The sequence below is a fragment of the Bidens hawaiensis genome, unplaced genomic scaffold (assembly GCF_021521415.1).
Source record: "Bidens hawaiensis isolate Kalapana, Puna unplaced genomic scaffold, B.hawaiensis_p1.1 tig00020327_1, whole genome shotgun sequence".
Lineage (NCBI taxonomy): Eukaryota > Viridiplantae > Streptophyta > Magnoliopsida > Asterales > Asteraceae > Bidens > Bidens hawaiensis.
The window spans coordinates 120,440-192,248 of record NW_027493090.1 but is presented as its reverse complement, the minus strand read 5'-3'; the positions used below and the strand labels follow the sequence as shown (position 1 = coordinate 192,248).

The following is a 71,809-nucleotide window of genomic DNA, read 5'->3' as shown; positions in this document are numbered from 1 at the left end:
AGCTTCAGCCATCTTAATCTAGTATCCCCAAGAAACATTACAAAAACATATCTTTTTAACGTTCGAGAATTAAAAAATGTAGAAATTAAAGAATGTACCTCGCCCAGAAAGCAAGCGACAGAGGCGAGAAGAATAGAAGCAAGAACACCAGCAACGGTCCCCTCTACACTAACCGCCCCTTCTGTTCCCCTCGGGACAACCTTAAATGTTGTTACTAGGTATCTACATTAGTAAAAAATGACTAAACGTTGTTACTTAAATAACAATCTATTCTCTGCATAAAATGATTTAAAAGGTTTTATGCCTTGAAATGATAATTTCATAAAATAGAATTGCTTACGTTGTTTTACCATATGCTTTCCCTATCTCACTAGAGACAGTGTCACTCAACTTGGTACAAAAACTAGCAACAAAACCAAGTTCACAAAGGCGAGCAAACGTTTTGTCACCGCCTCCATAAACTGACAGCAAAGCACAAACGCAGCCCGCAGCACTAGAACCAATCACACTCCCGGGCCCACGTCTACCTTTTCTCTTCTCTGCAACACCTTGTGCTTCCTTTTGAGCCATTTTCACTTTCGTTACCCCTGTTCCCTACATTATTATTATTTTTTTATTATACTTAAATATTATACTTAAAATCAATTCTGAGCATGCCTTAAGTTTATTCAAAACCAAAATAATAAAGAAAATAGCACATAATAAATTAGTAATACAGTATACAGCCCTAACCAGAAGGACAGATTATAGTGCACTTGCATATGCTTACAGCTATACAATTTCAATTTTCAAGAAGTCATTAGACATTTGTAAATTTTAATATAATGTATTCATCTAACAAACAAAAAGAACAAATAATTCAGCTTAACCACACATTCAAACACCCTTATAACTAGACCAATTTTACCTCATCATCATCATCATCATCATCATCATCATCATCATCATCATCATCATCGTACTCAGTATATCCCACCAATAGCAATGCTATGGTAGGGTCTGAGGAGGGTAAGATGTAGACAGCCTTACCTCTATCCCATAGGGATAGAGAGGCTGCTTCCGGTGAGACCCCCGGCTCGATAGTAGTTTTGAATCAAGCCTTGGACATAAGACACATAACACTCAATCATCGGGACACTGGCTGATTGGTGCATGTGCCCTTGTCTTTCGGCTATCAACGCCACCACATGATGCCTGATTAACCTTCCGCCACTTTTAACGTTATTTTCACGTGATTAGTAAAATAACGTCAAAATTAGTGCAATTTTACTTTTGCCCACCCAAGGGTTCACACATATATACATTATATGTGCGCACCGCAAGAAGGGCGTGCAATTTTACCTCAAATCACATTAAATCAGAAAGTACAATGAAAGAAACAAAAAGTACAATACGAATTTTACCTAACTTTACTAAGTACAAGATAATGACTATTCCAAATTATACTACAAGAAACTGTTATCACAAAAAAAAACATAGCTCTTATTTGTACCAAAACCCATTACAACTCAAAAATTAGAGAAATTACATCGAATCTCCAACGTAAAATAAAACAAACTAAAATTTTATACCAAAAATTACAAGAATTTCTTCAAACTTAATATACCTGTAACATAAATTTACCTTATTTTCCTAAGCACAGACTCGTGACTATTTCAAATTATCACAAAAAAACTTGGCTTTTATTTTACAAAGTAGGTGCAACTTTGATGAATGATGGATTAAATTAACCTTAGGTCTAACTTAAACCGGTTAAGCGCGTTAAAACCTGTTTAAACACAAATTTTGTATCTTATACGTGTTGATATATTTATGAGACGCAGCCCGTTAAACTCAAATCCAAACTTACTTAACTCCGTGTTGTGTCCAGTAATAATAATTTTACCAAGTACAGGATTATTATTGTTAAAAATTATCCTAGCAAATCTATTACTACTATAAAAGAAATCCTAGCTTCAAGATCTACACTAAACATGTACAATTTTGAATTAATATTAATACTCACAATGACGAAGTAAACAGCGACAAGAAGAAACCCGGACGGTCCAAAAGCGCGCCAAATGAGAGTGCCGAGCAAGAAGGCTGCGCCGATGCCGGGGAGAGAGAGTCCGGCGACGAGAAGCGGTGATCCGAGTAAGCAGATGAAGATGTTGCTGAGAATAGCGGATTGCCACGTAGGCGGTGATGACTGAGCCAATTGGATTGCACTTTGAAGAAGCCCTACATCGGGTCGTATATTAGTCGATGGATTTGAGTCCATTGAGTGAAGGTTTGATTTGGTTTGATGAGATTCGAGGAGTTAGACGAGGGAATTGATTTTATGATGAGGTGGTTTACCTTCGATGGCAAGCAACGGGATTGACTATTGAGAGAAAACCAGTGTCAATCGTATCGGGTTGACGAGTTGAGAGCCTGTAACCCAACACTTATATTTCTTCGTTTTGTGTTGATTTATTTAAATTCAGCTTCAGTTGTTTTAATGTATTTATTTCTCATTTTCAATTAAAAAATACTTGGATTTGCATATTTAGGTCAAGATAAGAACAAATGAAAGAGTGCTGAAATGTTGGAAGTGAAAAGTAAATAAAAACAGTTTTAAAAGTTAATAGATACATGAAAAATTAAATATCCAGGTGTTTAACTTTAAAATTTAACACTTCTTATATTTAAAATCAAAATATTAACTTCTCTAAAATTCTTAAACGGGTCAACAAGTCAACCCACTTATTAACGAGTCGTGTTCAGATTGACTTATGTAAGAACTGGTCATGTCAGCCGACCAAAAACCTAAACTTTTTCGTTTCGGGTTTCAGACCGTGCCAAGAATCGTCGTCCATATTTCAACTTCAATCTCGCTAAACAGTTTACCTTTTCAAATAAAACAAGTAATTCTACCCATGCATTGCGGAGGAGCGGGTTTTAATGCATTACATATTCGAAAGCTACCACGTGCTACAATTGGTATGTGGGTTCGATTCGCTACGAAAATTTTTTTGTTACAAACGTTTCAATCAAAAGTTGAGGTGCTGAAAAACATACTTGTTAAACTCTTATGGCAAAAGTCTAATGAATAAAAAATTGTAAGGGATCAAAACAAAACTCATATATATCAAAATGTTGTGGCAAAAGTCTAATAAATGGAAATTTATGCTGCTTTTTAATAATATATTCACGGAAAGGCTAGAGAAACACACACGTGTAATTCATCGTGGCAAATAACTAACACATCGTTATAAATGTTAAAAGCTATGAACAATAGAGGTCTCTGAGATCACTGAAAATTAATATTTAATAGACATATAATATATAATGAAATTTTAGTTTACATAATCATCACACTATTTGGAAAAGTACTTTATTCACGAGTTTTTCATAAATTTGTCGAAAGTTAAGCTGATGTGGGTCGGGTGATTTAGGTTTTTAATGCTTAAAGGTTAACTGATAGGCTTTCGAGTAATGGGTTTGTTTGTGTCGAGCTAATCGGGTACAAGTGAAATCAGGATGTGTTAACCATATACGAAGTAAAAATCAACATGCCTAGTTCATTTAGCCTGACCGGTTTTCAAACCGTAAACCAAACTGAACAACGAACATCATTATCCAAAACCACCTAAGGGTGTGGGTAGTGGGGCGCAAACGGCTGGGTGCGAACGACGTGGCCGCCGCGCACACCACTACCCCCTAGCGGTGGACCGCGTGGGCGGCCGCCGTGGACAAGTCCGCGGGGTCAAAAGAGCCGTTGGGCTGGTGGGTTTTAAATATTTTTTTAACCTATATATACAAATCCACGCACTTCATTTTAATTAAAACTCAACTCATTCTCTCTTGATCTCTTAAAATACCACACTTTCCCTCTATCAAAACTATATTTTTCTCCAAATTTATAAATGGCATCGTCTTCGTCTTCCAATTCTTCCGAAGAAGACGAACTCATTTGTCAAGCGGTTCTAACGACGATAAACTTTTTGATAGATCGAAACGCTCCCGAGCCCCATTATTCCGGCAACCACGTAATCGTGATCGAAAGACTGCTAATGAAACTTTGATACGTCGCTATTTTAGCCCCAATCCCACATATGGTGAGGATAGTTTTAGAACCCGTTTTCGAATGACTAGACGATTATTCATGCGTCTAGCAAATGACTTGCTGGAGCACTTTGAGTATTTTTAACAAAGGGATAACGCTAGAGGTAATCCCGGGTTCACGGCTACTCAAAAAATTACCGCCGTTCTTCGGCAACTAGCGTATGGTGTTGGCTCATACATGTTGGACTAGTATCTACAAATGGCTAAAAAGACCGGACGCGATTCGCTTAACCACTTTTGTAGAGGTATATAGTTTGAATATAATTTTATTATTTACATTTGTTTATATAATTTTAAATATTTAGATAACTTATATAATTTTAATAATTATATTTAGGGGTCATATCGCTATACAAGCGGAGATACTTACGTAGACCAACAATGTATGATATCCAATGCATATACGAGATGCACGGTGAAAGACATGGTTTCCCTGGGATGCTCGGTAGCCTCGATTGTATGCATGTTGGTTGGGCTATGCGTCCTACTGCTTGGCGAGGTCAATTCCATCGAGGTGATCACCCTGGCCCTACTATTGTACTTGAGGCGGTGGCGTCACAGGATCTTTGGTTTTGGCATGCGTTCTTTGGGGTTGCCGGGTCTAAAAATGACCTCAATGTTATCGATCAATCACCGATAATCGATGACCTTATCGACAGGGTTGAACCCTCTTTAGGCTGTTTTTGCAAATGGAGAACATTTCAAGTACGGGTACTACCTCGTTGATGGTATTTACAACGAACGGATGATACTTGTTCAAGCTTATGCGTCTCCACTTTCTGACAAACGAAAGTACTTCACGAAGAAACAAGAATCGGCAAGAAAAGATATTGAAAGGGCATTTGAAGTCCTAAAGAAAAGTTGGGCAATGTTGGTGAATCCAATAAGATTTGGACAAGGGAGAAGATAGCGGAAGTCGCCATCACGTGTATAATCCTACATAACATGATACTAGAAGACGATGGTCATGTTATTTGTCAAAATTACCAAGGTGATATTCCAAGACAAGAATCGACGATCACCAATGAACAACGACTCGACAACATAAATATCAACAAGAGCCGTGAGACACACGGCAACCTTCGGCATGAGTTGGTCGAGCATTTGTGGGATAGAGGACCCGATAAACTTGTATTAGACTAGTAATATTTTAAATTATTATTAATGTAATGTTTTATATTAGTATCAATGTAATGTTTTATATTATTATTAATGTAATGTTTTAAATTATTATTAAATGTAATATTTAAAATAAATAAATAAATAACTGGATTAAGCCCCGAATCACCTGGACCACTACACCCTCTAGAGCTTGATCCTATGCCATGTCAACATCTACCTAACGTAAATATATTGGATCACTTGGGGTTGGATTAAACCCCACTACCCTTTGGCCTTGGCCTAACATAGAGTGAACTCAAAATTATAGGGTTTATGTGTATATAATAAAAAAAAAAAAAGCAGGGCTGGAATTGAAAACTGAAACTTTTAATCAATAAACATTTAATTTTTAACAAACTTTAAAAACTTATCTACTTGCCTGAAGATCGAAGACGATAGTAACCGATTGATAAAATGGCGATGGCGTATGCAGCGTCATCTTCTTCTACCTTGTTCACAGCCTCACACAACAGGTCTCCAGTTCTCTTCGGCTTCACAACAATAGCTACGAACAGTAGCATTGTAAAGACCAGTAGGAGTTTTCAGATTCATTGTCAAGTACAACAACTTCAGCAACGAAACCTTGCTCCAGTTGAGCAGCGGTGGATGTTTACCGATTCCGATTTCACGGGACCGGTAAGCCGGTTTAATAATAACCCCCCTTTCTGTTGTTGTGTTGATGAACGAAATTGAAACTGGTATGGGAGTTTTTTGTTGGTTAGTTGATGTTAATTGAGTAAACGTTTGCATTAGGTTAATGAAAACAAACACCTAGTGTTGACATGGATTGCGTCTTGAGTTTATTAACTTTCATTGTATAATATAGTAATAAACGATGTTGTTTCTCTGTCTGGCAGGATGTGTGGAACAAGACATGGTATCCCAAAGCTGAAGACCATGTCAATACAGAGAAGACATGGTATGTTGTAGATGCTTCTGATAAAATTCTCGGAAGACTTGCATCAACTATTGCCATCCATATACGTGGCAAGAATCTTGCCACCTATACACCTAGTGTTGACATGGGTGCTCTCGTCATTGTGGTATCCCCTCGGCCCACCTCGAGAGTATTTTTAACGTTGTTATAATGGTATTAGCATAAAGGCGTTTTGATGTCCATAATATAGGTAAATGCCGAGAAAGTTGCGGTTTCAGGCAAAAAGAGGACCCAAAAACTATACAGGCGGCATTCAGGACGACCAGGCGGGATGAAAGTTGAAGCATTTGATCAACTTCAACAAAGAATCCCGGAAAGAATTATCGAGCATGCAGTTCGTGGGATGCTTCCTAAGGGAAGGGTAGGTTCATCTTTCAGTATGATTTCTTTCCATTTTTTTGTTATGTTTTTATTATATATTTTCTGTAACTTGTTGATACAATGGTACAGCTTGGAAGAGATCTGTTTACACACCTTAAGGTATACATGGGGCCAGACCATCCACACCAAGCTCAAAAGCCGATCGATTTGCCTATAAGAGACAAGAGGATACAGAAACAGACATAGGTTCCCTTTTCATGTTAGTTCGATTAAATTCTTGAAACCAAATGAAGCTCTCCCTAAGGATGTATCTGTATGTACTCAGCAATAGTTAATATGGCCTCCAGTGCGAATGCGCTTTTATTGGGTTGACAATACATTATACAAATAGTTTTTCCAGTAGTTGTGTGTGAGAACCCATCACAGCCATCGAAATGCTTCTGGTTATGAAAAAGACTCAAACTGCTGCTTTTGATTATTGGAAATAATTACATGCACACACGGAAAATATAGGAAACTTAAATGCGTTAAAATATATGAACGATAAACTAACAAACGTTAGCCAACGGCCTTATTCAAATTAAGCAGCTGCAAACCCAAACTTGTAATTTCATGGACTCGTCATATTTGAAACACTCGATAACAGTCACCCATCGGTAGTCAAGATCAACTACATGCCGCAAGCAGACCCTAGGAGTTCCTTCATGCTTTGAACCTCATGCACAGGTGCACCGCGATTGTCCTCGAGCCACTTGGTGGTGAGAGCAATGGCGTTCTCCATTTTCTTTAAACTCTGACGGTTAACCATTTTATTTATACTAAATTCTTTGAACTTATCATTCATGTCATTTATGAAATCCTCTAATGCATTGTGTGCATCTGTCCTCTTCTTGAATTCTCGGTCCTCACGTTTGTACTTCTCAGCATCTCTTACCATCGCTTCAATGTCTTTCTTGGAGAGTCTTACATTTTCGTTTGTAATTACGAGTTTCTTTTTCCTCCCGGTGGATAGTATCTCTGCGGTGACTGTGAGGATACCGTTGTCATCTATTTCTAGACATATCAAGATTTCTGGAACTCCTTTGGGAGCAGGCGGTATTCCAGATATTTCAAACGTCCCCAACACTACTACACAAAGGGGCAAAAGTGACCGAAATTTGCGACCAACAAAAATGGTCGCAAAATTAGCGACCGTATTAGCGACCAAATAAACAGTGGTTGCAAATTTACCGACCAAAACAAAATCGGTCGCAAAATCAGCGACCAAAACAAAATCGGTCGTAAAATTAACGACCGAACATTTTCGGTCGTTAATCAGTCGCAGTTGTAGCGACCGAAGTTGTTTCGTTCCAAATATGGTTGCTAATTTTAAAAAAAAATATATAAATATAAATATAAATATGTTCGGTCACAAAAATGGTTGCAAATTTTTTCGACCAAATTGTTTCGGTCGCAAAATCAGTTATTTGAACAAGATTGGCCGCAAATTTAGCGACCGAACATTTTCGGTCATTAAACGGGTGTTGCGACCGAAATGTTTCAGTTGTAAATACGGTCGCGGTTGTAAAGAATAACAAAATCGAAGTTTATTTAGTCGCAAAAATGGTTGCAAATGTTTACACAGAATTAATTGATCGCAAAATTAGCGACAAAAGCAAGATCGGCCGCTTACCCAACTCTCTATTGTAATTGGATCATTTTATTTAATATTAAGTTCATTTGATATATATATAAAAATATATATAATACACCCAATTGAGTTAAGGTAATCAGTCAAAAATCCCTGAGACCCACCAGGTCTTTTTTATTTCTTCGGGATTAAAGCAACCCCAATTAAACGAAGAACCCCGGTGTTGCGACGGCCTACTGGTGTAGTCAGCAAAAAAAATTAAATTTTCAACGTCCAAATATAACAAACTTATATTAAAGAAAAAAAAACATAACCCGCTAGTTGCGGCCGTGAACGATGTGAATTCGGTCAATATTGACATTAATGAAAAAACCGTGCACTGCGGCCGAGAACGGGCCGATACAGACGTTGTAGACACTAAATCATCAAACATAAAATGTCTTAAATAAAAAAAGTAAACATAAAAAGAAAAAAATATTAAATAGCTAATTTGATGTTGCCAAGTGGACCAATTCGATACCAGAACTAAAATAATAAAAAACTTGTATAGTTTTTAATAAAAAAAAAGTGACATGTTTAAAACGACATTTATATGGTCGGTAAAACTCGGGCGTTACAGTGGCAACATATTTAAAACAACGTTTATTTAATCGGTAAAACATGAATTTTTTTAAAAAAATTACATATTAAAAAGAGGGAGAAACGAGAAAATTAATTGCAATATGCAAAAAATGTTTATTGTGAACGACCTAGTATATACAACTGGACTCATTTAAAAGAAACAAACAAAAAAAACATATCATAAAATCGTAAATGACCAAGACTCGAACATGCACAGCAGAAGGCAGTCGAAAAAACCTTGCGATTTACAACCACCACCATCGCACCAGCCACCACATGCATCACTTGCATACAAATTCAGTTGAGTTGGTTAAATACTAAAATAAGATATTCTGAAGAAGACTTGTTGTACCGACTTTTTGCTAATAATCTAATAATAATAATAATAATAGTAATAAACAAAACGATAGAATATAGCAATCCCTTTTCTTCCCGTTATCTGAATCAACGAACACACCTAAAATTTGAAAATTTCAAGCCTCATCTGACCCTAAACCTCAAATCGATCTTACTATAGCCCTCCTAACACCGGTGAGTCATCTGATCCTGCTTAAATCACGCCGACTCGCCGCCCGTATTCTGAATCAGCTGAGTGACTTGTTCGTCTGATTGTTCCTAACTTACAAATCAACAACTTCTAGTCGTTCAAGATTTTGGACACAACCCCACTGAATACTAAACAAAATATGGTTAGTGTTTTTCAGTCAGTATCGATCAATCATGTTATTTGGAAAGATAATGAATTATGTGTTAGCAATTTTACATTTAGTCAATAACCTACATCTGTAATGGATTCGGTATTCCCGTGGATTACCGGTACCTATACCGCCCATGGCAGAAACGGATTGCATTCTAAAACACGAACCAGTATTGGTACCGGTACCACCTAGTGCCGAAACGGATTGCATCCTAAAACACGAATCGGTACCGATTTAAATCGGTCGGGATGGTAATGTATGGTGTTGGGAACTATTTGCTCATCCTTATAATTATCTATATATACTAAAAGAGATTGCTGGCGCCACAGAATGGAGTTATGCATATTTTTTATATATGTTTAATTTAATGTAGGATTATTGGTCGGTTGCATGTTTTCTTGTGTAATTTGTTATTCAGATCCTCTGCTTCGCTTTCTAATCATCAATTTTAGATTCAGGTACGTATGTTATAACATTTTAATTAATTTTGCCCTTTGTGTTCGATGTGTTATCTGTAGTTAGGGCTTGTTTGCATGATTTTTCTTTTGTAGTTAGGGCTATTTCTCTTAAGAATGTAGTGGTTTGATTTCATTTTTATGGTTAGGGATTTATTTAGTGGTAGGATTTAGTTAAACTGAAGGATGGTTTTTTGTTTATTTTTTGTTGCAGTTGCTTTTTGGTTGTAGGATTTGGAACTACAAGCCTTTTTGGTAGGGCTGTAAACAAGCGAGCTACTCGAGATCGGCTCGTGAAAAATCTCGATTGAACCTAGCTTAATCGAGCTTGAGCTCGAGCCTAAAAGTAAGCTCGTTTAATAAACGAGCCCAAGCCGAGCTCGAGCTCCATATAAGTTAAACGAGCCAAGATCGAGGGCCCGGTTCGGCTAGTTTGCACCCCGAATTTTTGGTGCCTTGTAGACAAAATTAGTTTGTTGTTTCGTGTGAGTTACCTAGTATTGCAGATAGGTTTAATACACCGACCCTTTATATGTGTCATGCCAGTAGCTTAGTTCTTGTAAGTGACATTAAATTTTGTGGCTGTTATAATGCAATCCTTCATGCCTGCACTTTTGTAGGTAATTAGATACATGTTGATACATACTCTTGTCATATTTGGTCAATTTTGTTACATTTTGGTCTAACCTGTTGCTCATTCATATTGTTGAGTGTAGTTGATTGTTAGGTGGTTGATGTTTGGTTATAGGACTTTCAAGTGTAACGGTTAATTTTGACACGTTTAAGACGATTGTTACTGCATACTGCAAACAGGGTAAAACTGAATCAGCTTTGATTCATGAATTTTGTCCATGGTTTTTTGTAGGCTTTCGCTTCAGTTCATATTTGCTGACAGTTTCAGCAACTGCAGTTAAAGGTAAGCCGGTAGTTGTCTTATGGTATATGTAGAATATATTTGGTTTTGTTTTTTCAAATATTTGCTAGGCTATAAGTATGGCTGATTAAATTTGGCGATCATAAATGCAGTAATTTATTAATAATAATGTCTCGCTCATCAAATGATGTTAATCGACCTGAGTCGTCTCGAAAAAGAGGACATATGTCTTCAATTTCTGATGTGTATGCAGCTTACGCCTCTGGTTCGGAAGCTATTGATGTTCGCATGACTATGCATGTATCAGACACAAAAAAAGTTTTGGCCCGATGCAACGCGTCGGGTAAAAGTCTAGTTAAATACCAACCTGAATTGATAAAACTAAATTTAAACAATATCATGGAGGATGTTTTATAGATGATCACAGCTTGAAACTCATAAAAATTGTGAGTTGTTTCAGGTTATATTACATCTAATGGGTTAACAGTTATAAAAAATAATAGTTTCATTTATAAGTCATTTTATTAAAACAAAATAACTGAAATATATGGAAACTCATCAAATGGGTTAACGGTTTCATTTATAAGTCACTTTATTAAAACAAACTTAGATTTTATTTATAACGAAACCGGTAGAGGTGGGCATATAAACCGGTTAACCGAACCGATCTGAAAATCGAACCGAAACCGAACCAGTTTGAAACCGTTTATGCAGAAACCGGTTTGAAACGAACCGGTTGAAATCGTAGGTTCGGAACCAGTTTGTAATTTTCTTCACCAAGACCGGTTCCAACCCGATTAACCGAACCGAAACCGGCCAAAACCGATCAAAAACTGGTCAAAATCCGAATCGAAACCGATCAAACCCGAACCGAAACCGATCATACATAGTCAATAAACCTGTTTCAACTCGAACCAAAACCATAATAAACCGGTTTTGACTTTTGTTGACCAAACCGAACCAGTTTTAACCCAAACCGATTTTGAGTTTTAAACCGATTTGTGCACCTCTAGAAACCCATCAAATGGGTATTTATGCTTATTAAATAATGTATTCTTAGAACGCGTTTTAATTGATTGGGATGACTTTGAACTTCAGGGCTTACATTGACTTTATTATATATGGCGTGGTATACTGATCGAGAATGGATGTATAAAAGAACAACCAGTGACGGATTTATCAATAAGGAATATTGTGACCATGTGAAGTTGTTTCTCGACTTTGCCTATTCTAATGAAGAAGCACTTGATAAAAGGGTAACTAAGCATGGAAAGACAGTATATGACATTAGATGTCCATGTTTTAAATGCCAAAATGTCTTCTACTTATGTAGATCAACTATTCATGAACACTTGCTTAAGAATGGATTCTTGAGTAACTATACAAAATGGCATGCACATGGCGAATCTTCTATCTATAAAAGGTATTGTAATATGATTATTCTTGATGTCAATTACAAAGGGTTACATGCCTTTATAAAGGCTAATTTACAATATGGAAGGAGTAATTCCTGGAGTAATACAAACCTCTAAGTTAGGTAAGACATTGAATATATTGAATTAAAATACACATTCTAATTATACAGATGATTGAGTTCCTTGATTGTTGTTATTCCTTATACGCCCCCGCAAGATGGAGGATCCATCGGATACACCAATCTTGGAGCGGTTACGGAGAAACGGTGCTCTTAACAACGGTTTAGTGAGCATGTCGGCTAGTTGATCTTGAGGACTGATGTGAAGAACACGTAGATGACCAGCAGATAGTTGTTCCCGTACGAAGTAATAGTCAAAAACAACATGCTTCATGCGTGAATGGTACACTGGATTAGCACATAAATACGTGGCACCCGTATTGTCACAAAATAGTGTTGGCACCTGTTGTATATGAATGCCTAGTTCTTTGAGTAAGTTCTTGAGCCACTTGATTTCTGCCGAAGCATTTGCCAATGCCTTGTACTCGGCCTCTGTAGAAGACTGAGAGACTGACTTCTGGCATGCGGATTTCCATGAGACAATGTTGGTGCCAAGATAAAGTATGTAAGCAGTAGTGGACCGACCGGCATCATTAACGCCACCCCAGTCAGAGTCAGAAAAGGCCGACATGGTGAGAGGAGAGTTACAGTTTAGAAAAAGGCCATGATGAATGGTTCCTTTGAGGTAGCTAAGGACCCGTTTAAGAGCTTGCCAATGGGCTTGTCTCGGAGCATGCATGAATTGGGAGAGTTTGTTAATAGCGAACGAAATATCTGGACGGGTGAGGCCAGATATTGTAGTGAGCCGACTAGTTTGCGGTAAGGAGTGGCATCTACCGATGGAGACGGGTCAGTAGGAGATAGAGGATCAGTGGCACTAAGTGGAGTAACCACATCTTTTGCACCGTCCATGTGAAATTGATTTAGTATGTCTTGTATGTGACGGTGTTGAGATAAGAAGAGACCAGTTGTGGTTGGTATTACTTCAACACCTAGGAAGTGATGAAGCATGCCAAGATCCTTGACAGAGAATTTGTTGCTTAAGGCTTTGATGAAGTTTTCAAGGAATTGGGTATTGTTGCCTGTGAGAACAATATCATCAACATAGACCATAAAGTAACAAGTCACATTTTTTTTGTTGGTAAATGAATAGGGAAGCATCAGCTAAGGACTTGGTGAATCCAAAACTGAGGAGGAAGTTGGTGAGCTCATTGTACCAAGCTCGAGGAGCTTGTTTGAGACCGTATAATGACTTTTTGAGTTTGCAAACATGATTAGGGAATTGAGAATTGACATAACCTGGTGGTTGAGTCATAAACACATCCTCGTGAAGGGTGCCGTGAAGGAATGCGTTGTTAACATCGAGTTTCCGTAGCGGCCAATTTTTGGAAAGAGCTACCGAAATAATTGTGCGGATGGTGATGGGTTTTGTGACGGGGCTGAATGTATCAAAGTAATCTTTCCCATATTGTTGGAGATACCCTTTTGCCACAAGACGGGCCTTGTACTTGTCAATGGAGCCATTAGGATTACGTTTGATCCGAAAGACCCATTTGCAACCAATTGGCGTGTGAGAGGTGGAGGGCACAAGGTCCCACGTTTGATTTTTGAGTAGGGCGTTAAACTCGAGATCCATAGCATGCCGCCATTTAGGATCTTTGGAAGCTTGAGAATGAGTTGTGGGTTCAAGAGTGGGAGGTAGGGGGTGGTGGGTGGTTGTGTTGACGAGGTTTTGGTTAAAGTATTTTTTTATTTGGTTTTCGTGTTCGTTGTGGTCGAGCGGTTGGGCTAGCGGTGGAGGGTGTTGTAGGCGATATTATTTCGGGTGTTGTTATGGTAGTATGTTGGGTTAGAGAGGAAGTAGGGGAATGTGGTGAAGAGTTATTAGAAGTAGTGGAAGTGTTCGGTGAAGGCGGGACAAAAGAGTTTGTAGAAATGGATTGTGATGTGATTAGAGAAGTGAGGTTTGGATGTTGATGTTTGTTGGTATTAATTAGGGATGTGGGTGGAGGAATAGGTATTGGGTGGGGTTGCATGAGAGTTGTGAGAGACGTAGGTTTTACGGATGCATGGGTGGAAAGTTGTGAGTATGAGTAATGGAAGGTGGGGTAGGTTGCATAGTAGATGTGAAGATAAAGTCATGGGCAGTGGGTAGGGGAGAAATGGACATATTATCCATTTTGAGGGGAAAAATGTGTTCCACAAATTCAACGTGTCTAGAGTGATAGAGTCGGTTAGACACGGGATCGTAACATTTATATGCGGTTTTGAGGAGGAGTAGCCGAGGAAGATGCATTTGACGGATCGAGGGTAAAGTTTTGATGAGGCATACGGACGTTGCCATGGGAAACACAAGAAACCAAAAGGTTTTAGTTTTGTGTAACTTGGCGTTGTATTGTATAACCGGTAAAAAGGTGATTTGAAGTCAAGAATTTGTGTTGGAAGACGATTTATGAGATGGACCGCAGTTTGAAACGCATGAGTCCAAAAGGTGAGTGGTAAGTTAGCATGATGTAGGAGGGATAAACCAGTTTTAACAATATGTCTATGGCGTCTTTCGGCGACACCATTTTGCTCCGGGGTGTGAGGGGGAGTGGTAAAATGAGATATTCCATTTTGTTGAAGGTATGGAATAAGACCGACATATTCACCCCCATTGTCGGAAAAAAGTGAGACGAGTGGAGTGTTAAAGAATTTTTCAACCAACTTTTTAAACTGTGGAAATAGAATGGAGACATCCGACTTTTTTTTCATTGGATAGAGCCATGTGTATTTTGAGTAAAAGTCAACAAAAATGACATAGTAAGTATATACATCGTTTGAGGTTTGAACGGGCCACCAAACATCCGAATAAACGAGTTCCAATGGTTTAGACACTTTAAAAGAGTTTTCACCGAAAGGTTGTTTATGACTTTTATTTATTGAGCACGCATCACAATGAAATAAAGTATTGGACATTTTATTTTAATCACGTCCTAAATCCTTAAGTAAAAATTTCAAGACTTGATGGGTGTCCAAGCTTGTGATGCCATGCGAGAAGCGACTCTTTAGATCTGGTGGTAAAGTTGATTTGGGAAAGACGACGAAGCGAGTTGGTTGCTGCATAGTAGACATCGTTGACGTTCACTCCCCGCATTAGATGCGCCCCCTGCGAAGATCCTTAACAATAAAATGATAAGGAAAAAATTCAACCGAAACATGGTTAGATTTACAAAGTTTAGCAACAGAAATAAGATTATTACGTAAGTGAGGAACGAGAAAAACATTTTGTAAGTTTAAAGAACGAGAAGAGGTAGGAAGAGATGTGTGACCAGTATGAGAAATGGGAAGACTTTTACCATTTCCTAACACAATCTCATCGGGCCCGCCATATTCTGATAGGGTGTGCAAGGATGATCGGTCGGATGTCACATGATGAGATGCCCCACTATCAAACATCCATGGTGGGGTGGGTACTGACGAGCTTGCCATCGATGAGTTCACCACCGGATTGTTTGATGGTGTCAAGGATATAGCAATGTTGTTTTCCTGTAAAAGGCGTGCTAACTTCCTGCAATCTTTGGTGTCATGACCTGGAATATTACAAAATTGGCAAAAAAGAGAGTTACGGTTAACACGTGAATTGTTTTGAGGCCCACTGTTGTGATTCGGAAATTTAGGCCTGTTATGATTGGGCTTGTTATGATTTCGGCCATTATATCCATTCCGTGAGGAAAACCGTCCCCCTTGTCTCTGCGTGTTATTCACAGTAGCAATTACGACTGGAGGGTTTGTGTTTCTTGTATAGATCGCTCGTAGTCCACCAGCTTGTTGAACACATCAGAGAAAGTAAGCTGGTTGTCACGAAATTGCAGAGCAACAGAGACATATTTGTAATCGTCACCTAATTGGGTGAGAATGTGGACTATTAGGTCCTCTTCTTTAATCGGTTCTTGCGCCAAGGCTAAGTCATCAGCAATTGCTTTTATCTCATGGAGGAATTCGGTCATTGTTTTTGTACCCTTGGTGGTTCTGGCAAGTCTTGATTTCAGCGAGATAATTCTGGAAACACTTGCATAGCTTTCGGTCAAGCGTTGAAACAGTTGACGGGATGTTTCAGCCGAGGAAACGATTGGTTGAATAGTGTCGTAGCAGCTTCCGAGGAGAGCTCCGAGAAGAATTTGATCTTGTCGGTACCAGGGACGATAGGCTGGATTTGGCTTACCTTCAAGAATGCGGGGTGGTGGTTTGGTAACGCTATCGACATATTGATCCAGATCAAGCCCAATTAGAGTAGCCATGACTTGTTTCCTCCAAGATGGAAAGTTACTGGTTGTGAGCTTGGTAGGAAAATGGGTGTGGGTGGTGACTTCAACTATGGTGTTGTTCATATTGGGAGATAGAAAGGTGAGGGAAAGAAAAAAAAAGATGAAGGGAAGGTGGTTTGGATCGTGGATGCTCAAAGGAGCTATAGTGCTCTGATTACCATATAAAAGGTATTGTAATATGATTATTCTTAATGTCAATTACAAAGGGTTACATGCCTTTATAAAGGCTAATTTACAATATGGAATGAGTAATTCCTAGAGTAATACAAGCCTCTAAGTTAGGTAAGACATTGACTATATTGAATTAAAATACACATTCTAATTATACAGATGATTGAGTTCCTTGATTGTTGTTATTCCTTATACTATCCAGGTAGCACAATCTTCTACTACAATGGAAGTTGATGATGATGATGGTTATAGACGCATGGTGTTGGATAGCATGCAACCATCTGATTATAATTCTACACATAACCCAAATCTAGACTCAAACAGTGGGACAGAACACGTACCGAATCCTGAAGCAAAGAGATTCTATGACATGTTAGAAGCCGCTGACGAACCTCTATGGGAAGGAATGAAAACCACAAATTGTTCAAAGTTAGAAGCTGCCACAAAGTTTTTGAATTGGAAATCAACGTTCAATGTATCCACTTCGTCTTACAACCATATTATTTCCATGGTTAAAGCAATGATGCCTGAAGATAATAAGCTCCCGGGAAGCTTTTATGATACAAAAAAAATTCTTGAAAAGCTTAGTCTTCCTAAAGAACGAATCGATGATTGCAAAAATCATTGCATGTTATTCTATAATCATGACAAGACACTGACACGATGTAAATATTGTGGGGAATCTCGTTACAATAGTGGCCAAAATAAGGTATCTAATTTGGTAATGACGTACATGCCTATTGGTCCTAGACTTAAAAGGTTATATATGTCTACAAAAACGGCTAAAGATATGACTTGGAACCATGACCACAAAACTAAGGATGAAAGCATGGCGCATCCAAGTGACAGTAAGGCTTGGAAGCATTTTGACTTGAATAATCCTGACTTTGCGAATGAGATTCGAAATGTTCATCTTGGGTTATGCACCGACGGCTTTAATCCAAATAACTCGAATCCTTACTCACTATGGCCTGTTTTTCTTACAATCTATAACTTGCCTCCTTGGATGAGTTTGAAAGATTCATTTATTAATTTAAGTTTACTTATTCCTGGAAGAAAGAGTCCGAGTCAAAACGTGGATGTGTTTTTAAGACCATTGATAGACGAGTTGAAACAACTTTATGAGGAAGGAATTGAAGTTTATGATGCTTACCGTAGAGAAAATTTTATGATGAAAGTCATCCTTTTATGGACGGTCAGTGATTTCCCTGCCTATGCAATGTTATCAGGTTGGAGCACGCATGGAAATTTAGCTTGCCCACATTGTATGGGAGACACGGAAGCCTTTCGGTTACATGCCGGAGGTAAATCATGTTGGTTTGACTGCCATATAAGATTTCTACCTCCATCACACCCATTTCGTAAGGATAAAAAGGGATTTCGGGCTAAGAAATCGGTACCGTCATCATTAGGACCTCCACCAAAGTTAACTGGTTGGGATTTATACGAACAGGTGTTTGACATTTCAATTGTCTATGAAGGTGAACTAAATAACCCAAAGAATAAAGATGTTGGTTTCGTGTGATATGCTCAAAGGCTTTACACATTGAAGATTTACAAAAGTTGGGCAAAAGTATTGTTGTAACGATGTGCAAGTATCTGTACATTTTTTGACTCGATGGAACACCTTGTCATACATTTGGCCGATGAAGCTATTCTTGGTGGTCCTGTGCAGTTCAGGTGGATGTATACGTATGAGAGGTGATAGTTTTACTACCATGTTTATTATTTTAATATATTAAATGTTATATAATCACTAACACATTTCGAATTTTTAGGAAGTTGGGTCGATTAAAAAGAACGATTAGAAACAAAGCAAGGGTTGAAGGATCCATTGTAGAGTCATATCTTGCAGATGAACTTGCAAACTATTGCTCCTTGTATCTTGACCCGACAATAAAGACAGGGCTGAACCGCGGGCCTCGCAATTTTTCCCCTAACATTCCTTGTTCATCGAGTGTCGACGTTCGGTTAAGTATATTCAAGTATCCTTCCCGAAGATTATATGATAAGGGTGGAAAGACTAAAGTTCTTAAGGATGATGACAAACAGAAGGCTCATACTTACATATTGCTTAATTGTAAAGAGCTTCACGATCATGTGTGGTTATTTGATGAAGAATTGAGAGTTTCATTTCCAAATTGTGACCAAGCAACACTTGAAAAAAAGAAAGAGAGGGATTTTGCTAATTGGCTTAAAGATTATGTAAGAATAACACTATAACAATTTTAATACAGTTTTATTTTAAACTTTTTAACACGCTTTTATGAATGTAGGTTCGGAATAAGGAAACAAGTGCGCACTTGAGAGATATAGCACATGGGCCTCTTAATTATGTTAGATCACACAAAGGCTATATTTGATAAATGGCTACAAGTTCCATACACGGACAGCTTACCATGGGCGGGTCACAAAAAATAGTGGTGTGTGTGTGAAAGGGACTATCTATAACGAACATGAAAGTGACTATTATGGGATGCTAGATGACATCCTAGAGTTGGAATATCATAGCAACTTAGGACCTTCTATAGTTGTTTTGTTCAAATGCACTTGGTTTGACCCCGCAAAAGGTGTAAGGGTGAACCCAAAAACCAATATGGTTGATGTTAATTCCAAGGCAATAGGATGTGTTGACGACCAATTTATTTTAGCATCCCAAGCACAACAAGTGTATTATACACCATACCCCTCAAAAGAAATAGGATTAAAAGATTGGTGGGCTATCGTCAAGACGACCCCTAGGGGAATTTATGAACTAGCTGAAGATGACAATGTAGTTGGTGATGATGATAACGAAGACGTGGAAGATTTTTTTCAAGAGAATGAAAGGTTAGTATGTTCATCTACTACTGAGGATTTGCTCCCCGTTACTCATGTAGAAACAAATATAATTGAAGAAGTCGACGATGTCAATGATGAAGATGATGAAGAAAGTGATTTTGAACACATTAATGTAGATGATGATGAATTCGAAGACGACATTGATTTAGATGATGGCGATGAAGAATTTGAAGACGAAGAGTTGTAGTGAAGGTACTTTATAAGAACCATATGTTCATTAATTTATAAATTGAAAGTGCTTTCACTCTTTTAAAATAAATAAATAACTTAAAAAATTACAAATATATTAGTAAACACAACCCTAAGTCAATTGTTTTTTTTTAAGGTAGCATATCTTATTTTTATACCGTTGTCATGAGAACTTATTGGTTAGGCGAGTCCGGTATATAAATTTATAATAAATTGTTGTTTATTTTAAATTTTAATCTTTGTGTAACCGTCAATTGTAAGATTAGTCCTAGTTAATGATCTATTGTTAAGTTGCAGTATTATACATATTTGTTCTTATTCTTTTATATGATTTTGTTAAATTAACTATATTTTATTAACTATATTTTATTTTCTTGTGATTTTGGTGATATTACAACAGATATAGATATTGATGAAAGAAAGAAATCCAATTAGAGCATATCTTGATATTATAACAGTTGATGACTTTGCGATAGCAACTTTGTTTCGGTACGTACGTCCTAAGTTTATTGTTATTAGAGCATCTAAATTTGTAAACCAATATACTCGTTTCATGTTTGTTCGCGTTGTGGTTTAACAATTTTTGGTTTAATGTCTCAGGTTTAACAATATAATGGATCAACAAGTTTGGGGATACTGGCTTCGAAATTTGAGAAACAAGGGATTTATGTAGTATATATGGTTTTTTTTTTCTAAAATATTAACTTGGTCTCGTAATTTTATGTTTATTTATGTTGATATTGTAACTTCCTATGATTTACGTATGCTTCTTTTTTTCCTTTTTATTTACACTATGTTGAATCTTTACATTTGTTAATTCCGTATTTTTATGTTAAATTTGTATCTTTCAGTGTTGGCCGACTAGAATCAATATTTATCAATAAAGGGTAACTGAGGTTACTAGGCCCAGCTTGACTTGAACTTAAATCGAGTCGGCTTGGCCATATTTTATAACGAGCTGTGACATTGAGCTCGAGCTCGGCTCATACAAAACTTGAGTCAACCCGTGGCTCGACGAGCTAACACAAGCATTTCAAGAAAAAAAATTGATTTTCGATGTTTACACTTGATCAACAATTAAACTTTTATATTGAAATGTAATAACTAATAAGTAAACTTTGATTTCCTATAAAAAACAGTCATAACGGGTTATATTTCGGAGCATATACTTATAAGTGTAAATTAGTGTTAGTTGGGGTCAAACATTTTAATTAGTGAGAATTAGGCTTAACGATTATCGATTAGGGTTAAATAGTGTCATTATTGATCATTAGAGTCGATGTGACGAAAGGTAAAACCTAACTTAAATACAAGAACATTCACAACAAATAAAACACGAGAAATTCGCGTTCGAGCTATATTAACATAAAGAATAATAAATAAATTACCTAGACTATCGACACTCAGTAGATCTAAGCATAAGTAGGGGTGCAAACGAGCCTAGTTGCTCACGAGCTAATTGAGATTGACTTGTTAAAAAACTCGATCGAGCCGAGCTTAATCGAGTCCGAGCTCGAGCCTATAAGTAAGCTCGTTTAACAAACAAGCCCGATCCTAAAAGCAAGCTCCTTTAATAAACGAGCCCGATCCTAAAAGTAAGCTCCTTTAATAAACGAGCCCGAACTTCATTTATCGAGCCGGCTCATTAGCCTAAACGAGACTGTCATTTATATATTTTCTTAAAAAATATATATATATATAATAATAATATTTAATAACATATACTATTTTATACGTAAAGTTATAATAGAAAAAATCTATAAAAATAACTATAATTATAATTATATAAAACATAATTGATAAATAGTAAACGAGCGAGCTCGAGCTTCAAAATCTACTCACGAGTCGAGCTCGAGCTTTGAAAATAGAGCTCGAAACGAGCCGAGCTCGAGCTTTGTGTAAGTTAAACGATCCGAGCTCAAGCTCGCCTCGTCTTGTTTGCACCCCTAAACATAAACAGTATCATTCAAAAGATTAGTGGAAAAGTGGTGACACACGCTCAATATAATAAAAAATAATAATCGTAAGTATATGAATCGGATTGAACTCTAGGCCAACCATCATTAATCATTAAATGGTCAAAATTAACTCCAACCATCACACATCATATAACAACTATCAACAATTCCAACTACTCTTTCTAAATTACGGGTTAATTAAAAAGAAGAAAGGGGAGCTATGGCTGATTAGATATCCTCAATTAATATAAAACGTCAACTATATTAATTAATTAATACATACTTATAAACAATTCTATTATCTTTATTATCTCAATCCCTCCTTCCCACATTCAACCAACCCTAATTACCCACTCACGTTCCACCCGTTCCCGCTAATTCATACTATGGAGCCCTGGTTCACACCATCTCTACCGGTTATTATAACATCACTCTCATGGCGATTTTCCCCTTATTTGAAAACCAAGAGCAACATATGAATTGTAACTCATCATCTGCATATTTATTTATTTGGAGTCTTGTAATTAGATTTATTATCTTTCCTTTCCTTTTGTATTAGTTATTAAATTATATATATATAGCAATTCTTGTATCAGAGAAAAAAACTTTATCATCTCAAATCAATTACAAAACCCATTATTTGCAGCAGCCCTCATGCTTTATCTATAATTCAAACACATATACATACAAACCTATCACCTTTCAAGCAATTTGCAACTTCGTTACCAACCCAACTTTTCAATTTTGACTGTCATGAGAGTCAAATAGATGAAAATAATTTTTAACCTGAGTGAGGGCTGTTGTTTCGTTTGAAAACCGATGGAAACGTGCAATTCCAAACACTGCTATAAGTTTTTAGTTTTAAAAAAATTACCTAAAGCACCCCTGGACCAAAATCTGCAATTTTTATAAAGAACTAGTTGAAAATTGTAAGCTAATTGTTTGCCCGTTAAACTCAATATTCAAATCAATTCTCAAATAGTCATCACATAATCATCTTCAATATCCCGATTTGATGCTTCTAATTTAACAAATAATGAATCTGCGATTTTCTGTTTAATGGCAATTATCTAAATATAGAATATTTTGTTGTAGATATCATGGCTCGCAGTTCAGCAGGAGGTGGTAGGGGTAGGGGTCGAGTTAACGGTCAAGATAGTGGTACTGGTGAACGATTAGCTTTGGATGCGAATGAGACACATACTCAACATGAGAGTAATGATGATGACGAGTCAGCTGTTGGCCGGCGGGGACCCGTTGCCCCTACGCCACTGCCTAAACCAAGAAATCAGGAGTGGATTTGGATTATTTATGGACAGTAAGTACATAATATTAATATTTTATTTATAAATATTATGTAATTCAAGTAATGTGGACTTTGCTTCATTGTTTTCATTTTATAGATTTAGCAATCAAAGTAGCGCTACACGGATTATAGGAGAAATTTTGGAGGCCATGTATTCCGAGCCTTGGCTGAGTTGGAAAGATGTCTCTACAGAGGATCGAAACAGGATGTTTGAGCGTTTCAAGGTTTGTATTTACAAATATTCGTAAATAACATTGTCTATACCTCAATAAACGACTACTAAAGATTGATTTTTGTAGGGATACTATCAATGGGAAAATGAGTGGGATGACCAAGTTTACTCTTGTTGGGTGAAGTTTATGAAAAGAAAATTTAAGGATTTGTTGAGTAGGCTTCGGGAGGGTGCTAAGGTTGCTGCAAGTATGACAGGTGTAGAATTTGTAGGTGATTTCAGAGTTCTTATTCCACATAAGCCACAATGGATGGGGGCTAAGATTTGGGAAGATCTAATTGACAAATGGAATACCGACGAGTGGAAGAAAAAGTCTTCTCAGAATATCAAAAATAGAGAGAAATCAACAGGAGGCAAACATACTCTCGGCTCACAAACCTATGTGACGGTTAAACTAAAAGCTGTAAGAGATGTTAAATGTCCTTTTATAATAAACATTTCATGCCAATATGAACCTTCATATATGACTTTTGTAGGATCAAGAACTTGGGCGGTCTGCCACCGTAGATGAAATTTGGATGCAATCACACGGGAAGAAAGGGACATGACCTTTAGATAGATTGGCAAGTCGTAAAGGAGGCGAGGGTTCAGGAGATGCAAATGCTTTGGATGAGATCGATATACATAATGATTTTAATTGGGTTGACACGGGAGCAAAGGATTCTCTTGTGAGTTTCTTTACTTATAAAATGTATGTTCTTATTAGTTATTTATTGGAAGTTAAAAATATTACAAAACATTATTTTCTTGTATGTTATAGATATCATATCATAAATATGTCAAGGAGAGGCATGGAGATGATGCTAGCAAACGCCCGTTATTTGATCCAGACTCTTGGGTACAAGCTGTTGGGGCAAAGAAAAAAGGTCGACTTTATGGGTTTAATGATATCAGTGACCCACATGCTGTGATGATGGGTATACCGTCAACACCGGGTACTAGTGCTTCGTATTTACCTGCAAGAAATGAAGAGGTATGTTTATTCTATTTTGGTCAACTTCTTCATTTATATTTAAGTGATATAATACATTATTTTGTTACTTTTTGTGCTTAGAATTACATGACATTATATATATAGGAGTAAATAAATAGGGGACAGGACCGGAACCGATTAAACCATATTTTCAAACCCGGAATCTGACCACTACAAATGGGCCAGTCCAGGTTTTGAAACGGGTTCTACGGGTCAGGTTGGAGGGTTTCACGGGTCTCTTATTGACCATTTATCTGTAGCTAAATGATTTTTTAAACAAGGTTTAAACTGGTTTACAAAATTAGAAAGTATGTGAATATTTCAGCATGTTTTGATCAAAATCTGGTTATATTCTAGCCTAATATATTGTGTCCATTAATATAATCTGTATTGGTAAAAACCTTATATGCCCAAACCATTATACATAATTTACTTTTTTATAGAAAATGTGATGAATAAACTAAGTATAGAATCCCATATCTATGTTACAAAAGTTTGATCTTCACGGGCTCGCGGTTCCAACATTGTTCCGCCGGGTATGATCCGGACCGAAACGTTTCCTGTTTATGTCAAATCTTTGAACCCAGATTTGGCTGGTCGAGTACACCTGGTTACTGGGGAATACGGGTTTGTTAAATGGGTTTGGCGGGCCGGGTACACGGGTTTGGCGGGTGTGACCCATTAGATGCTCACCCCTAACAATAAGCATAATAAATTAACAAAATATACAAATGAGAAAATAAGTACTATTTAGTGAGATGTTAGACCGTTATAATCTTAAAAGTATGATCTAATTTACTTTTACATGTTTGTAAAAGTTTGTTTCTAATGTTGTATTTTAATTATAGGTACAACGTTTGAATGAGGAAATAGTGCAACTACGACAAGAGAAAGAAACGGAAACACTAGAGAAGGAAAAAGAAAAAGCGGGGAAACTTTCAATGATGGAGCAAATAAAGGAAAATAGGGTTGCGAATGCCAAAATGCAAGAGAAAAACGATGAAATGGAAGAGCAAATTCAATTCCTTTTGAAGAACATAACAAAAAGTATCTCTAATTAGTTAAATTTGTTTTTTTTATTAGCGCAACTATGTTTGACATTTCTCATTGTACCTCAATACTTTTGTCGTGTTTGGTTTTAATGTTTAGTTTGTTTTATGAATCGGTTCAATCTTATTAACTTTGCAACTATTTCATTATGGTATTCAAATTTATATTTAGTGCAAATATGAATTCTATGTATTAATCTTTGACCAAAACTATAGCCAAAAGGCCGGACGCAAATTTATACCAAAGCTAGGTTGCGAAATCAGTCGCAAAATCATGTGTAAATAGTTTGTCGCAATCTCGGCCGCCAAATGTATCAGTCGCAAAAAGGTTCAGTTGCGGTCGCTAACAGTTTGGTCGTAAAATCGGTCGTCAAAGTTTCCGGTTGCAAAATTAGTCGCAAAATTTCGGTCACAAAATCGGTCGTAAATAGGTTTGGTCGCAAGGCCGGTCGTAAAATTTTCGGTCACAAAAACGGTCGAAAATAGGTTCGGTTGCAAAGCCGGTCGTCAAATTTTCGATCGCAAAACCGGTTGGGAAAAATTGCGGTCGCAATCTCGGTCGTTAAACATTCGGTCACAAAATCGGTCACAAAAACGACTCGTTGCAGATTCGGTCGCTAAATTTGCAACTACAAATTTGGTCGCAAAATCGGTTGCAACAATATTTTTAGTCGCAAAATATGGTCGCAAAATAATTCCCGACCAGGGTTTAACCGACCGTTGGAACCGGTCGCAATTCGGTCGCAAAAGGGCATTTCCAACCGATTTGCAACCGAAATGACGGTTGCAATTGCCCAGTTTTCTAGTAGTGCAATAAATGGTTATCGGTAGATCTGGCTCTTTCACCTTGGAACACCTGAATCTCCATGGAAGGTTGATTGTCATCAGCCGTGACATAAATTTGGGACGCCTTCGTAGGTATTGGAGTGTTTCGTGGGATTACAATACTCATTTCTTCACCGTATGTCTCTATCCCAAGTGACAAAGGAGTGACATCATATAACACCAAATCTTGAACACTGCTACCATTCAAAGTTGCAGCCATAATGGCTGCACCACACGCAACAGCCTCGTCAGGATTCACGCTCTTGCATAGCTCCTTCCCGTCAAAAAAATCTTGCAGCATACATTGGACCTTAGGTATCCTGGTAGAGCCACCAACCAGAATAATCTCATCTACACATGATTTCTCAATATTTGCATCAAGTAAACATTTCTCCACGGTCTGTAGGCACTTTTTGAAAGAATCCGTGTCCAGCTCTTCAAACTTAGCTCGAGTAAATCTCATAGAGAAATCAATGCCTTCGTGCAAGCAGTCTATTTCGATTGAAGTCTGAGTGGTGGTTGAAAGAATCCTTTTCTCTTTCTCACACGCAACTTTCAACCGCCCTAGTGCTTTTAAGTTCCCTGTCACGTCCTTACTCCATCTCCTCTTGAATTCACCAACACATTGCTTCACCATGCGGTTATCAAAATCCTCTCCTCCCAAGTGAGTGTCACCTGCAACTGCTTGCACTTCAAATGTACCTCCTTCCCCGATGGTCACTAACGACACATCAAAAGTACCACCACCAAGATCAAAGATGAGAGCGTTCATCTCTCGTGTTACATCAGTCTTTTTGTCCAGACCATAGGCAATTGCAGCTGCCGTAGGCTCGTTGATTATGCGGGTAACGTTTAATCCTGCGATGGTGCCTGCATCCTTTGTTGCCTGACGTTGTGAATCGTTAAAATAGGCAGAGACAGTCACCACAGCATTTTCACGACCTTTCCCAGGCACGCCTCGGCAATTTCTTTCATCTTGCCTAGAATCATTGATGAAATTTGTTCGGCCGAGAATTCTTTTTCTTGACCTTTGTATGAGACAACTATCTTTGGTGTATCAGCGGGCCCTTCTATAACCTCAAAAGGCCACAACTTCATGTCAGCTTGCACTCTTGAATCACTGAATCTCCTTCCAACCAACCTTTTTGCATCTGAAAATTAATGTTCGATTAACTTGTTAATTAATCCAATATCCGTCGAGCAAAAGGTTTTAGTTCCCTACTATTAATGTGAGCCAAGTTTATTATCTATCATCGTTATTATTATTTGATTTAGTATCGATCTACCTTTAAGTTTGTTTGTTAGTCATTATGGTTATTGAAGTAATTATCAGTATCATTTGGTTAGTTTTAGACTTTTATCATTATGCTTTTCATTGTAATCTCTCTTTGTAAAGAGATCTAGTCGTGAACAGTTAACCGAGTAATTATGTATCATGGTTACTATAATCATTAGTTGGTTAGCTTTATCATTATCTTTTCCGGTATAATCTCTTTGTCGAGGAGTTCTGGTTTTCAACTATTCGGTGCATAGAAAATTTATTCACCAATTATCTTTTATTCTTCATTTCAATTTTTTCAATTATTTATAAGACCAAGTGATATGCAAGTTAATAAAAATCAATCAAAGCTGAATTCAGAGTAAAACTTAGGTGGTGTTTGGGATTCCTTATTTTACCTTCTAATAACTCATTAAGTCAGGATATCCTAGAGAGATTATTGTTCTTAATATGATAACTTCTCAACAAAAAAACATAATATGTGATTGTCTTAAAGCAGTGTTTATTGTTCTTAATATGATAACTTCTCAACAAAAAAACATTGTATTTTGTTCAAGTAATCGAAGCAAATATTAAAGCCCAAGGCAACTTTCTTGAAACGATTAGTTCGTTAAATAATTTTTGAAAATATTTCCACATTGTTAAATAATTTATCAAGAACTAGAAACAAGGAAAATAAATAAGTAAGCTGACAAAATATGGTGTCGTCTAATTAAATTGCATTTTATTCTCTAAAGTCGACTTTAATAAGGGTGGTTCATTTTTGTGTGTGATATGATAAAGACAGAGATATCAAAATACAATAATTTGAGAGGTGGTGACTAAATATTGATCAACAAATAACTTAGTTCCCTCAAGTATTACCTAGTTCTATAAGAAATTGGTTTTGATATCTAATTCAGAACCAACCAAACAAACAAACAAATAATATCAGTTTATAGTTAACTATGGACCAAAGACGTGTAAATAGTTTCTTGTCTTCGTTAAGTATGTGATTATTACCCATGTTTCTCGTTAGTAGTTGAGAGCTAAACCAACTATCACCTATGGTGTTGTTTGCCGTATGATCCGGCTCGTTGAGACATATTCGTCCGTTGGTTATGGGTGCCGTAACTCCATTCCTGGGCCCTAACCAAGTTATGGTCGTTTTAAGTTGAAGTAGTCTTTTCTAGTCAGGTTTCCCCTTGTCATATGTGTCCAAATAAGAGTTTAGCCACTTTTGGATGAACTCCTCTATCAATATAATAAAAATAAAAAAAATCGACTTTCTACTCCTCTCCATACAAATTAAAAACATTCTTACCTTCTCTCTTGAACACATAGAAGAAAAAAAATTTTGGTGCCAAACCCTCTCCATCGATCTCTCGGCGAGAATATGGACCAAACAATGAGTCAATGACAGAATTATAAGGGCAAGGGTACAATGTTGAATAGTGATGTGACTTCTTTTAAACATATATAAGAAAAAATGCCGTTTGTATACATGTGGTTTCATCGTTCAATCTATTTGTATAAAATTTTGAATACCTATAGGATATATATATATATATATATATTCTAACTTTATCAATTTGTATACAACTTCCAAACGGTATTAATCAGATTTGTTAAACCCCAAACACGTGAGGGGGTATTTTCGTCAACCAGTTAAATAAATCATGGACTTTTTTTTTGAAGTATTAACATGTTATGAATAGGCAATTAGATGAATAATTCAAGTAATAATGCAACAACTGATGCTGTAATATATTGACCATTTTTATGTTCAATTCAATTAACAATAAGTGTTTGGGGTTTAACATATCTGTTTAATATCATCCGGAAGTTGTATACAAATCGATAAAGTTAGAATATATAGGTATTCAAAGCGTTAAAGATTTCAAAATTTTATAAAAATAGATGGAACGATGAAACAATTAGTATACAAACAAAATTTTTTTTTCTTAAACATAGGCTTGAACTTTGTTAATTAAATATTACTAGGCGGGTGCCCGCGTGATGCAGCTGGTGTTTGAACATGTTAATCACGTACAAATATAAGTGTTTATGGTTCGGTTAAAACCTTGAAATCGTTTAAATCGGTCATTGGTTTGACTTCTTTTTCTTTTTTACTTTCGGTTTGTTGGTCGGTTTCAAAATTTTCAAAACGTAGTGAACGGCTGGTTCGCGGTTTATATGGAAACCGGCCATATGAAACCAGAAAAGACTGTAAATTAACCTAATTGTAATATGATTCCTTTTGTAATCTTTGTTGTTATTATTTCACGTCCAAGATCTTCTATTAATATTTACCATTTATGTGGTTAAAGTTATCATTTTTTATTTATGATCATCTCAAGTATCATATTATGTTGGTTTTTAGTTAAAATTGACGGTACATTTAAATTTAATTATTTTAAACTAAATTTATTATTAAAGTTTAAACTGTGAAACCAAACTTGAACCAGGCCGTCAGTAACGATTCGGTTTCAACTTTCAATGGTTGAGTTTGGTTTTGAATGACAAAAAATCAGTATTAACAGTTGGACTCACGAGTTTAACTTAAAAACCATCAAAACCGACACTGAACACCCCTACGTAACATATTAATTTATTTAAAATGAAAAAAAGTTACAACAATATCATATCCAAATTAAAGAGAATAAAATGATCGTTTTTATGGTGCAATTTGTTTATGAAAATATTAACGTATGAAAAGGCTATAGTCGTTTAAAAATCTTGGGTGAGAAGTTAGTTTACAAGTTAAATTAAAAACATTTATGATCAAACTTGGCCTTGTTTGATGTATTATATATCGTATAGATAATAAGAACCTTTAGAAATTCTAGTATTGATGAAAGAATCTAGTTTCTTAAAATTTAAAATAATGTAATTTTCGTAATCATTCACAAACTAATAATTGACCCTTCTTATTCTTTTTCTTCTTAATTTGTATAAAAGGATAAAAAAAATGCATGAACTATATTATTTTGTTATATACGTGTAATTAATAGCAAAGCAAAAGGTATTCAACCCCCATTTTTGTCCGTATCATTCTCATATGAGACTTGCAAGTGGTATATGAGTATAACAAACAAAGAGTCATATATATCTATATTAACATCTTCGTCAAGTGTTTAATGGATCATATAGAGTTGAAGAAATTCAACTGTTCGCAGCACTAGAATGGACCTCGGGTTCTAGAATGGACCTTGTGTTCCAAAAAATCAATGGTCGGCCGCACAAGAAGAAATTGAAGAACGGTTTCATACCCACATACTCAATATTCAAGAACGAAGTGATAAACAAAGACACAAACGGGCACACGATATTTAGGGTGAACTCTGTTATTTAATCAAGAAATTAACTCAAAATTCGATTACATTAATCCCCTCATAGACAGTGCAGATCTTGAACATCTAGTATGGATGAGCCGAAAGCCACGAGACCCAAATATTATTTTTCCTACTGCTAGGTTTTGGTTTGGGTCGGGTCAAGCAATAAAATTTCTATATTCAATCATTCAACTAAAACACCAATTCAACCATTCAACTTGACGTGCTTACACATAAAAAGAAAAAAAAACACTTTTTTAAACAAACAAAGACGAGATGTGACAATGGGTATATTGGGTTTCAGTTAAGAGTTTATTATATTTGGGATTACTTGTCGGCCAAGTTTGATCATAAAGGGTTAATCATAATAGGAGTATTTTTTACCAAAATGGGGTGGGTGGAAAAACTATTTACCAAAATAGGTGATTTGAAACTTATTTACCAAAATAGGTTTTTTATTGGAATCTTACGTTTCTCACTCCTAATTTAATGAATTAAAATAATTGTTATACAAAAATGTCAATAGTATTAAAGCTATAAACTTTAATGGTTATTAATTTCAAAGAAATATTACATCAATATAGCTATGCTTATTATATCTGTTTATCATACATCATACAAAATATGTAAAAAGTAAACACAATAAAACATGAATAAAAAATTATACATGAATCCTAATTGTTTAATATATCAGGTTAATGAGTTGATTTTTTTTTTCCAAATAATTAATTGCATCTGAAAATGCAAAAATTATTTTTCAAAACTATATAAACTTCAAGAATAAAACTAATGAGTCGTTGCAATAGATCGAAACATTGATAAAACAAGCATGCCGCAACAATATATCAATGCCGATATCGACGTTCTTCGATCAATATCAATGCTGATATCGATGCTATTCGGTCTTTATCAATGCCGATATCGACGTTGTTCAGTCGGTATCTGTTCGTGTCGTTATTGGTACGACGCGATACAAAAAAACATTTGTAAACTTCTTAACTGAATGTTTTAGGAAAGCAAAAAGCATTTGTTTGAATAAGCTTTAATAAAAGATGCAATACAAAAATAAACAACTATTTTCTTAAACAATCATATTCTTTGAATATAGTTAGAAAAAAATGTATTATTTGAAATATATTTAACAATAGATTTATTAAAAAAACAGAATCTACATGTAGATATGTAGAATATAAAAATATTAAATAAGTTTCACTTGTCTTTTATTTAAAAAAAATGAAGAATTACTTTTTATCCACCAAAAATAGGAGTGAGAAATTTAAGATTCCAATAAAACATTTATTTTGGTAAATAAGTTTTAAAATATCTATTTTGGTAAATAATTTTCCCACCAACTCTATTTTGATAAAAAAAAAAAAAACTCATCATAATAGTTTATAAGTGAAAGGTCTAGTGATAAAACCATGAAAGAAGAGAGTTAAACGTTACAAGTCAATGAAGGGGTGAATGTTGAATACAATACTGAAACGAGTTAAAAAAAATTGAAGGGGTTAATAGTTTAACTAATTATTACTATAGTATTTCAATTATTAGTATAGTATTTTAATGTTTAAAAAAGAGTTATCTAGTTTTGAATAGGATCATTATAGTTTTTGTAGTATAACTGGATGGTCTAAGGTAATTGTAAAGTGTTGTGTTTCGTTCTAATAATATTGAAAGAGTTGCGGTGAGTTATCACAAAATTATCGGTGTTGTTCGTGTTGCTCTATCAAGTTAAGTTCAACTGGTCACCCATATAAATGATGGCCATGTTTAAGGTTATTCTATGAGCATGGACGGATCTTAGAAGGGGCGATGCGCGCCTCGGCCTATCCAGCTTTTTTGATTAGTAGGGTAATTTTCTTTCAAAAAGTCATAAAAAAAAGTTATAGTATTGAGTCTAGCCCAACCATATTATATGTTTCCGTCCCATCCATATTAATTGTGTCCGGCTCACTACACATAGTCTAACTGACAAGAAACTAACCACCTATTATTAATGACTTGTCTATTTAAACTGATTACATAGAATTATAAAAGAAAATGATCATTGTAAATGGATTAGATTATTCGATTTATTAGGTGGAAGGGGTGGTGATCAGTTAAATCACTTGATGGAGTGCCATCACGATATCATCCGGGTACGCTTAGTTAATTATTTGCTAAAATGCTTGATTGTTATGATGTTACTATATGACTTAATACGAGCTTAACTACTAAAACTTATTATTTGACTAATTATGAGTTAATTTTAAACTTAATTTGATTTTATTTTTTTATTATATGACCCGACACAAACCAGGTGTAAATTTTACATTATATAGGGGTTAAACAACTAACTCCCAAAAATTTCTGACCCAATCACAAAAGTTCATAGGTATGCTGCTACCTCCCTCCTCCATCGTAACAACATCACCAGCGCCACCACCTCTACCCTCATGGCTATCATCCAGTGCTACAGGCCACCATAAAAGCAAATATAGCGAGTGAATATATGTGTAAATGACGAGCTACTCAGGATTAGCTCATTAAAAGCTCGAATTAAATTGAGCTTAAAAAGCACGAGTCAGAGCTTGAGCCTAAAAATAGGCTTGTTTAATTAACGAGGTCAAGCCCTAGCATCACCTTTTGATACCAAGTTGGCTTGCGGCCAATCATTTAAAATCCATTTTAACTCAAACCAAATAAATTCTTAAATCCAATTTACTTAAAATCCGTTTTAAGTTTTTAACCCAAATCTATTTCAACCTGGTACCCAATAAGCCGAGCTTTGTAATTGTGGTGACTAGATATATGGAACATGTAAACCTACTTCGAGATTCTCATTGTTAAAACATGTTAATATTAATAGTATTAGTAAAAATATCAATGTGGCTACTTGGTGCAACACCACCATATAATTTGTTAATATATTTATTTTCTATAACTTTAAACAAATAACTTGTTTATTCAGCTTGGAAGAGATCAATCTAATTTGTAATTGCAAGATTATACTTTTCACTTTCTTGAATTATCATTTAATTTGTACTTCCAAATTGCAAGTTCATTACAAGAAATCTAATTCTTGAGCAACATATTGTACAAAATTTGGTTCCAAGTATCGGGCACGCCAGCCAGGCACCAGTGGCTGCAGTCCATGCCTCTATCACCATACATAGACGGGTGCCCGTCTTTTCTTAACTGTGTAAGAAGCGTTATATCCAATAAATCAACCGGGTTTTTCATTTCCGCCAATACGTCTTTCACCACTTCTACCCCCGGGTATCTCCTTCCCGGGTAATGAAGTCCACGAACAGGCACTGTTTGCCCTTCACAATTCTGAGCACTCGCTTCGTTCCAGCCTCTATATCACATAAATTCAATCTACATTAGAAATTTAGAACCAAAGGCAACGCCTGATTGATTATGATTAAGTTAATGGTGTTAAAGGGGCAGTGTTTGTAGCTTGACAGGTTGAACCTGACACTACAAGAAAATCGTGACAGAAAATCGTGACAAAAATGTGAACCTGAACACGACACAAGTTTCCATGGTTGACTCAAATACAACTAGTTAAACACGAAAATTTTATTATATATCTCATAAAAATATTTGAAAATCTCAAATTTACAACAAAATATATCAATGTGTATAAAATAGTTATGTTTAAACTATAAAGCATGATGCTCATTTTTTTTATCTTTTAAATTTTGGGATCAAACACACAATAAGTTTGACTTATGACCTAGGGGCGTGCAAAAAAGACCGAAAACTGAACCATACGTGACCGGAAAAACTGAACCGAATTGTGAATTTTGTTTTAGGTTCAGTTCCTAACCGTATCTGAATAATGAATTTGGTTTTCGGTTCCACAAATCTTGCTTATTCAGATTACCAAACCTAAATCTTGCTAATTCAGACAATCGAACCGAATAGAATCGAATATACTGAATAATAACCAGTTTAATCCGAAACGAACCGAATAAATCGGTTGAATTCGGTCTAGTTAGACACATTTCTAATTCGGGTTGGTTCGGTTTTCAATTAAAGCAAAAAGGAAAAAAAATCAAATCTGAATTAATTGACATTCAAACCGAAGAACACCCCTAGATGACGTAAAACAAATATTCTAAAACTTCATGTGAATAAATGTGATAAGCGGGTCAACTCGTGAACCCGCCAGTTCAACCCAAACATAGCCCGTTCACCTAAATGTATTCGTGTATTCAGCTCAAAGCCTAATCCACGAATTAAGGGAGTTTACCTGTCATGAATAGCAGAAACCCCTTGGAAAAAGACCCGGGTTTTTTTAAAATCTATATATGAGTCAACCCATTTGGCCCATGTAGTCAAAGCAATCTTGTAAGCCAACATTCGGCCCATGTCTCTGTATATATCATCACCAACTTGATAGTAGTCCCATCTGCAGCCAAAACCATACACACATGAATGAATCATTGCATAAAGAAGTAGTAGAGTGTGCATAATGAGTTGTAAATGGAGCATACGTTTGACGGGTTCCGGTGTGAGTCCACCAGTGATAGCTGTTGAAGATGAGAATGTCTGCTCCTTTCCATTTACCTAACCGGCTGATGGAGTCCAGTTTCAATATCCGGCCTCTTTTCTCAACCACCAGGTCGACTAGAAACCCGTTTTTCAAGTAAATGACTGAGACTCCATATTCCTGAAGTCAACACAAAAGTAAATGCTCATATTCGGATTGTTAAAGCGCCAACCGAATAAAAAAAATCTTAAACTGGACGACTTGCTTTGATTTGGATGTTCATGATTTGAGTTGGTAATAATACGAGCTAATGAGTGAGCTCATACCAGCTCGAAATTTGTATGAGTCAATTAACTTAAAACGAATATTCTAAAGTTCTTTTTCGTATGAGTTAACTCAAAACAACGTGCTTTGGTTTGGATGGTCGTTTTTTTGTAGAAAATTTGGGCTGGACCATCATTAACTACAGTTTCAGGAAAGGAAACGATTAACCAAACCGACCAATTTACCAGTTTAGCAATATAACAGTTTAGTTTTGGCAGTTTTAATTGTTTTCTATGATTTTCAAAATCATTATTTTGTATTAATATTCTAATTTGATAAAATGAAAAGCAAGTATGAATGAAAAAGGTTGAATGACCGATTCAAATTTTCAAACTAAACCAAACCTTTGAACCACAAAACCGAACTTATATAGAATCGCTTGCAACTCAAAGCAATGACTTGGTTTGGTTTGGTTTAGAGGACAACTTTAAACACATCTGATTTTAACGTTTACGGCCACCCTTAGTAGTTAGAGAAAGGGGTGTTCACGGTCTAGTTCGGCCGGTTTTGACAGGATTTCTAGGTCGAAATAGTAACTATAGTTGTTGGTTTAATCAAATGACATCGGCTTGGCCGGTCGAACCCCAAACTGGTTCTGTTTGGGCCGGGTTTCTTGAAACATGGAATCATACTATTTTCAATGTCTTAAGTTTTAACATTTTCGAAAATTTAGCAAAATGATAGGCTTAAAAAACAAAGACCGAATGCTTTACCTTTCAAGTATCGAAGGGGATTACGTAAAATGAAAGGAAAAAAACTTAAAACAGGAAATCGGTTAGCTTAGTAATTTATGCGTGCCCTGGAGTTAAGTTGGTCGGGACAAAGTCTCTTAAATGCACAAAGGTCTCACAAATTACAAGAAATGTCTTTCAAAAAAATAAATTATATGTATAAGTATTATAATTGTAAGTATTATAAGTATTCACATGCTTAGAAATAGTTTTTGATTTCTTATTAGAACTTAATATTATATAGATTAAAATTTGTTTTTTTTTATAAATATCTCTATATTGGTTCATGAGTTTAGCTAGGTGTGTTCCAAAGTCCAAAGCTTATTTTAACATTACTAGTTAGAGATATAATATGGGATATGGGAACAAGAGCTTACTGGGAAAGAAAGAGTTGAAAGTGGTCCTGTAATCTGGAATGTGTGGTTAGAGGGAACAGTGTGGTAAAGCATGCACGCTAGTGACTGCCATTGATTCGAACTCAGCGAGTCACCCACGAACATGATCTTCTTACCCCTGTTCATCTTCACAAACTTCTTCCCATTAAACCTGCACATTTCCATTCATTTATTATTTAATAAACCTTATTTGTACAATCCGTAAACACACAACCCAAAACATTCTATAAAATCAAACCAATAATAAAAATCTGATTCAGGAACCTGACACAAACCCAAACCTGAGAATCACACGACACCGTTTGAATTTTTTTTGTTGGTTTCACATATTACTGCTTAAATTTTTATATTACGACGAAAAATACATATTTATATAAAACACTTGCATTTTAGTTATAAACTTATAAAATATATTGTTAATTAAATTTCTTTTCAACTTTAAATCTTGGCACAAGTTACCCATTACCAATTTAATTTATTACATAACACGCATTTTAAAAAATTGTAATTCGAAATAAATAGGTTAAATAGGCAAACCGTAAACCCGCCGGAACACGACCCGTTTAGCTAAATGCGTCCACGGATTTGACCCGTACCCGTTTATACCAAACCCAAACCTTGAATTTTGTGTTGGGTATTCATGTCGTGTCGGAATAAAAGATTAACATAATTAAATTTTGAATATCTGGAAGCAAATCATCAGTTTTTGAAACATAAATTTCATATGAACAGATCTCAAAACTAGAGCTGATGATAACCATTTCATCCTGGCAATGTTAAATCACCTGGAAAGTGAACAGCCGTGGGGTTGCCACCTGAAGTTAAGATACAGTGTATCATCTCTGCCGTTGTTCTGGCAGTTCAACCCGGGGTCTACAAACGGGCATTTGGATCCGTTGTACATCGGGTAGGATGGATCCACAATCCAGCTGCCTTTGAAGAAGTTGCAGCTGTTTGATTGTTGTTTACTTCCATGGGCGTGAGGTAGAATGAAAATGGTGAAGAGACATAATAATAATAATAAAAGTAGAGAGCAGGTGGTGAAGGATGATGTTCTGAACATAGCGGCAGACACAACAAAAATAAGGCTGGGAGTGTGGGAAGTGTCATTGACTTTATATCTTCAAATTATAGCCTCCTGCCTGCCCTTGGGATAGTTGTTATTATTATTATTATTATTATTATTCATGAATGACTATTTTGAATACTAACGGACTGTTAACCCATCTGATTATCTACAGTTCTATACTTTATGATTATGGAATCGTGGGATACTAAGCTGTCATATACCCGAAGGGAAGCTCGTTTATCAATCTGCTCCATTAAGCCTGACCACCCTAGGGAGAACGTGATAATTAGTATAATTACAAGACTAGGTGAACAAAATAATGGCATAACTAGATATCAAGGCGAATACTAAATGAGAATAAAGAATGAATGAGATATTAAAAAAATTGTTAAAGTAATGCATATGATATATGTACCTTAAACATTCATTTACAGAAAAAAGATAAGATAAAACCTTAAAACAACTTTAATAATCCCATATTCCCATACAAATTGAGCTCTTCTTAAAAGATATAAGCAACTTACAAACCAACTTCGTTTGGGTGAAAGTGACATTCCTAACCTTTACCCAAACTATCCATAACATCAACAAACCATATAGTGTCATTGTTTTTATTTGGAATTACCCAAAGAGTTGTGGCGGTGTTCTCGAATTACTTGAAGTCTTGAACATACTTTTCAAGACAAAATTAATAAATATCGTTAGGTATTTCGACTCAAATGCCGAACCCAAATGAGTTGCGAATCGGTGTTCCCGATTTTACCTAATTGTAAGCGATGACTATTTCAAAGACATCACGTCCATCATTAATATTATAGATTAGATTCCCTTCGTATATTAACTCGTTGTTACCATATATTTCCTTTTAAGTTTAAAGTGAGTAACTTTCCTTTTTTTTAAATGATCAAAGTTTGTACTATAGAGTTTGAATTTTTGACCTTCCATTTTATACCTTAATCACCTTACCACTTTATCAAAATATAAATGGCCGAGGTGAATAACTATCAGGCAAATTTTTATTATTACAACGATTAAAGTATTATAAGTTGTAACGCTCGCCCAAACGGTATCAAGATCGGATCTAATATTTCATAATATAAGTTCCGTACGTATTTTATTTTGTTTTCCTGCTTGTGTTGACCAATGTAACAACTTTCTATGCAACTTATATTAAAATAATTCCAACATTTCAGCTTTACGGTATTTATACCATTACTTCGATATTTGTCCCTTGCCAGTATAATAAATAACAATATAAGAAAATAAATAAATAGTAAATCTATAACGGTCATGCAATATCTGATCATTCTCACTTTAATAAATTTCCTTTTATTGTTTACCATAAAGTCAAATACATGTATTAATGATCTTTATAAAAAGTGTATTTATTTATTTATTTATTTATTAAGTTAAGTGTAAAACAAGGGTAACGGCATAATAGGAATAACACTTTGTGGACTTTTTCTCTACATGCAAGACACATGTCAAATTTCCCCATCATTTTAAAACGTCTATAACTTTTTTATACGATATCTTTTTTAAAAACAATTTCACCTTAATAACGAGTGTTTTTTTATCTTTTATATGAGTACCATATTGCTATATAAAAATAAAAATTCGTGGGTTTTTTACAAATTGTGTTTTATTTTTTCATAGTGTTTTTTGCATTGTGTTATTTAATTGTGTTTTTGTCATTGTGTTTTTATTTTCATTGTGTTTTTTACATTGTATTTTTTTCATTGTGTTTTTCATAGTCTTTTATTTTCCTGCGAAATTTCCAAAGACTTTTACGGCAAAGTGGTGGCGGTGGGCGGTGGTGGTTGTAGGAGAGGAGTGAAAATTTAAGTGGGTTTTAATTAGGGGTGTTCAAGAAATCTGAAATCCGAAAAAATCCAAAATCCGATCCGAAATCGAAACCCAAATAAACTGATCCGAATGCTTATTCGGATATTCAGATCGGATCAATTCGAATATCCGAATAACTAATTCGGATTCAGATATGGAATCTTAAAAAATTCAGATTGTTCGGGTTATTCAGATATCCGTTTAATCCGAATAAAAAACATGTTTTTAGTGGTATTTTCCGGTTTAGTATATTTATTAGATTATTATTTGAAGTTTGAACTTTAAATTTGTGTTAAGAGTAATTTGTATATTTCGGTTTGTATGTTTATTTTGATTCTAAACTATTAAATGTTATGAAGAAAAAACTAGGAAAATTTTTTAGGTTTATTTCGGATTATTCGGATAATTTCGGATTATTCAGATATTATCCGAATCCGATCCGAATTGAATTCGGATAGATTCGGATCGGATAGGAATATTCCTTATTCGGATCGGATCGGATTTCGGATAGGGTCCAAAAATTTTCAAATCCGAATAACCTGAACCGAATAAACCGAATAATCTGTTATCCGATCCGATGAACACCCCTAGTTTTAATTAAGTGGGTTTTTGAAATTAAATTAAATGGGTTTTCAATATTAAGGTAGTAGACTAAAATACCCTCTTTCCTAACCTTCTTAGAAAAATCAAACTTCTTATTTGATGTGTTCTCTATGTTGGGTTGCATGATTGGTAGAACATCGTTGCAATTCATAGATATACTAGTTTGATCCTCCCGTGTTACGGGATTTATTTAAGTTTTTGTTTTTAATCATTTTCTATTTTATGATGATTTATTTTATTTTTTAACGTAGTTTTGTTTTGATTTAATACATATATGTTAGTTTGTTATTATATTTTTTAACGTTTGAGTTTTTTCAATTGAGATGTGTAGATTTTTTAGATTGTTAACGAACAAACATACAAAAACACGAACATGTTGATTTTTTTAAATGAACAAACATGAACACAAATATTTGTCTAATGAAAAATGTGACGTTGATGTAGTTGACGATTGTGGGTAATATTGGAAGTTAACCGGCAGCGGAGATGATAGACCAACAATGGGGAACATGTAAATGAGATAAATGAAATTAGGGTTTTATGAAGAAAGTGTTTACCAATAAATGAGATCTTATAACCCATTTGAGGGCTATTAGGTTTTGGTAAGACTCATAACCCGTAGAAATTATTCTTTGATAATTAAGGGGTTATTTCACAAATAAATGAGATGCTATAACCCGTTTAAGGGTTATCCGGGTTTGATGAGACCAACGACACGTAAGAATTGATGTTTGATTATGAAAGAGTTTAACAGATAAATGAGATGTTATAACCCATTTAAAGACTATCCGGGTTTGGTTAGACCCATACCTGCGAATTCGGGTCAAATGCATGAGAAGCCTTCATTTATAAATCAAGCAATCTAGTGGCTCTAGAGAATGAGGGGAACAACCTGAAAGCGACACGCAGGATTTCATGGTAGACAATTATATAGATAGTTAGATTTAGTGACAGATACTCCGTGAGTAAATAGGCTACCACATACAACGTCGAGAAAGTTTTCTCCAAAATCGTAATGAAATCATAAGATTCTCACTTCCGGTGTCTGACATCATTTGTCGGTTTAACCCCATGTCATAGATCATGTTTGTAATCCATTGACAATGGTGGATCCATGATTTGTAGTGTGTGGGGGGCACGGACGGAACAAATTAAAAATGGGGTAGTTATGTCAAAATTAAGCCGGTCAAAACTTAGAGGCAATTTCATAGAATAGTAACTAAGTTTTAAAAGTGTTTAAATTAGGTAATTCAATTTTAAAAATTGTTTCAATTAACTCACTTAACTTTCATATTTTATTAAATTAAATGTTTTAACATGTTCTTTTAGCGTTTTTCTTTTTTGTTTCACATAGGATATCTTTTTATCTGTTTTTTATGTTAACGTTGAGTGGCGACGTGAATTTTATTTTTTACTTTTGAATTTTAATATAATTAACGTTTTTTAATTTTTTTAAAAATATAACTACATATATTGCAAATTCCGACCTCTACATCTAATCCTCCATTTCTTTCTTAACGCACAAAAAAATCGGTGAGACTCGATTTGAAGATTTAGTGACCGGATTTAAGAAAAATATGCATGAGTAACATAATTGAAACACTTTTAAAAGTTGATTAATATTTTATAAGATATTCCCCAAAAGTTAATATTAAGTTATTACTCCACCATCTTTTTGACCAATTACAAAATAAACATACCCCTTTAAAGTACAGACACTACGCCTGTTAAACAATAATATTTATTAAGTAATTTTTTATAAACCCACAGTCCCACATTAACATAAGCGTTGTTGTTGTTGTGTTAGACTGAGGGGTGTGGGGGCTTCAAAGGGGGTGCTAGAGCCTCTCCGCTCGCGCCCCCAGGCGTTAACACCACACCACCAAGGGCGCTAGAGGGAGGCGTGAGCAGGGTAGCAGGAGAAGAGAGAGAGGAGGGCACAAAAAAATGCCTCATTTTTAGCAAAAAGAGCAGTTGGCTCATTATTAAATTAAAAAAAAATATTTTCTATATAACTATACTCCATTTCACCCATTTTTATACCAAAACTTCAAACATTCACCCAAAATCATTTCATATTTTCAACTTTTTTTAAAATAAATGCCTCGTTTTTAGCAAAAAGAGCCATTGGCTCATTATTAAATTAAAAAAAAGTTACTTCTATATATACCTATACAAATAAACAATCAAAACACACAACAATTATACACCTTTCCTCCTAAAATCCTCTCAAAATTAACAAAAAAAAAATGTCGTGGTTCTCGTCTGATTCCGACTCCTCCGAAGAGGATGATTTGCTTCTTCAAGTAGGGGGAGTTTTGACCGCAACCGTGGTGGATCTTTTGCAAAATCAAGCCCAACAACCTCGAGTCCCGAGAGTTAGAGCACCACCTCGTGATCGTGATCGATCGGGTGCTAACGATACTTTGATTAGGCATTATTTTAGCCCTTAACCGGTATACGAGGAGTCGGATTTTCGAACTCGTTTCCGAATGAGCAGACAACTGTTCATGCGTATAGCAAGTGATTTAGAGGCACGGTATCCCCTTTTCAACAAAGGGAGGATGCTAGGGGTCTCCCCGGTTTTACCTCTCTTCAAAAATGCACGACTGCTATCCGTCAATTAGCGTACGGCATTTCGTCGGACGCTTTGGATGAGTATTTACAGATGTCGAAAAGGGTTGCACGTGAATCCCTTCATTTTTTCTGCCAAGGTAAAAAACATTAATTTTGGTTTTTATTAAATATTTATTACATTTTTGAATATATATTATATGTTTATAGATTATTTTAATGCCTATAACTATAGATATATATATACTTATTCGTATTTATATACGTAGGAGTCATATCGATTTACTCTCTGAGATATCTGCATAAACTTACAATGTATGATATCCAACGCATATATGAGGTGCCCGCAGAAAAACATTGTTTTCCTGGGATGCTAGGTAGCCTCGATTGTACGCACGTTGGATGGGCTATGTGTCCAACGGCCTGGCGAGGTCAGTTCCACCGTGGTGATCATGAAGGGCCGACCATTATACTTGAGGCGGCGGTGTCACAGGATCTTTGGTTTTGGCATGCTTTTTTTGGTGTTGCTGGGTCAAATAACGACCTTGATGTTATCGATCAGTCACATTTGATCAACGACCTTATCGACGGGGTTGAACCACCTCAAGCTTTTGTTGCAAATGGAGAACTCTTCAAGTACGGGTACTATCTGGTCGATGGTATTTACAACGAATGGGCTTTGTTAGTGAAAGCTCTTACAGATCCAATCGCCGATAAACGAAAGTATTTTACGAAGAAGCAAGAGTCTGCTAGAAAAGATATTGAAAGAGCTTTTGGAGTTCTGAAAAAACAATATCATGTGCTGGCGAACCCGATACGTTATTGGACTCGGGAGAGGATAATGGACGTCGTCTACACGTGTCTGATCCTACACAACATGACGTTAGAAGACGAGGGCAAAGCTATCTGCCAAAACTACCAAGGTGACATTCCGCCATAACCGTCCACAATCAGTGATCAACAAAGACTTCATAACATAGCAAATATCAAGAGCCGTGACACACACGGGAATCTTCGACATGAGTTGGTTGAACATTTGTGGGCGAGGCGACCCGATGATCTTGTATTAGATTAGTGTTATTATTGGAGTATTATTGTTTGTTTAATTTTTAGTATGTTTTTTTTTTGTAATTTGAATTTTAGATATTAATGTGTTTTTTTAATAATGTGTGTTTTTTTTTAATATTTCATGTGTTTTTTTAATAATATGTTTGAATATATTTATAAAAAAAATAAAAAAAAAATTTCGCTGGAGCCCCTCCACACCAGGGGCCAGGGGCTCCAACACTCCCTTATCCAGTTTCTCTCTCTGCCACACGTCAAAATATTATTGGTTTTTGGCTCTGCTGGAGCCCCCACTGAAGCCCCCACACCCCTTAGTCTTAGTGATCAAGGGAACTTCGTACTCTGAAAGAAAAGGTAGTCTCTTACAAAGCTATGCCGATTAGATATTGATATGAAAAGACTGTGATTCTTCTACTAGAATTTTCTCGTACAACTTATTTTCTAGGTGAGGGACCCATATCCAGATCTGGAACCTTTTTTCCAGAATGCGGATGAAAGTAAGTTTTATATACTTCTGTTTTTACTTTTGTGTTATTGACTCAGCTTCATATTTTTCTAAGTGAGGGACCCATTTCTAATTCTTTATTCGACAATACTGTGGGATGCGTGCAAAGACATCATCATGACCCAAAGGCTTTGCCCATCCTGATAGGACGCGGGACCATTTTTGTTCCCCAAAAATTTGCGCTCTGAGCCCGTGGTGTCAGAGGCAATCTTTGAGTTAGGTGAGTTCTTTCTCAACCCTCGTCCTTTGAACGCACTTACTTCTGATGAGGTGATATTTCTGTTATCTTCGAGTGATGAATCATCACCCCGCAAGGAAGATGAACTTATTACCGATACCTCTGAACTTTCGGAAACTATGCGTGCTTTGGCAAAGCTTGAGCGCAATAGGAGGCAACGGGCTTTCAAGTCTGGTGACGCGGCCGAGACTGATGATGGCCCGCCGAAGAAAAAACATGCAGCGGGGCCCAAGAAAGGGAAGAAGGTCCGTCTTGAGGACCGGGTTAAAGAGATAGCCATGCGGTCTTCATTAAGTAAGCTTTTATTTCCGCATGTGCTTTCAATAATTATTTTTTTGTATCTTGAATTTTGATATATTCTTTGTTGCCCGCAGACACAACAGTTGCACTAGAACATGGTGTAATAATCCAGGACCCTCCATCCCCTCTTCCTGCGATCGTTATATAAGAGGATACTCTCGGTTCCAAAGGTAAAGATCCGGTACATGAAGTTGAGGACCTGGAGAACGAAGAATCTCCGCACGATTCACCACACTCTCCTCCTCATTCCCCTCCACATTTCGCTCAATGCTCTCCACTTCATCAAGCAAGTGGCGGAGGTACATCCTATACCCAAAGGTCTCCAGAATCCAGAAGGTTCCACCAGCCTTCTGATTCTGACTATTATGGGATGGCCAATCTTAGCAAGGACGACTATCTGCATATACCACGCTTAAAGGATCACGCTTCACATATGCGGAAGTTTGTGCCGAATTTCTCAGTCATGGGATCACGCATGCGGAGGGTGAATTTCAGTATGGTCGTTCTAGCCATGATCTTGCCCACATTTGTAACAACTCGGATTCTCCATATATTATATACCCAACCCGCTTTTATGTTCAGGTTATTTTATCAAAATAAAATATCGCATTTATCGAATTAAATTAATTGTTATAATATTATTTTTAATTATTTATTTAAAAATAAAAAAAACTTATTTTTTAACTTTCATTTATACACACCTTCACCCTAAACTATAGTTTTACCTCTTTATGCTTCTATCTAATAAGTTCGGGGTTCAATATGCAAATCTGAAAAATAATTATATTAATATATTTTTCTTTACCCAGATTCATAACCAAAATACCCAACCCGTTAATCCGAACCCGTAACTATATTCAAGCCCGGATCCAGTTTATGTCGTGAACCATATTTTTCGAGATGTAATTTGGGAATTTATCTTGTAGCATCGGTCATACTATTCTAAACGGCCTTGCCAACTCTATGGATTTGAAAAAGAAGAACATATTCGATGCGTAATAACTTATTAACGAACCCATCATATACGTTTTCTTGTTTTGCAATCTACTCATCATAATAATTCTATTAAACGAATATGTATATTCCTGTGATGCTCACGAATCATAACCCTAACCCCACCTCTCAAATCATTGTTCTTGTTCCGTCTTTGGCCGCCAGCCTTGTCTCGTCATTTACCCACATTTCGTCAGCGATTAAGGTAATTATCATAGCCATCGTGTTCGCGCTGAATCGTGTCACAATAACCCTAAGATTAATTAAGTAAACATACAACAGATTGATCGATTGATAATTCTAGGGTTTGTTTTTAAATCTGGGTAGTTTATCAGTTGATTATAAATTTTTATTTCGTATTTCTAAACATCTGGCTTGCTGGAATAGTTGGTTGTGTGTGTGTTGTTAGACCCTTGTGCCGGCCGCACGCGGGTTCGTACCTCATGAACCTAGTTTTTGATTATTGGATTTTAAGGTTTAATTGATTTATTAAATAATTTTAATAATTATTAAATAAAAATTATTTTATTTAAACCGGCCTCATTAAGTTACGTCTTTTGTCAAAATCTCGTTGAGAACTTTCTTTTATGTATCTATATATACATATGTATGTCTATATATTTATATATGTAAGTATTGTAAATAGGGTTAGTATCATTTAAGAACTCTAAAAAAGTTAAAAACTTTTAGGAACTCTAAACAACCAAACATTTTTTAAATGTTTTTTTGCATATTAACATTATTTAAGAGTAGTTTTATCAGATTTTATATAAAAAAGTTTTATTACATATATTAATCAAAAGTTTACATATGTGTAAACTTTATGTACTAACAATTTACATAGGTGTAAAACAAAACATAGATATGTATAAAAACTAATTTTCAAAATTAGTTTCGTACATATAGATATAAAAAATGATAAAGTTACACTCAAATAAATTAACATACAAAATTTTGTTATAAAAAACGTTAATTTTCAAGAGTTCCTTCAAGTTATTAAATAATTTAACAGTTCTATAATGATACTCATCCATTGTAAATAAGAATATATATTAATAATAAACTTTAACTTATTAAAACCTGACACAATCATTGAGGATTCTTACCGTTAAACGTCTTTATAAACTTACTTATATATATATATTATATACTAAATAGATTTTCTATAAAAGAGTTAAACAAAATATTTATTTATATTCTACTACATATTATATTTAATTAATAACACATTATTATTATGTTTATCTATTTATTTTTACATTAGTATTTTATTTACTTCAATAATTATAAGTATATTTTATATTAATTTTTTTTATTTAAACTATGTATTTATAAGTCTAATTATATTATTTTTATCAAGTATCCGTAATAGTTATTCTATAAAATAATAAAATTAATAATTCTTTAAATTATAATGGTTTGCAATAATAATAATAGAAATCAATCGTTCGATTAATAAACATTCTAATCTCAAACTTAACTCAATTTACATTAAAATCTTAATCTATTAAATCGTGTTGTCTCATTTTTAATTAATTCATATTACTTATATTTAACTAGGAATCCTTGTCGGTGTATTCCTAAGGGTTCATCATTCTCACATCATCATTTTTGTTTCGTTCATCCGATCAGGTGAGTACCACATTCCCCTCTTTTTACTTGTTTTCCACGTTTTGGGGACATATGAGTAAATTATATTACTTATACATACTTATACACAACACTACAACTATTGTCTTATGTGTTAACAATTTATACCTTACTTGTTTATGTGCTTACATGCTTTACGTGAACCGCATTCGGAGAGGTCCAACATAATCTCAGAATAGTATGATTATACGTCAGTCGTTATAGCTTTGTGATTCTCGACATCTTATTTATACTTGCTCATTTGGTTAACTTGTTATTCTCATATGACTTGTTGCAATTACTTATTTTTTACATGAACATTTAAACTGGTGTGTTGCCCACTCAACCTTGTGTTGACAAAACTATTTTATTTTCAATGCATATGCAGGTCATCGTAAGATGTGAAGTAGTTGAAGTTAGAAGATCACTTAAGGATTTATGCTAGAAGAAATTAAATGAGACAACATTAATTATGATTTTATATTTGTTTGATGTTTTATTTGTTTTTGGTATATTGTAATGAATATTCGTTTTATTTGAAATTATTAAATATATACTGAAACTTACAGTGTTGCATGATAGTAACCCTGAGATCTGTGACAATCAGCTCACGCCTCGGCATTTCTGCCGTAGGTTGGGGCGCGTCAGCAGTTTTAACTTTATTATGGTCAACACTGTGGCTAGTGGGCAGGAAATTTTCAGGGAATGGATCTCCATGGGGGAGAAATGGGGTGAGATGACGAGGCAGGTGGAAGAAGTGAAGAAAGCTGTCGAGGACCAGCGGTTAGAGGCTAACACTGCTAAGTGGAAGCTGAAAGATGCTGAGATTGCCTTTCGAGCAGAGAAGGACCGGAAAGCTCTTGCAGCTCGGTCATGGGAAGAGGCATGCAAAAAGCAAAATATCATTCTTGCTGCTTCCCGCTAAGAGACCAAACGCAAAGAGGTTGACCTGGCAAAGGCTTTGGAAGCCAGCATTGCATTGGAAAATCAGGTTGTTGTTTAGGGTGATCTGATCAATTTCTATGATGAAGAGGCGAAGCTACGGAAAGAGCAGGCGGAGGAGATGGAGAAACGTGCGGAAGAGCTAAAGGCTGACAATGTCAATCTTGCGGAGGGATATAGTGAATTGGAGAGGAAAGCCAAGCGGGCTGAGGCGGATAAACAATGGTTGATGTCTGAGGGTCTTTCTTAGGTATGTGATCTTCCTTATCTAAATTCTTTTGCTACTTTTTCATAGGTACTTATTGCGGTCGTCGTGTAATAGGTGATTGGCCACATAAAATACGGGAAAAAGCTGGGTGATTGTCTTGGTATGTTACTAACATTTCTTCTCAAGTTGGTCGCAAGGTCGGTTTTGAGGAAGGTGTTGAGTATATGAAAACCCAACGCCCGCTTGAATAACATCCATTGCATGATCGTGACGTAGGAGCGAAATACAGCAAGAGGCCGAAAGAATTTGATGATCTATCTTTTCCGCTCCAAGATGTAATCCCAGAATTCGCCGCGGATGTAAATGGTGTTCAATTTCTCAAGGAATACTTAGGCGGATATTCAGATGACAAACCACCAACTCCTCATACTTCTCCAAATCAAGAAACTCCCCAAGCTCATGATCAAGAAGGAGAACTCAAGAAACACATGCCGAATAGGATTTAAAACTAATTCATCGTTTGATGACTTTGGAAAACTCTTTTGTAATTCCATATATGTAATCCCTTTTGAAAGATATATGTGAATTAATTTTCCTTCTCACTTTGTTTTGTTATTACAAATAATATAAGTGTAAATTAGGATTTTCACATGTTTTCAATAAAGGATTCATACTTCCTGTATATATACCAGGAATCATTTCAATGACATGCGGGTTATTATGGCACACACACCAGGTATAAGTTTAATGACATGCGGGTCACTTCTGGCACACATGCCAGGTATTAGTTTAATGATCACGGGTCACTTCTGGTACGTATGCTAGGTATAAGTTTAATGACATGCGGGTCATTTCTGGCACTCAGGCCAGGTATAAGTTTAATGACACGCGGGTCACTTTTGGTACGCAGGCCATGTATAAATTTAATGACACGTGGGTCAATTCTGACACGCAGGCTAGGTATAAGTTTAATGACACGTGGGTCACTTCTGGCCCTCAGGCCGGGTATAACAACAACATATCATAAGTAAAAAATTTCTTAAAAAGAGATGGCATGCAAGCCTGTTTACAAATATAACATTTAGCTTGAAGCGGTACGCAGATCGCCCTATAACTAACAGTGGCACGCATGCCAAATAATGTAAATAGATAAGTCCATCTGCCATAGTGACGCGTGAACCATATGTGCCATACGATAAAAATTAACCCAACTATGTGTCTAATATAACCGTACTTATGTAATAAAATAATATAATAAATAAAGTAAAGTCATTTTTGTCCGAAAATCTTAGTTTCATATGACTTTTATTATTAAAGGTTTGAAAAAGTTAAATTTTGTCATGAAGCGAGTACTACACAATATGACCTCGGGTGACGACTTAAAAACAAATAAAATTCTAATCGTGTCAGAAATACCTCGAAAAATTAAAAGTTATATGGAAATATTAGAGATAACATATAAACTTAATTTTAGAAGATTCAAATCACGAAGATTAAACTTAGTGATCGCAAGCCAGTAGCGGACACCGTAAGAACCCGACACCAACTATTTCAGAAAAATATTATCTTTAGCAGGTATGGTTAGGAAATTGATTCCGTTTAATGTCTGAAAACAATTACCAAGATCGGAGTTCGATTGACTAGTTATTTTTGAAATATGTTAAACCGAAAATACCTAAATCACCTAAAATATCTAATATAATACCCAAAACCCCACCATTTACTCTCCCTTCTCCCTCTCTCAGTTGCCCTCTCTCCCACTCCCTTTCTCTACCTCCTATCTCCTCCAATCATGACAAAGGAGGACCATGATTAAGATTATAAACACACACCACACCAACACATCACCAATCTATAATACCGCATAACCTATTCTATATTTACCAACTCACCACCCTACCATCCCTTCCCTCTTCTACATAACTCATGGCCACCACCACCATCATCCCCACATCCAATTTCATTTTCACACGCATATTATACTAAGTAACCATGGAAGCTAAGTGAAGGTTTAGAAGCTTTGTAACATCCCAATTTTTCCGTTCGGTTAATAATAAGAATAATAAAATATGATAGGATAAGTAGGCTTTTAGATGGAATTAATTATGGACCAAAAGGGAAAGATGGGCCTTAGGTCCATGGGCTTAAGGGAGTATAAATACCCCTTAAACCCTAATCCTTTCTATTTTTATCCAAATCCACACCATAGCCTACACCTTGATAACACACACAAACACCATCCTATAACCCGAGCCAAGATTCTAAGGTGGAAACCCGAACTCGTTGGTGCTAGATCGTCGTGAAGAACCAAAACAACATCAAGACTAGACCGTGATCGTTTAACCGACTCGTTTAAGGTATGTTTATATCAAGAACTTGTTCGTAAAGTTCGGTTTTAGTCTAGAAATAATAGATCTGTTTTAGTATGGTAAAAACGAATCCAACAAAGCCAAACTTACTGAAATTGATTAACGTTTGATAGGTTATTCGTTAACCTAAATAACCCGTATTATAGATGCTTAAATCGCACCCTACAAACACGAATATCTGGATGATTGGACCATTGGGGTTTGTAGGCGCTGCATAGGCGATTCCAAAGGTACCTAAATCATGTTATTTCGTTAAGAAACGAAGATTTAATTGCAGATCTGAGATAGGTTGACTGTTTACGTTCTTGGAGATTTTGACTTTGACCCTGTATTCAAAGTCTGGATTAGAACAGAGGTGATTCGTTATGATTGACTAATTCGTTACGCGTTCATAACGAATGGGACCCAATTCGTGAGACTTGATAACGAATGAGCTCTTAGTTCGTTATCTATCCATTCGTTAGATAAGATAACGAATCTGGTAATTCGTTATATGCTCAATCGCTATGCTAAGGTAACGAATCAGATGATGTTCATATAACGAATTAACATAACGAATCAAGTAATGAATCAGGTGATTCGTTACTTGCCAACTCGTTATGTGAGGATAATGAACCAGACGGCGAATCAAGTTATGATGAGATAACGAATCAGAATAGCGAATTAGACCACGAATCAGGCTTAATTCGTTATAGAGATTTAGTTAGCGAATTAAATAATAATTTAATTTTCTTATGGAAAATGTGTTAAGACAGTTAATGTATATAAAATTTTTCCAAGCTGACCTGACAGCTCGACCCCAGCCAGGGGCTCTGCCTCTTGGACCCTGCTAGGGACCCCGCTGCCAGGGGCGCTGCCCCCGGACCCCCGTTCGTTGAGGGTAATAATTAAACTAGAAACGCGTTATGGAAAGAGATAGTAATCAATACGCATAATTGTTATACAGCTAGCCGTGCACAGTCAAGAAATGAGTAACCATTAACGGAAGAAGTAACCGAGTTTAGGTGAGTTTCTAGCCCCACTTCCTTGTTATGTTTTCGGGGCTGTGTGCATACTCGATTTGACAGTTAATACACTTAACTTAAATGGTAAGTGTATGCCATGTATGATATATGTGTTAGATACGATTGATTGCTTGTCGGTACGTGAACGATCTTCGGATATTGCATGTACCGTTAGGTTATAAATAAAGATATGGATATTGTATGTAATGCAGGGATGATTACTTGTCGGTACGTGAACGATCTTCGGATATTGCATGTATTGCCAAGAATAGCGATGATTGTCTCCTTATATGGATATTAAATGATAGCTTATAAATAGAGTTCACTCTACGGATAATATATAGAGTGTTCCTTAAATGGAAAGTATAGTGTTCCTTTAATGGAAAGCCCAGTGTTCCTTTAATGGAAAGCATAGTGTTCCTTTAATGGAAAGCCCAGTGTTCCTTTGATGGAAAGCCTAGTGTTCCTTAAATGGAAAACATAGTGTTCCTTCTATGTAAGTATATAGGATGTTCCTTCTATGGAGAATATATATATATATATATATATATATATATATATATATATATATAGTGTCCTTCTATGGAGAATATAGATAGTAGGATAATAGTAATAGTTCTTTTAATAGATATTATGTGACGTCCTCTTATGGATATTTATACAAGGTTAAGATATGTATGTATGTAAGATATGTGTATGTATTGTCTGTCGCCTGATTAACTAGAAATCACTCAGCGTAGCTGACTTTTCTTATGCACGCAGGTATATATGTTTATCGAGAAGGCATGAGGATGACACATGACATGGATTGAACGGCTGGCATATGAAGATAGAAGAAACGATGTTTTAACTATGATGTCTTATGTTATGGTTTTAAAGAAAAGATTAAATGTTTTGTAACGAATGATTAATATTTTATATTCCGCGAAAGTTTTAATTAACTCTGATTTATAAGAACTGTGTTTATGAGTAAATCCAACACCAAAGTAGGGCTACCGGTAACGGGGCCTTACAAGCTTGTAGGAGTAATCAAGAGGAGATAGAAGATCTAGCCAGCACACACAAGATCAAACCTAATCTATTTGCTAAGATCACCCAAAATCCAAGGTAAGATATAGTTGATTTTGGTTACCTTTACTAGATTTGGTAAAATATTACATAATCAAGCTAAAATGCATCTTAAAAGTAAAGATTTGATGAATGCATGTGTGTGTATGCATGTCGTGGGTATGCATGTGTGTGTAGGGAGATGACTAAGTTAATAAAATGCTTGCTTATGTTCACGTTATAGCTTACTTTAGTTTATCAAAGTTGATTCTACACAAGATTGTTGAATAGATAAATTTGATTATTGATTTAAAGATAGAAATGGAAAGGAATATGATTGAAATATTAAAAATGATAATTTGAATCTTGCATATAGGAACCGTAGGTTGTATGGGATTGAGATTAATGCTAATTAAACCTCATAATTAGGATTAAATGAATGATTGTTAAAATTGAAACTTTTAGGTGTTGCACAATTTGTCTTAAAAATTGATTTGAATAATTGATACATGGGTACATAAAGGTTTGATGATTAGTATAATATGGGTAAACACCATTGTGAAAATTGTTAAGTTGTTAAGAAAATTAAACAATGTTGTCAATTTCTAATAATAGAAACTTTGTTTAGTTAACTAATGAAAAATCTAGGATCAAATTGTATGTTAGTCATTTGAATGCTTTTGTCAAACTAGATTAATGTTTTAAGCATGAATTATAAACAATAATACTTGAAAACTTGATTTGTATGAAAAGCATGAATATAGCAAAGTTACTAATTGTGGAAACTTTATTGATAAAGTGTTTAGAATGTGATTGTTTTAGTTGATGATATTATGATAAATTAGGACCATGTCTTGAATGATTATGATCTGAAAAAAGTTGATACATAAACATCATATTAGCATATTAGAAACAATATATTCACTCATTATGAAAAACAAGTAGTTAAGGCTTAAGCATGTTCCATTGAAATTCGGTTTGGTGTATATTTTGCTATATGATCTATGTTTTGGACAAAAATCTGCTAAGGATAATGTATCCAAATCTGTAATTGTGAGGTATAGTGCTACGGTATTAACAATGATTATATAAACGAAATAGGGATGAACAACGTGATTTGTTGCGAGGAAATACCCCTTGATCTTGTTCAGATCAAAGGAAAAAAAACCCCGGGTGATGACAAATCGTCTATCACCACTTTATTAATCAAAAAAGGGTGTTACAATTGGTGGAGATATTGATCAGTATTACAATAATAGCTAAGTGAACTAGCTGTGATAGAGATAATGCTCAAGTGTGTGTGTATACAAGTGTTTTCTAACTGATCGTCTATATCGATTATAAACAAAAATAATAACTAACTACTTTTCCTATTTTCACGCCATCACTCCACTAGCCGTTTCTTCCTCATTGACCACGTGCGGAGGTTGTTTAGTAGCGCAAGAATAGGATGACTTAGTCCTCCAACCGTTATATCTACTAAGCACAACACCATTCAAACACAACTATTAGTAAACATATAATACCAAGAATCCTTGATCCTTCACAATCTGGAACATATCATAAGGATAACTGATCCCTAAATCAATTCAGGATATTGGATTCTCAGCATAAATTTTATGCCCTAACAATTGCCCCCAAAATGGCGGGTGTTTATGCTTTACAACTGGCATTTTGAAATTTGAAATCCCTGCAAAAGATTGATGGATTAGACAGTCGCCAGAGATATTTATTATCAAACCCTTGATATTAATCATAACCGTCTATATATGTGATCCCTATAATCCATTTTTAACCACATATTCCGGCTGTTCATCAGGTATTCTTCCTTCTCTCTCTATTCTATTAATATTCTGATAAACATGTTTGTCGCTTCTTCTTCTTCTTCTTCTTCTTCTTCTTCTTCTTCTTCTTCTTCTTCTTCTTCTTCTTCTTCTCCCTCTAAACAATCTGACCAGTCCTCCGATGACTCCGAGTTGACGGAGATGCAACCTCAAAACCTTATAGCCAACCCATCTATGGAGATCTGTAAGTTTACTGACCCCGAGATCGACGAATTCCGATCACTGTTTCCACCGGAAACCATTTTCCGACCGTACGATTCCGGCGTCCGGTGTGATGTTTACTCTCAAACCTGGGTGTGTTTTCCGGCTTGCCCTTTTCTTATTGGTTACACGTATCCGTTCCCTTCTTTCACACAGAGCTTCTTTGAAACCACCGGCATGTCGTATATTCAAGCTATGTCCATGATTTGGAGGGTTCTAGGCACCATTGAAAGCATCATCGAGGAAGAGAAGATTGATTTCGGCATCCAGGAACTGTTTCACCTTTATACCCTAACTACTCAAGGTCCAAGCCGGTTCATACTGAAGTCCAAACCTCGATAACCCCATCCGATTTCATAGTCACCCTAAACGATTCCTTTTGGAGGAATCAGTTCTTCTTTGTGAATCGCAATTCCATACCTGGTGGGGCTGATTTACCTTTAAAATGGGTCAGAAAGGGTAGGATCCTGGATCCTTAACAAAGATATAATCCGTGATAACTGATCTAACTCTGAATCTTTTTTCTTTCTTATTTGCAGTTGAGAAGTTTGCTTCCCTAGCCAAGTTACCTGGAACAGAAGAAAAAACAAAAAGATTTCTTGCCCTGGATTCTGAGGTTAGAACCTTTCAAGCCCGATTTGTCGAAGCTTTTTGTGAAATCTCCTCAGACTCCAACATGTCAAGTAAGATTAGCATAATAATTTGAAATAAATAATGTTAGATAGAATACTTATCTGTTAATTTATCCCTGTAGGTGCTCAAAAATTGCAGAAGTCTGCTAATAAGTTCTCCTTTGAGGATATCGACAGCATGATTACTCCTCAAAATATCAAGAAGGAGGCTTTGAAGGCAACAACCACTTCCGAGCCAAAGACCACAACTACTAGAGCCAAGTCAGCCGCTTCCAAAAGAAAGAGATCTTCCGAGCCCGAGACCCACTTTGACATGATCCTCACTGTAAGCATCCTGTATCCTGACGTCTTGAATTTAAGGATCCAATATCCTTCTAACCTTCACTTAACTGTTGGTTACAGGATGTGAATGCTTGCAAAGACCACTATGAAAAGATCGTGAACCAGATGAGCGAGAGCCTCTCGGGAATGGGAAGTGTAGCAATCGCAAAGGATAAAGCTATGGCTCAGCTCTTCAAGGACAAGAAGCAGTTAGAGGATCAACTATCCACAGCAGAAGCCCAACACCAAGAAGAGGTGAACCAGGCCACAAAAGAGGCAAAGATGTGGGCTGCCAGGTCGGTGCTGCAGGCAAGGATCAAGATGGCGACGGAAGCCGGTGATCCTGCTTTTGAAAAGGCGCCCTGGGATGTGAAGAAGTGGAAGGTGGCTCTGGTGGCTTTAGGCGGTGAAGAAGATGTGGAGATGCCGGATGAGAATGAAGCTGGAACTAGCGAGGCCAAGGAGGGGTGATGGAAACTGGAGAAGGAGCAGGTGCGGCGGATGGAGAGGATGTTGCCTGAACGGGCGATGAAGGATATCAAAGGAAAGGCCAGAGCTCGTTTTTTTTTATTTTGCTTTGATTATGTTTTTAAGGATAATGGTTTATGGTTTGTAACAGACAATAGTAATTTGGTTGAAGGATCATTGATCCTTAAGACAATTTTAAGGGGTGGCAAAGGTGGATGGATCCTCTGTTTGTGAGGATGAAGCCATTGGTGCCCATGTCTTTTCATATTTTCCTGCACTCTATGAACAATTAGTAACACCTGCTTAACTCAGGTGGATGGTCCATCTTTTGTATGGTGAAATCCGGGTTAAGGATTTTGGATAAGTCCAGGTGACTTATGTTTAATAATATAAAAATTTTGACTATTTGCTTGTTATTGTGAAAGTTTGTTTGATATAGATTTAGCTTTATTGAAAGTTTTAAGAAATGACTTTAAGTAAAAAAATTTTAGAATGGAATATCCTTGCAAAAATAACTTAAAGATTTTAAATCCTTAAGTAAAAGGGTTTAAGAAGATTTTAGCCAAACAAACGTAAATTGACAAGTAGAAATCATACCATAAGGTCTAATTAGACCTAGGTTACCATAAGTAATGATCCTTCTGCGATCCTTGTAGAAATAATTTAAGGATTTTGAAATCCGTAAATCTTGATCTTCGTAATTGGACTTAGAATATCTATTGCAAAAAACTTGTAAGATTAATCGGGGTTAGACCCATTAAGCTGGGGACAAGCCCATAAATAAACTAGGGACAAGCCCGTGCAACTGGGGACAAGCCCGTGAACTAGGGACAAGCTCGTGAACTGGGGACAAGACCAAAAACTGGGGACAAGCCCAAACTAGGAACAAGCCCAAACTGGTGTTAAACTGGGGAAAAGCCCAAATACTGGGGACAAGCCCAAACTGGGAACTGGCCCAAGGATACGGATGTCAACTAGGGACTCGCCCAAACCAGGATTTAGCCCAAACGTGAGTGACGTGAAAACGCCAAAACCTTAGCTAACATGAAAATGTTAGAAACCTTTGTCTTGAGATAACTTGAAAACGTTATAAACCGATGGTATGGTACGTCTACCATAACTCGTAGGATCCTCCATATAGCCGAAGACAACGAAATTCTCAGCCACTAAACGTGTACTGGTCCCGCTGCCCCGGACTATACGTTGGATAGCGTGCTCTCCAGGCGAGAGTGTAGAAACTCTAATTTATAAGAAAAGTGAAAACCTTTAAACCTTGGAGGATATGACCATCGGGGGTCATACCCTGTTTTGGACAAAAATCTACCAATGATAATGTATCCAAATTCGTTAGGTGAGGTATAATGCTATGATGATGAAAACGAATATGTATTGATTGAAAACACAAACACACGGATTTGTTATGGGGAAAAGCCCTTGATCTGGTTCGGATCGCCGGCACAAAAACCCCAGGTGATGACAAATCGTCTATCACCACTTTATTAATCAAAAAACAGGTTACAAGGGTTGGAAGCTATGATCAGCGATTACAAAGATTGCTAAGTGTGTGTATACTGCTAGAATTACAGAGAAAAGTATGTAAGTCGTGTATGATGTGTTGTGTTTAACCTAGCTGATCATATCTTATTATATACAAGAATAAGATCATAAATATAACTATTTTCTAGCCTTTAATCAAACCTTTCCTTCATTGTAGCTGTTTCCTTCATTAGCCACGCAGTTTATTGACTTGATTGCGAGATTATAGGTTGGACTTAGTCACTAGCCGTTGTACCTACCAAAAATATCAACATAACAAAGGAAAGTCGTTAATAAATAATAAGTACTGAGGATCTTTGATCCTGATAGGATCTGCAACACATTCTAAGGATAACTGATCCAGATTATATGCCAGGATAACATATCCATAGTGTCAAATTTCCGTGCACTAACAATTGCCCCCAAAATGGCGGTTGTGATAGGATCACAGCTGTCATTTTGCATTTGAAATCAAACTTCCTGCAAAACAGATGAGATTTCACAAGCTGGGTATAATTGTCATATATCAATGGAGTTTCCTTGGGAACTTCCCTTCCGCCTGTATATCCAACACCTCTTATTCTCCCATTAGACCTAAGTTACCATAAGTGTTGATCATTCTGTGATCCTTGCAATTGAACTTAGGATACCTGATGCAAATAACTTATGATATTAACTGGGATTAAACCCAACAAACTGGGGACAAGCCCAAAAAATAAACTGGGGACAAGCCCGTGTAACTGGGGACAAGCCCGTGCAACTGGGGACAAGCCCAAACTGGTGTTAAATTGGGGACAAGCCCAAAAACTGGGGACAAGCCCAAACTGGGGACTGGCCCAAGGATACGGATGTTAACTGGGGACTCGCCCAAACCAGATTTTGCCCAAACGTGAGATAACATGAAAATGTTATAAACCGGTGGTATGGTACGTCTACCATAAATCGTAGGATCCTTCATATAGCCGAAGACAACGAAATTGTCAGCCACTAAGCGTCTACTGGTCCCACTGCCCCGGACTATACGTTGGATAGCGCGCGCTCCATGCGAGAGTGTAGAAACTCTAATTTATAAGAAAGGTGAAAATCTTTAAACCTTGGAAGATACGACCATCGGGGGTCATACGTTAATCGTGGGCTAGGCCAAGGGAAATAGTAAAGTACCTTAAGTGTGAGGGAGAGGTGGCCAACCTCTTAGAAATTGAACCTCTTATTGAAATATGCATTGTTATTTAAAACTTGGAAAAAGACAAACGTTAAAAATATATTATCTTTAAATTAATAAGAATCTGAAATGAATAAGTGATCGGATAGATATTACCAATTTCAGGATCCTTGATCCTTCTAAGGATACTTGATCCTGATTAGAAAAAGTATTTCTTGAGATGAATAACATTCCATGCTCTAGGTAACATGTTGCCTTCCATAGTCAGCATGTGATATGCCCCCTTTCCGGCTTCCAATTCGATCAGATAAGGACCTTTCCACTTATGTGCTAGCTTCCCATCTGCCTGATTGGTTGTGTTTTGGAAGGCTTTCCTCAAAACTAGATCTCCTTCTTGAAATCTTCGAATCCTGATATTCTTGTTGTAAGCCCCAGCTACCCTTTTTTGATATGCTGCTATTCTGATCTTAGCTAGGTCTCTGAGCTCATCAACAGTATCCAGATCTTGGAGAAGGATTTCATTGTTGGCGTGAGGATCACGGATGCTTGTTCAGGCAGTAGGAACCACCATCTCCGTAGGGATTACAGCTTCTGAGCCAAACACCAATGAGAAGGGTGTTTGACCTGTTGCATTCTTTGGTGTTGTTCTATCAGCCCAAAGAACATATGGTAGCTCTTCGGCCCACTTGTCTTTCTTGGATCCTAGTTTCTTCTTCAAGTTGTTGATAATAACCTTTTTACTTGATTTTGCTTGACCATTAGCTTGAGGATGAATTGGTGTGGAGGTAATCATCTTAATGCCCCAACTGTCACAAAAGTTAGTGGTTATTTTCCCGATAAACTGGGAACCATTGTCACAAATAATTTCTGAAGGGATACCAAATCTTGTAATAATGTTTCTTTTAATGAAAGATATCACCTTTTTTTCGCGGACTTGAACAAAAGCTTCTGCTTCTATCCACTTTTAAAAGTAGTCCGTCATTGCAAGCATGAATACTTTTCCTCCTGGCGCTTTAGGTAGCTTACCCACGATATCCATGCCCCACTTCATGAAAGGCCATGATAAGGATATAGGATACATAGGCTCTGCTGGCTGATGCAGAATATTGCCATGTCTTTGACATGAATCACACTTCTTTGAGTACTCCATGGCGTCTCTCTTCATGGTAGGCCAGAAGTATCTTGTTCTCAGAATCCTAGAGAATAGGGCTCTACCTCTAGTATGATTAACGCAATCTCTTTCGTGAAAGTCTTTGAGCACCTCTTGAATTTCAGGATCTTCGATACATCTCAAGTATGGACCTGCAAGAGATTTCCTATACAGAATATTATTTAATAAAATGTATCGTGATACCTTAAGTTTGAAGGACTTAGGTTTCTCTGTGGCTGGAATCTCTCCATTTTGAATGAACTTCTTGATCGGGAGGATCCAAGATCCTTGATTACTTGAGGATAATGGATCCCAAGGCACAATCTCTTTGTCAGCTGTTATCTCCCCAACTTCTTGTTCTCCTATTGCTGGTGAGAGTATATGGATGATTGGGATCTTCGTATCTTATGGAATCTTCAATGATGAAGCTAAATTTGCTAAGGCATCTTCCCCAGCATTCTCTTCTCTTGGTACCTGTATAATGCTAAAATAATCGAAGAACTTTGATAGTACCTTCACAACATCTAGATATTTGATTAGTTTTTCGCCTTTAACAGCATATGAGCCATTAAAGTGGTTAGCCATCAATAACGAATCTACATATACTTGAAGATACCTGATCCTCATGTGTTTAGCTAATTGCAAACATGCGATCAGAGCTTCGTATTCCGCTTCATTATTGGTGGCTTGGAATGCACACGCAATGGACTGGGGTATTATGCCCCCCTGTGGCGATTTCAGTAGGACACCCAATCCTGTTCCTCTTACGTTGGATGCTCCATCAGTAAAGAGGATCCAAGGATCCTTGGTTTCTTCCAGTTGGTGAACCTCCAAATCAGCTTCCTGTTGTATGTCACTACTGAAATCAGCCACGAAGTCTGCAAGCGCTTGTGACTTAATGGCTGTTCTGGGCTCATACTGAATATCATATGTACTCAATTTCACAGCCCATTTTGCCATCCTTCCTAACAATTCTAGTTTTCTAAGAACATTCTTAACATGATAATTAGTTCTTAAAATAATAGTATGTGTTTCAAAATAGTGTCTCAACTTGGTTGAGGCTATAATCAAAGCAAGAATTAATTTTTCAAGGTGAGAATATCTGACCTCTGCATCTAACAGGATTTTACTTACATAATATACCAGGTGCTGTTGTCCTTCATGATCCTTGGCCAGAACAGCACTGATTGCATTACCTGACACAACTAAGTACAAGGACATTGGCTCACCATCTATTGGCTTCATCAAAGCAGGCGCTGAGGATAGATAATACTTAAGAGCCTTTAGTGCATCTTCATGCCTTTGAGTCCATTCTAACTTTTAATTTTCCTCAAGATATCATAGAAGTCTTTGCACTTATCTGAGGATCTGGAAATGAATCTGTTGAGAGCAGCTATTCTTCCCGTCAGTCTTTGGACATATTTAGCATTCACAGGAGACTTTAAATTAATGATGGCTTCTATCTGTTCGGGGCCCTCTTCTATTCCCCTTTTGGTCACCATGTATCCTAGAAAATTTCCAGCCTTAACACCAGAATGGCATTTTGACGAATTCAATTTCATGTTATATTGGTCATGGATATTGAATGCTTCTTCAAGATCTCTAAGGTGATCCTCAGCCCTCTTCGACTTCACTACCATGTCATTTATGTAGACTTCCATGGTTTTGCCTAACTAATCCTTGAACATCATATTGACCAATCTTTGATATGTTACCCCTGCATTTCTTAGTTCGAACGGCATAGCAATATAACAATATATGCCGGTAGGAGTCATGAATGCTGTATCTTCTTGATCGGATGGTTCCATATGAATTTTTTGAAATCCAGATGAAGCATCCATAAAGGTAAGCATCTCATGTCCTTCCGTTGCATCCACCATGGAGTCTATATGCGGTAAAGGGAAAGGATCCTTGGGGCATGCCTTGTTTAAATCGGTGAAATCGACACACACCCTCCACCTTCCGTTCTTTTTTGAAACAACAACCACATTAGCCAACCATCGAGGATATTTAACCTCTTTGATCATACCGGCCTTAAGAAGTTTTTCAACTTCTTCTTGTATGATCGCGTTCCTCTCAGGAGCGAATTTCCTTCGCTTCTGATGGACTGGTTTAATAGAATAATCAAGGCCCAACTTATGAGTAATTACCTCCTTAGAAATACCTGTCATGTCTGAATGTCTGAAGGCAAATGTGGATTTTCATCGCTTTAGGAAGGATATTATATCCTCCTCGATCTCGTCAGGGATACAGGATCCTAGGAACACCTTTGTGTCTGGATCTTCAGGATCTAAAGATACTTCTTTTTCGTCTCGCTCCCGAGCTTCCAGCACGTCCCTAGGATGTTGATGTAATTTCTATGCTATCGTTTGTTTAGATGTCGGCTTCATTGATGAAGAATAATTCTTGGCTTCCACTTGGTCACCATCTATCCTTACTACTCCCCAAGGATTTGGTAGTTTGATGCACTGATGGTAAGTAGAGGCTACAGCCTTCATTTCATGTATCCAAGGCCAGCCAAGAATAACGTTGCAACAAGAAAGATTGTCAATAACACAAAACTTTTGGTAAGAGTTTAACCCTTCGATGTATATTGGGATTTTGATGTCCCCCAATGTTTTCTTGGTTTCACCACTGAAACCCACTAGCACCGACGTTCTCGGGATGATTTCCGAGTCCGGGATGTTCATTTTCTGTAGCACGTCATGTTGGATGATGTTGAACAAGCTTCCACCATCGACTAGGATCCTGCGCACATAATGGTTAGCAATAAATAAAGTTACAATCAAACCGTTGTGGTGAGATCCTGGATGCTTGTCTTATTTTCTTCATCAAAGAAGATTCTTTTGTCAGTCGTCAAAGTAGTGGATATGACTGGTCGTTCTCCGTTCTCCAACTTTGTTTCTTTGGCTTGTCTTTTTGCTGAGGAGAAAGAAGTACCGCATATATCCGAGCCACCGGAGATGAAGTTGATTACTTGTGCATCTGGTGGGGGTGGCGTTGCTTTTTGTTGTACATCTTCAGGATCCTGGATCCTAGACGTTTTTTTTCCCAAGAGCTCTTTGAAATGACCCTTGCTCAGGAGGTATCCAATTTCCCTCCTTAAACCAATACAACCTTCTGTCTGATGGCCAAAGTCTTTATGTAATGCACACCACTTGGACTTGTCTTTGAAGGATGTTGTTCTCTCATTTTTTCGAGGCCACCCTGCTTTCTCTCCAAGATCCTTCATGGCACAAATCAAACCATGGGTATCAGCAGAGAAGCAATACTCGGAAATACTTGGGTAGTCCTCATCATCTTCTCCTTCTTCAACTGCCCAGACATTTTGATTGTTGAATTTTGAGTACGGCTTCGAGTCGTTGTTCCTATATGAGGATCCTTGTTTTTGGTTAGATGACTCTTGTTTTTTTGGAGCTCCTAACCGTTCTTGGATCTTCTTGTCATCCTCTAGGCTTATAAATCTGAGTGCCCTGTTTCTGACCCCATCTAAAGTCCTGCATGGAGTCATCACAAGATTGTCATAAAATGGGGAGCCCCTTTGAAGTCCCATATTGAATGCTTCAACAATTGTAGCCATATCAAGACTAGGGATCTCTAGGGCCTCCCTGCCAAACCTTGTAACAAAATCCCTAAGGGATTCATTATAAGGTTGGACAACTCTATACAAATCACTAGTTAACTTCTCAAATTTCCTACTACAAGAAAATTGGCTGTTGAACAAGTTAACTAAATGTGAAAAAAGAAGTAACGGAAAAGGGAGGAAGACTTAGTAGCCATTTTAATGCAGATCCTGTTATTGTGGATCCGAAACCCTTGCATAGACAAGCCTCCTTGAGTTTTTCGGGAATTGGATTGATTTCCATTCTCTCCTTGTATTGAGCCACATGCTCTTCGAGATCAGTTGTCCCATCATACACCTTCATGTTGGGGGTCTAAAATCGTTTTGGGACTTCAACATCACAAATAGGTGGAGAAAATCTGGACAACTTGTGGCTTCCTTCTGGTATTTCAGGGATAGGACGGACCACTCCTGGCACGCTGGATATCATATCCTTAAGCTTCTGAAGTTTCTTGGCCATAACCTGGTTGATACCTGTATCCTGCATAGAGCCCAGGTTAGTGTCTAAGGATATATGATTATACATGTTACCTCTCGGTTGATTGAACGTTGTTATCCCAGAAGTGTAGCCAAGATAAGAAGCATCTTCTATAGGAGTTGGTCCACCATAGGCAATGGTTTGCATGGGGATTATGTCTCCTTCATGAACCTTTGAGGATCTTTGATCTTGCACCCCTGAGGATCCTTGATTCTGCCATAAGGATCCTTGAGGTTGGGAGCTGAAGGATCCTTGGTGATATATCCCAGAGGATCCTGGTTGAAGGAACGAGGATCCTTGAGTTTGCTGACCCATGGATCCCTGTTGAAAGATATATGATCCTAGTTGAAGGAACGAGGATCCTTGAGTTTGCTGACCCATGGACCCTGTTGAAGGATAGGTGATCCTTGTTGAAGGAACAAGGATCCTTGAGTTTGCTGACCCATGGACACCTGTTGAAGGATAGATGATCCTTGCTGGAAGATGGAGGATCCATGAGTTTGTTGAGCCTCAGATCCTGGAGTAGTGAAATCCAGAATCCTTGGCATCAAAGGAGTCTGATCCTCCAGTGGCTTCTTATTCTTCTTGAGATCTTCAATTTCACGTAAGATCTTCTGGTTGGTTTTGTTCTGCTGCTCCATGTATGCCTTAACCTGTGAAAACATAGTAGAAACATCATTGTTAGAGTTAACCACCGATGTGGCAGTAGTGGTCTTTGAGCTTTGGAAGACTGGAATTTGTGTCTTGTTTCCAGCCACGGTAGTTCTTGGGGCTGCTCCTAGCGGAGGAGGCATCGGTAGTAAGGATCTTGGTGGGTGAGAAACTGATCAAGGCATGGTGGATGAAGCAGAAGATTGTTGAGAGGCCATTAATGGTGGTATTGATTGAAAAGGTTGAACATTGATTTGGTATTTTCTGGATTATAGCACCAATTGCCCAACGGTGGGCGCCAAATTGTTTTGGATAAAAATCTGCTAAGGATGATGTATCCAAATATGTTATGTGAGGTTTAGTGCTAAAATGATAACAGCGAATATATTAACAAAATGGAGATGAACACCGTGATTTGCTGCGAGAAAAAACCCCTTGATCTTGATTAGATCAAAGGAAAAAAAAACCCTGGGTGATGACAAATCATCTATCATCACTTTATTAATGTAAAAATTGGGTTACAATGGGTGGAGTTTATGATCAATGAATACAATAATGCTAAGTGTGTGTGTGTTCTGCTCTAGGTTGCTTTGAGTATTGATAGTGAACGTGTTGTGTATGCCTAATTTATCATAAACTCATTTAAATAGGAAAATAATAACTAAAACTCCTATTTTTTAGCCACCAATCAAGCCATTCCTTCATTGTAATTGTTTCCTTCATTATCCACGCGGTTTGTTGACTTGATTGCGAGATTATAGGTTGGACTTAGTCACTAGTCGTTATACCTACCAAAAATATCAAGATAACAAAGGAAAATCATTAATAAATAATAAGTACTAAGGATCATTGATCCTGACAGGATCTGCAACACATTCTAAGGATAACTGATCCAAATTATATGCCAGGATAACATATCCACAGTGTCAAATTTCCGTGCACTAACATACCCCAATCGTGGGCTAGGCCAAGGGAAATAGTAAAGTACCTTACATGTAAAGGAGAGGTTGCCAACCTCTTGATCATCGAATATATTACTAGTATCCTGCATTGTTACTTAAAACTTGGAAAAACAAATGTTAAGAATATGTTATCCTTAAACTAATAAGAATCTTAAACGAATAAGAAATTAGATAGATATTACCAATTTTTGGATCCTTGATCCTTAAGGATACTTGATCCTCAGAGAATATTTGATCCTGCTCAGAAAAAGTACTTCTTGAGATGGATAGCATTCCATGCTCTTGGTAACATGTTGCCTTCCATAGTGAGCAAATGATATGCCCCTTTCCTGCTTCCGATTCGATCAGATAAGGACCTTCCCACTTAGGTGCTAGCTTCCCATCTGCCGGATTGGTTGTGTTTTGGAAGGCTTTCCTCAAAACTAGATCTCCTTCTTGAAATCTTCTGATCCTTATATTTTTGTTGTATGCCCCAGCTACCCTTTGTTGATATGCTGCCATTCTGATCTTGACTAGGTCTCTGATTTCTTCAACAATATCCAAGTCTTCAAGAAGGATTTCTTCATTGACCTCAGGATTACGGATGCTTGTTCTGGCTGTAGGAACCACCATTTTTGTAGGGATTACTGCTTCTGATCCAAACACCAATTAGAAGGGTGTTTGGCCTGTTGCATTCTTGGGTGTTATCCTGTCAGCCCAAAGAACATAAGGTAGCTCTTCAGCCCACTTTCCTTTATTGGATCCTAGTTTCTTCTTCAAGTTGTTGATGATTATCTTGTTGCTAGACTCCGCTTGACCATTAGCTTAAGGATGTACTGGTGTAGAGGTAATCATGTTGATGCCCCAACTGTCACAAAAGTTAGTGGTTCTTTTCCCTATAAACTGGGAACCATTGTCACAAATAATTTCTGAAGGAATGCCAAATCTAGTAATAATATTTCTTTTAATGAAAGATATCACCTCTTTTTCGCGTACTTATACAAAAGCTTCTGCTTCTATCCACTTTGAAAAGTAATCAGTCATTGCAAGCATGAATACTTTTCCTCCTGGTACCTTAGGTAGTTTACCCATGATATCCATGCCCCACTTCATGAAAGACCATGATGAGGATATAGGATACATAGGTTCTGCTGGTTGATGTAAGATATTTGCATGCCTTTGACAAGCATCACATTTCTTTGAGTATTCCATGGCGTCTCTCTTCATTGTTGGCCAAAAGTATCCTGTTCTTAGAATCCTAAAAAACAGAGATCTACCTCCAGTGTGATTACCACAATCACCTTCGTGAAAGTCTTTAAGCACCTCTTGGATTTCAGGATCCTCGATACACCTCAAGTATGGACCTGCAAGAGATTTCCTATACAGCATATCATGTAATAAAATGTATTGTGATACCTTGAGTTTGAAAGACTTAGGATTCTCTGTGGCTGGAATTTCTCCATATTGAATGTATTTTTTGATTGGGAGGATCCAGGATCCTTGGTTGTTTGAGGATGATGGACCCCAAAATACGATTTGTTTGCCAGTTGTTATCTCCCCAAATTCTTGTTCTTGTATTGCTGGCGAGAGTATATGAATGATTGGGATCTTTGTGTCTTCTGAAATATTCAAAAATGAAGCTAAATTTGCCAAAGCATCTGCCCCAACATTCTCTTCCCTTGGTACCTGTACAATGCTAAACAATTCGAAGGATTTTGCTAATTCCTTCACAACATCTAGATATTTGATTAGTTTTTCTCCTTTAACAGCATATGAGCCATTAAAGTGGTTATCTATCAACAATGAATCTATATATACTTGAAGATACCTGATCCTCATGCATTTAGCTAATTGAAAACCTGCGATCAGAGCTTCATACTCTGCTTCATTATTCGTCGCTTGAAACTCACAGGCTATAGACTGAGGTAATATGTCCCCCTGTGGTGATTTCAGTAGGATACCTAATTCTGTTCCTCTTACGTTGGAAGCTCCATCTGTAAAGAGGATCCAAGGATCCTTGGTTTCTTCTAGTTGTTGAACCTCCAAGTCGGCTTCTTTCTGCATGTCTGTAAGGCCCCGTTACTGGTGCCTCACATTTAGACGTTGGATTTACTCATTCACATAGTTCAAGTCATCAGAGTTAATAAAAACATTCAAGGAATATAAAAACTTAAACCATTCGTTACAATCATCCAAAATCTTGTCTTTTAAAAACATAACGTAAAATGAAGTAATAAAACATCATAGCAAAATCTTCAGATGTTAGCCTCGTCCAATCATGCCATGCGTCTCCCACAAGCTAATTGTCTCAATCTATTCACCTGCGTGCATACTAAAAGTCAGCTATGCTGAGTGAGTTCTAGTTAATACAGGTAACATACAATACGTTCTTATTTTACATACTTTTCCTTCTTTAATTTCTTTCATACATACGTAAGTATATATATACCTTCATTCTTACTTTCATACTTTCTTTCTTTACATATATACTTATACGTTTTAAAGAGCCTTTCGCCCTATAACCTCACAGATATTATTAGGGTCTGCCACCCTTAAATAGCCTCTCGTCCTATAACCTCACAGATATTATTAGGGTCTGCCACCCTCCTTCATAGTTATTGTTAGGGTCTGCCACCCTCCTTCACAGATATTTTTAGGGTCTGCCACCCTTTACCGTCAATTCTTTCATATCATACTTTCCTTTTTCTTTTTATAGATTTTATATACTTTCTTACATACTCATTAATCTATAACATACATGCATCATACATACAACATATATAAACAATCACATCTTTAAACTATATCCTAACAGTACATGCAATATCCGAAGATCGTTCACGTACCGTCAAACATTCATTAATAACCTTCACATATATCATAATAGGCATACACTTACCACTTAAGGTAAGTGTATTAACTAATCAAATCGAGTATGCACACAGCCCCGAAAACATAACAAGGAATGAGGCTAAAAACTCACCTGGATCCTGTTGCGTTCACCGTTAATCGTTATCCCCTTCCTTAATTGTGCACGGCTAACTGTGATATATATCTTTGTTAATTAACCGTATAATTAATATAGTCGGTATTTTAGTTAACCAATGCATTTTCTAAGTTGGGCTTGTTGTTAAACTTATGATAATGGGTTAACTTGTTTTAATTTAGATATGGGCTTAGCATGTTGTGGGCTTAGTTGATTCAGGCCCAACTGTCCACTATCTGGGCCCAACTGTCCATCTGGGCCCAACTGGATTCAGCCCAAAAATTAACAGAGGATTGGCAGAGAACTCTTTGGCCGAGAACTCGTGACCGAGAACACTTGCCACCGAGAACCATTAGTTTTGGCTGGGAACTCTCATTGACCGAGTTCTCGCGTTGACCGAGAACCCCAGACGGAGGCTCAGGTCACCGAGAACCCTTGTCTGATGCTTTCAGCTTAGATTTTCCTAACCTTATACCCAACCCAGGCTCAAATAACGGTTATTCGGTCCAAAATCACACTTTTAAATTCTTAGATCCCAGTCTCCTTAACCGTTTTACATCCGTTATCATTCCATCATAAAGATCTAGTCCGTTTCTAGCATAAAGCTCGAACCTTTATCCTTAAAACGTCCTTTACTAGATCTAGGGTTTTCTTTAACGAGCCGTATCTAACCATGAGTCCATTAAGTCCATTTTAACTATCAAGTTTGCATTTTTATGAAACACCTAGACCCGATCTACTCTAAGGTTAAGTTTCATAATAAACCGTTCATAAAAACGTAACCTTTAAACGTAAAGAACATACCTTTAGACGCTTTTTAGGTCACGGCTAGCTTGATACGTGATCTTGGACTTGTTAGCTTACTTGTATGATCGAAGATTTAATATTACGAAGCTTGGTTTTGGGTTCGGATGGTGGCCGACGGCTATGGAGGTGTGTTTGGCTTAAGTGTGTGTTTTAAGGTGTAGGCAAATGTGTAGAATGGATGGAAATTGAAAGATTTAGGTTTTAAGGGGGTATTTATACTTCCTTAAGCCCATGGACCTAAGGCCCATATTTCCTTTTTAGTCCATCATTAATCCCATATAATTAGCCTACTTATTTTTACTTCTTTATTATTATTTTATTATTTATTTACTATCTTAAGTAAACTTTTCCGCCATAACAAATCAATGTAAAATATTATTACTTGAAATTTCGGGATGTTACAATGTCGCTACTGAAATCAGCCACAAAGTCTGCTAGTGCTTGTGACTTGATGGCTGTTCTGGGCTCATGCTGAATATCATACGCGCTCAGCTTCATAGCCCATTTCGCCATTCTTCCTGATAATTCTGGCTTTTTAAGGACATTCTTAACAAGATAGTTAGTTCTTAAAATAATAGTATGAGTTTTAAAGTAATGTCTCAACTTAGTAGAAGCCATAATAAGTGCAAGAATTAATTTTTCTAAATGAGAATACCTGGCTTCTGCGTCTAAAAGACTCTTACTTACATAATAAACGGGATGCTGTTCACCTTCGTGATCCTTCACAAGGTCGAAACTTACAGCATTTCCTGAAACAGCTAGGTATAGATATAAGGATTCTCCATCCACAAGCTTCATCAGAGCTGGTGCTGAGGATAAATAATCCTTTAAGGCTTTTAGTGCAGCCTCATGCTTTTCCGTCCACTCGAACTTCTTATTTTTCCTAAGAATATCGTAGAAATATTTGCACTTCTCGGAGGATCTGGAAATGAATTTGTTGAGAGCAGCTATTATTCCTGTCAACCTTTGGACGTCTTTAGCATTTTCAGGAGACTTTAGGTTGATGATGGCTTCTATTTGCTCGGGGCTTGCTTTTATCCCTCTTTTGGTCACCATATATCCTAGAAACTTTCCGGTTTTAACACCAAACTAGCATTTTGACGGGTTCAGTTTCATGTTATATTGGTCAAGGATATTGAACGCTTCCTCCAAGTCTTTAAGGTGGTCTTCAGCCCTCTTAGACTTGACAACCATGTCGTCTATGTTGACTTCCAAGGTTTTTGCCTAACTGATCCTTGAACATCATATTCACCAATCTTTGATATGTTGCCCCTGCATTTCTTAGTCCAAAAGGCATAGCAATATAACTATATATGCCGGTATGAGTCATGAATGCTGTATCATCTTGATCAGATGGTTTCATCTGAATTTGTTGAAATCCAGATGAAGCATCCATAAAGGAAAACATCTCATGTCCTTCCTTTGCATCCACCATGGAGTCTATATGCGGTAAAGGGAAAGGATCCTTGGGGCATGCCTTGTTTAAATCGGTGAAATCGACACACACCCTCCACTTTCCGTTCTTTTTTGAAACAACAACCACATTAGCCAACCATCGAGGATATTTAACCTCTTTGATCATACCGGCCTTAAGAAGTTTTTCAACTTCTTCTTGTATGATCGCGTTCCTCTCAGGAGCGAATTTCCTTCGCTTCTGATGGACGGGTTTAATAGAATAATCAAGGCCCAACTTATGAGTAATTACCTCCTTAGAAATACCTGTCATGTCTGAATGTTTGAAGGCAAAGGTGGATTTTCTTCGCCTTAGGAAGGATACTATATCCTCCTCGATCTCACTAGGGATACTGGATCCTAGGAACACTTTTACATCTGGATCCTCGGGATCCAAGGATACTTCTTTTATGTCTTTCTCCCGAGCTTCCAGCACGTCCCTAGGATGTTGCTGTGGTTGCTATGCTATCGTCTGTTTGGTTGTTGGTTTCATAGATGAAGAATAATAGTTTTTGGCTTCCACATGATCACCATCT

General features: G+C 36.6%; 7 protein-coding genes and 1 long non-coding RNA gene across 8 annotated transcripts in view; 5 read left to right on the top strand and 3 right to left on the bottom strand.

Moving 5' to 3' along the window:
• Window positions 1-2,285, bottom strand: part of LOC143560367 (protein VTE6, chloroplastic-like) — a 2,827-nt gene extending 542 nt beyond the window's left edge. The window contains exons 1-4 of the mRNA XM_077048679.1: window positions 2,006-2,285; window positions 341-594; window positions 99-222; window positions 1-18 (exon numbers count right to left, since the gene is read on the bottom strand). The exon at window positions 1-18 is cut by the window's left edge and continues 87 nt beyond it. Of these exons, the coding sequence (XP_076904794.1) occupies window positions 1-18; window positions 99-222; window positions 341-594; window positions 2,006-2,260 (651 nt within the window). The 5' untranslated portion in view covers window positions 2,261-2,285. The remainder of the gene's footprint in view (window positions 19-98; window positions 223-340; window positions 595-2,005) is intronic.
• Window positions 2,286-4,285: 2,000 nt separating this feature from the next.
• LOC143560373 (uncharacterized) lies at window positions 4,286-4,996 on the top strand. Its single transcript, XM_077048686.1, has 3 exons — window positions 4,286-4,331; window positions 4,424-4,704; window positions 4,763-4,996. The coding sequence occupies exons 1-3, from the start codon at window positions 4,286-4,288 to the stop codon at window positions 4,994-4,996; spliced, it is 561 nt and encodes a 186-aa protein (XP_076904801.1).
• A 665-nt stretch (window positions 4,997-5,661) lies between these two features.
• Window positions 5,662-6,761, top strand: LOC143560359 (large ribosomal subunit protein uL13c-like). The gene is made up of 4 exons (XM_077048673.1): window positions 5,662-5,883; window positions 6,105-6,290; window positions 6,375-6,545; window positions 6,635-6,761. Exons 1-4 carry the CDS (start codon window positions 5,662-5,664, stop codon window positions 6,749-6,751), a joined length of 696 nt encoding a protein of 231 aa, XP_076904788.1. The 3' UTR covers window positions 6,752-6,761.
• A 2,458-nt stretch (window positions 6,762-9,219) lies between these two features.
• LOC143560364 (uncharacterized) lies at window positions 9,220-12,053 on the top strand. Its single transcript, XR_013140107.1, has 4 exons — window positions 9,220-9,445; window positions 9,828-9,912; window positions 10,775-10,825; window positions 11,882-12,053. It is a non-coding gene; the product is annotated as an uncharacterized LOC143560364 (long non-coding RNA).
• A 4,905-nt stretch (window positions 12,054-16,958) lies between these two features.
• On the top strand, window positions 16,959-18,260 carry LOC143560372 (uncharacterized). Its single transcript, XM_077048685.1, has one exon. It carries the CDS (start codon window positions 16,959-16,961, stop codon window positions 18,258-18,260), a length of 1,302 nt encoding a protein of 433 aa, XP_076904800.1.
• Window positions 18,261-23,065: 4,805 nt separating this feature from the next.
• LOC143560363 (uncharacterized) lies at window positions 23,066-25,485 on the top strand. Its single transcript, XM_077048677.1, has 5 exons — window positions 23,066-23,253; window positions 23,329-23,664; window positions 23,738-23,929; window positions 24,022-24,234; window positions 25,083-25,485. Exons 1-3 carry the CDS (start codon window positions 23,179-23,181, stop codon window positions 23,807-23,809), a joined length of 483 nt encoding a protein of 160 aa, XP_076904792.1. The 5' UTR covers window positions 23,066-23,178; the 3' UTR covers window positions 23,810-23,929; window positions 24,022-24,234; window positions 25,083-25,485.
• Window positions 25,486-26,085: 600 nt separating this feature from the next.
• Window positions 26,086-27,206, bottom strand: LOC143560371 (heat shock cognate 70 kDa protein 2-like). The gene is made up of 2 exons (XM_077048684.1): window positions 27,051-27,206; window positions 26,086-26,994 (listed from the first exon to the last, which is right to left on the bottom strand). The coding sequence occupies exons 1-2, from the start codon at window positions 27,204-27,206 to the stop codon at window positions 26,086-26,088; spliced, it is 1,065 nt and encodes a 354-aa protein (XP_076904799.1).
• A 6,459-nt stretch (window positions 27,207-33,665) lies between these two features.
• LOC143560370 (protein trichome birefringence-like 42) lies at window positions 33,666-37,694 on the bottom strand. The gene is made up of 5 exons (XM_077048683.1): window positions 37,417-37,694; window positions 36,614-36,782; window positions 35,186-35,361; window positions 34,942-35,100; window positions 33,666-34,041 (listed from the first exon to the last, which is right to left on the bottom strand). Exons 1-5 carry the CDS (start codon window positions 37,692-37,694, stop codon window positions 33,756-33,758), a joined length of 1,068 nt encoding a protein of 355 aa, XP_076904798.1. The 3' UTR covers window positions 33,666-33,755.
• Window positions 37,695-71,809: the final 34,115 nt, after the last annotated feature.

Excerpts from the sequence above, each read along its gene's own strand:
- LOC143560373 (XM_077048686.1), top strand. The coding sequence starts at position 4,286 with ATGGCTAAAAAGACCGGACGCGATTCGCTTAACCACTTTTGTAGAG. Across the intron at positions 4,332-4,423 it reads GCTTAACCACTTTTGTAGAG|GGGTCATATCGCTATACAAG; the intron begins GTATATAGTTTG and ends AATTATATTTAG. Across the intron at positions 4,705-4,762 it reads GGTCTAAAAATGACCTCAAT|GCTGTTTTTGCAAATGGAGA; the intron begins GTTATCGATCAA and ends AACCCTCTTTAG.
- LOC143560359 (XM_077048673.1), top strand. The coding sequence starts at position 5,662 with ATGGCGATGGCGTATGCAGCGTCATCTTCTTCTACCTTGTTCACAGCC. Across the intron at positions 5,884-6,104 it reads ATTCCGATTTCACGGGACCG|GATGTGTGGAACAAGACATG; the intron begins GTAAGCCGGTTT and ends TCTGTCTGGCAG. Across the intron at positions 6,291-6,374 it reads TGGGTGCTCTCGTCATTGTG|GTAAATGCCGAGAAAGTTGC; the intron begins GTATCCCCTCGG and ends TCCATAATATAG.
- LOC143560372 (XM_077048685.1), top strand. The coding sequence starts at position 16,959 with ATGGAAGTTGATGATGATGATGGTTATAGACGCATGGTGTTGGATAGC.
- LOC143560363 (XM_077048677.1), top strand. The coding sequence starts at position 23,179 with ATGTATTCCGAGCCTTGGCTGAGTTGGAAAGATGTCTCTACAGAGGAT. Across the intron at positions 23,254-23,328 it reads GGATGTTTGAGCGTTTCAAG|GGATACTATCAATGGGAAAA; the intron begins GTTTGTATTTAC and ends TGATTTTTGTAG. Across the intron at positions 23,665-23,737 it reads TGACGGTTAAACTAAAAGCT|GATCAAGAACTTGGGCGGTC; the intron begins GTAAGAGATGTT and ends TGACTTTTGTAG.
- LOC143560371 (XM_077048684.1), bottom strand. The coding sequence starts at position 27,206 with ATGAAGTTGTGGCCTTTTGAGGTTATAGAAGGGCCCGCTGATACACCA. Across the intron at positions 26,995-27,050 it reads CCGAGGCGTGCCTGGGAAAG|GCAACAAAGGATGCAGGCAC; the intron begins GTCGTGAAAATG and ends TCACAACGTCAG.
- LOC143560370 (XM_077048683.1), bottom strand. The coding sequence starts at position 37,694 with ATGTTCAGAACATCATCCTTCACCACCTGCTCTCTACTTTTATTATTA. Across the intron at positions 36,783-37,416 it reads CACGGCTGTTCACTTTCCAG|GTTTAATGGGAAGAAGTTTG; the intron begins GTGATTTAACAT and ends GGAAATGTGCAG. Across the intron at positions 35,362-36,613 it reads TTTCAACTCTTTCTTTCCCA|GAATATGGAGTCTCAGTCAT; the intron begins GTAAGCTCTTGT and ends TGTTGACTTCAG.